General features: G+C 35.9%; 2 protein-coding genes across 3 annotated transcripts in view; both read right to left on the minus strand.

Annotated features, from left to right (window-relative positions):
* Positions 1-1,564: 1,564 nt before the first annotated feature.
* On the minus strand, positions 1,565-37,707 carry LOC121413800 (inositol polyphosphate 5-phosphatase OCRL-like). The gene is given in 24 exon segments (XM_041606757.1): positions 1,565-3,185; positions 4,504-4,615; positions 5,348-5,475; positions 6,195-6,279; positions 6,875-6,988; positions 7,840-7,950; positions 8,544-8,668; positions 9,622-9,787; positions 10,282-10,392; positions 11,049-11,184; positions 12,283-12,392; positions 13,156-13,267; positions 14,348-14,528; positions 20,182-20,302; positions 21,188-21,404; positions 22,285-22,407; positions 23,390-23,567; positions 24,943-25,041; positions 26,797-27,267; positions 27,749-27,877; positions 33,564-33,578; positions 34,760-34,857; positions 36,431-36,528; positions 37,309-37,707. Coding segments are annotated over 24 exon segments (3,258 nt in total). The 5' UTR covers positions 37,372-37,707; the 3' UTR covers positions 1,565-3,030.
* Positions 37,708-58,802: 21,095 nt separating this feature from the next.
* Positions 58,803-72,089, minus strand: part of LOC121413801 (importin subunit alpha-7-like) — a 23,043-nt gene continuing 9,756 nt past the window's right edge. For both annotated transcript variants that reach the window (XM_041606758.1, XM_041606759.1), the window contains exons 5-14: positions 71,314-71,405; positions 69,638-69,769; positions 68,546-68,634; positions 67,208-67,307; positions 65,589-65,752; positions 64,569-64,647; positions 62,611-62,736; positions 61,861-61,988; positions 60,766-60,941; positions 58,803-59,559 (exon numbers count right to left, since the gene is read on the minus strand). In XM_041606758.1, the coding sequence (XP_041462692.1) occupies positions 59,375-59,559; positions 60,766-60,941; positions 61,861-61,988; positions 62,611-62,736; positions 64,569-64,647; positions 65,589-65,752; positions 67,208-67,307; positions 68,546-68,634; positions 69,638-69,769; positions 71,314-71,405 (1,271 nt within the window). In that variant the 3' untranslated portion in view covers positions 58,803-59,374. The remainder of the gene's footprint in view (positions 59,560-60,765; positions 60,942-61,860; positions 61,989-62,610; positions 62,737-64,568; positions 64,648-65,588; positions 65,753-67,207; positions 67,308-68,545; positions 68,635-69,637; positions 69,770-71,313; positions 71,406-72,089) is intronic.

Consider the following 72,089-nt stretch of genomic DNA (forward strand, 5'->3'; position numbering starts at 1 on the left):
GCGATATAAGTCATACTTAAATCTTTGTGAAACACCTCCCTGCTTTAAAGTGATCTGTCAAATTGCATCACATTGCAATATAGAACATCTAAAGCAAGTTTACTCATGACACAAAAAAAAAAAGGATAATGCAGTGTTATGGGAGATAAATGGTGACCCATTTGCTCCGGTGTTAATATCTCGGAGGGCATAGGGTCAGAGTTAGGGTTGTAATACTAATAGCATTTTTGGTTCCGAATAATGTAAAGATAAGGATTAGGGTTTATTTAGTGTTGGAAGTTTGGTTTTATGTTTGGCTTAAGGTACATATTTTCCATCAGAGCAATTGTTGCCAGAGCAAATGTCATGGAACCTGATAAATTACGTCATGGGTTAGGATGTGAAATTTCAAGCTCCGTTGTGCCTATGCCGAGGGTAAACAGTGGCTGTGGTAAAAGGACAGCAAGTCTCCTGTGCTTCACCAAGACAGTATTTCTGTTTTTTATTCATATTTATATTTATGTTCATTATGGGGTTACCAAATTATAATCTACTTCAAATCACGCTTGAAAATAATGCTCCTTTAGCATGTCCCTGGACACCATTTTTTTCTTTTCTGTTTTTGTTGTTGAAGGGCTACATGTTATAATCAAGTCTCTTCCTTTATTCACTTATACACTCAATTTATAACCAGGGGCATTCTTCAATATGAGAAACTGGTCAGATTCATTTGGTCCAAATTCTCTTGCATATTACATCCCTGCAATCAAGTGTAATCAGAATATTTGCTGCGCCGTCTGCTTGCAAATAAATATTCAATATTTATATATATATGTATATAGCATATCTAGTAGTAATCTATCTGATTTACACTAAAAATAAACTTTACTCTTGATAGTACTGAATAATCAGATATATTCTGTTTGAAAAAAATTCACAAATGTGTCTAGAGCTAGTTTTCAAACTATGCCATCCTGCATTTCATTTTAGGGGTACACCAAACACCAGCTACATGTAGAACTGGATTGCACACTGGGCACTTTATTTCAACACCCATTTTAAGTTCAGTGTTGGAGTCTTATGTTGGATTTGCAGAACACAACTACTGAACTCGAACAACATACTTGACAGCGACGGGTCTAGCCAGGTTAGATACAATTCCATTTTGAGGGCACAATTATTTGTGCATAATGGTAATCCCCTCCAAAGAATAGTTTCTTACCAGACTAAATCAGAAACTGCTTGAATTTTCAACTTGAAGTAGGTTCTGTAATTGATTAAATAAATATCAGAATAGAAAACACAAATACTGTTTGGCAATTCCATAAAATGGTCAACATTTTGTACATCCGACCCCCATTTTTCTCAAGTTTTACTTCACTTCATAAGTCCCTAGGGGTCAGACGTACATATTTTATGAAATTGCCGTTGCAATTTATGCTTACTGAAATATGTGATATTCAGATATTATGAAAAAAAAAACATAATAAAATTTGATCATTCTTTTTATTTTTGGAGAAATTCACAATGCATACCCTTTTTAAATTTTGTATATATACATAAGTAGTTTTTTTCCAAAGATGTGGCTAAATGAGATTGCTTTAAGCACACAATCATCCACATTGCACATTTAAACAGTACACATCTATAAATTCAATTTACCTTTAAGTCATCTCACCAGGGATTTGATACCATTGGTGCTTATTGAGATGCTGTCAAATCCCACAAAAAGAAAAAATATTAGAGATTTTTATGACACAGAAGTGTGAAGTTTATGCATTACATATTCCACACATTGCCTCACACATTAAAATCCTTTTCCCTGGCTGATAATGCTCAAAGCTGATTAAGTAAGAATAAATGTCTATATTAGGATGGCTTGTCAGCTGTGCTTTGTAGCATCATAGTTATTTCCAGTTCTCTTCACAATTTTGGGAATCCACTCCTCAGAGAGGACATTAAGCCGTAGGTCCTCTGGTTGATTGCTTACATGCATTCATGCTTTCTTAGCAATAAGGTAAAAAATCAAAACCATTTACCATTTTTCATAAAGATAGTGAGCCTTCAATACAAATACATCATTTGAAAATTTTCTTCTATGCCATATTGGTGAAGAATGAATTATTTCACTGATATCTCGGTAAAAAACAAAAAAACAACATGGAATCAACTACTGGTAATACCAAAAATGCCCAAAACCTACAAGCTAATATCAGCATTAATATTATCAAATGGTTATATGTTATATTTTATTCGCATATTGCAGTGGCTGATTTCCTCATGTTATAAACTGAATACTTAACTTACACAAAAGTTTAAACCCTTAACCTGCCATCTACTGAACACTGCAATAACCATAGGTTTTGTACAGGGACCAACTGGTTCCAGTAGTTGATGGGTTAACCTAGGTCAGAGCAATTGATGGAGCTTCACCTCGGTCAGGTATCAACACCAACAGTGCCATGAGTGGCAATCCCAACAGATAGTCACAATGACCCTTTCTTGGGATCACAAAGCTTCACAATTCTCCGTGCAGAAATCAAGTCTAAAACGCGGTCAAACCAGGTTTGGTTTCCGTTGAAAAGTTTTCCCCATCAACACAGGTATTACAAAAAGCCGTTCATAACGACCACCTGTTCATGAAAACTATCTTTCAATGCATGACGTTTACTCTTCAACAACAATCATGCATTCATAAGTTTGAATGCCACGAAGTGCTATGAGTTACATATTTTTTTTCACTGTTATTTTGGATAAGGGCTAAACCTTGGATGACAGGAAAGGTTAGAAAAGAATCACTTTGGTTGAAATCATGGGTGACAGGGAAATAGCATCGAGATTGGTCGGACGACGATGAGGATGATGAAGACGCCTTCAATCATTGTATTTATTGATCAACAGGCAGACAGGTTGTTTTCTTGCAAGTATATTGGTCGGACAATGAGGATGATGAAGACGCCCTCAATCATCGTATTCATTGGTGATAAACAGGCAGACAGGTTGTTTTCTTGCGAGTATATTGGTTGGACGGTGACGATGATGAAGACACCTTCAATCATCATATTCATGGATGATGAACTGGTAGACGAAGGTTGCTTTCTTTCGAGTGATCTGTTGTCTGTTTGTGGTCCTGTTCCTAACGGACGCATCTTCCTTCTCTTTGTCTTCTGGTGGACAGCGCAGGAAGAGCTCCCCAAATATGGTTGCTGTGGGGATAATAAAAAGATTAATAATAATAATATAGGATTTGTGCAGCCCACATATCCACCTTGCTAGGTGCACAAGTCGCTCTTACATTACCCCAGCTAAGCTTGTCTATCGATTCCGGTGCTCACAGATTTTTGAGGATTACTTCCTACCGATATCCATTTACCTCACCTGGGTTGAGTGCAGCACAATGTGGGTAAATTTCTTGCTGAAGGAAAACACACCATGGCTCGGAATCGAACCAACGTCCCTCAGAATGAAAGTTGACTCCTCACTACTAGAACACAATGCCCCCACACAAGAGGTGAAAGAAGACAGAATAATAATTGAGTTGAATGGAATTCTTGCCAGTGACATCAGGGCATCTTCTTACAAAGAGTAGTGATTGATCCAATCAATTACAACTATGGAGAGCCAGCAACGGCAACATCTAAAATGCATGTTTGTTCAAAATGCTTCCTAGACAGGATGTAGATTAATATACTCATCACTGTCATAACAACTCAATGTACTTCTCCTAGTTTACAAAAGACATTGTGCAAATTTCATACAGGAAAAATTACGACAATGAATTTCCATATACTAAATAGGTTCATTATTGCGGATTGAAATAATTGCTAGAGGGTATTCATTTGTCTCGCAATCTACGATGGTCAACAAGGAAATTCGTGATCACTCTCAAAAAGTGTTCACTGGCTTTCTAGGAAATTCGTGATCACTCTCGCAAAAAATGTTCACTAGCTTACAAGTTCACGAGCTTTCGAGTGCCGCTGCAACTCTTTATCAAGTGACACGGATTGTCCGATATCGTACTCTTATTTATACTAACCTCCAAGACCGTACGCACAAACGCGAGAACAATAGGTGGGCACTGATCCGTTGTGTGATTGGATACCCTCTAGCGATAATTTCCATATAGTTGGGGTTGATCAGATTAATCACATCTCTCTGCAAGATGGGACCTAGATGGCTATTTCTAAGTCGGAGTGACTTAGTGATTTAGTGTGGGTGTACAAGTTGCCATATATTTTTTATTCAAAATTCCTAGTTTCACATACCATTGCATTTTAAAGTTTTTATGATGGTTGTCTTTAGAATTTACAAAAATAAAACCCACGTTATATCTGTTGAGGGCTATCTCTTTACTTTGACTTTCAACTTATACATAAGCAATTGGGTAATTTTTCTTGTCAATTAATTTGTTCAGTTTCTATGTATTTATCAGTTTCATTTTCTGTATTGGTTAGGTTGTTCAATATTCAATGTGCACCTTGAGTGTCATTATCGACATGTGCACAAAATAAATCTTGATCTTACCTAATGTTTTGGCATCAAGTCTGTTGTCATCGCTGTGCATGAGTAGCTCACGTATTAACGCTGTCAGGTATTTGAAGACATTCCTGTGACACCTTGGTAGTTGTTTCATGATCTACATTGTAAGTGTGATGAAAATTATATCATACATAGATATTGGATTAAACACATTTCACTCAAGATCATGCATGGACATTTTCATAAGACAATCATACCTAAACATAGCCCCATTTTTCTCTACTTATACTGAACTTCACAAACTACTGAAGCAATGGCAATTTGAAAGCACTACTCTTTTCATATTTGAACTGTAAAACAGTGCAAATTATTCCAGGAAGTTCTCACAGATAGAAGTAAAATGTACATACTAGAATTTCCCATTTGTCGACCCTCCTGCACTTAGTTGCCATACCAGCAACTGTCCCAGTGTCATGACATTGTGGCCAGTAACTACCACCAAAATACATTTATGAAAATTTCCCTTTTAGAAAATTAATCTATTTCTTTTAACTTTTGCTTGTCAGAAGACTTGTAACCAGTATGGATTCCAACTACTACAATTCACTAGAATAGACAACCTTATTACAAATACATCACATTTATCTCTTATTCTAATAAGAAATCTTATGACTAGGCTGTTCCATAAAATAATCAATTCTTTAGCGCCTCAGACAAGCCATGAGAACTTGAGAGCAATACAACTATTCATATAAACTAAAAAAGGGAGATAGATCACTTCAGGAAGATCCCATATATAGGGCATTGGACATACATTCATATTTTCTGGAATTGCCCTACATGTAAATGTGACTGGTAAAATGTTGGTATTAATAATAAACTCACTCACCTGCTTGCACAAGGTAAAGTTGTTGGCACCATCAAGGCATTTCTGATAGAATTTGTATGGAATGACTGGTTCCCTGAGACTAGCCAGGAACACTAGAAGAGATTCTGCTACTGAATGGATACTGCCAGCTGTAGGTTTTATTCAAGGTCAAACGTCAAGGAACAAACAAGGTCAACTTAAACCTGTAACCCATTGAGCCCTATTAAAGTCTGAGTTAGTTAACTTGGGCAGGGTCAATGTCCAGTGCCAGTCACACAGAAACGTTAGTCTAACAGTGAGCCAAGTCACATCTTTCAAACTGTGAAGTCAAAACATTTATTTCAGTGTGCAAGTAGTGCACTGTTGTAACATTAGGCATCGCTGCCACATTACCAGTTGTGACAAGGTCTCTCTCGGCACATTGTTAGCACTAACGTTTCTGTGTGGTCTGTACAGACCTATAATGTCATAGTAAAAGTAATCTTATTGAGCATAATGAATATCTGAATCTTCTGTTTGAATGATGCTTGTACGAACATGAAATATACCAACGTGGTCAGGATTAGAATATGATGAATGTTTGACTTTACAAAAGTTAAGGTAGCCATAAAGTTTGCCATAATCAAGTAGAACTGGAATGAACAAGATCAGATAAAAAAGCAATTCCCTCCCCTTATTATCAAAGTGTTACTGTTTTTACGATAGTAAGTAGAAAGTCAGGATACATATCAGATATACAAACTAAACCGTTTGGTGAGAGGATTAAATTGCCCATGATGAATTACACCATGCAGGTAATGTGGTATATTTCTACCAGTAAACGGAAGTGTAACAATGTTAACAAGTTATGAGTCAATGTTAAGGATACGGATCTCTTCTGGAAAGCCTGTATCAAGGAAGTCTCTGATGGCTAGTACTTCAGAATGAAGACCTTCTTGACCAAACAAGTTCTCCTAGAAAGGAAGAAAAATTACCAAATAAAGAATTTGGTAATACTTCACTACATTTGGACCCTAGTCCTTACATTTTATTGCGTTACACCCTATAAAAAAATAACAATAAGAACAACAACAACAAGAAACAACAACAATAATAATAATAATAAACAGTTCTTGGATAGCACATATCACATTATGACTGTATCATCTCTATGCACTTCCAAAGGACTCGGATATTATCATACTGGCTTTAGCTTGGTGGCAGTAATTATTTACAGTGAACAAGTATTTCAAGGAATTAATTCCTCCTACCAGGTACTAATTCACCTCACCTGGGTGGAAGGCAGCACAATGTGGATAATTTCTTGCCAAAGAAAACTATGCCATGGGTGAGATTTGAACCCACGACCTTCTATTTCAAAGTTCTGAGACTAATCCACTGGGCCACGACACTCCATTCAAAGGTGAATTTATTTCACTTGTTTGAATTTGACAAAAAGCCTGAAGCAGAACTGAATTCTATTCCTAGAGTAATAATGATGATATTGCTGCTTTTACTAACCTCCAGACATCAAACTTAAAACAAAGAATGTGATTCAAGATTAAGTACCTTGTGAATTCCATTCCTGAATAAATAATCAACCAGCATCCAAATTTCTTTAGGAATGTCATAACTCTGGAAATCTGCACTTGATGTCTTCTGCGTAGAAGTTGGATTGGTTTCCTATAAAAAAAGTTTGAGAGTTCTGTCACATTTGGTTATTCATGTCCAAACCACTAATGGAGTTAAGAGTAATGATTACAAAAACTTTTTTTTTAAGAAATAAGTGGTGCAATATGAATGTGGTGATTCATTATCACCATCACCATCAAATCTTCACCCTCATCACTATCATCATTGACTTCATCACAACCACCACCACCAATACCATCATCATCTTCATCTTCACCACCACCATCATCATCCTCCTCCTCATCTTGTCAACATCATCCTCATTATCACCACTACCATCATCATCATCCTTGTTTGTTATCATCATGATCATCCTCACTGTCACATCATGATCATGAAAATCATTGTTGTCTTCATCATCATCATCATCACATCGCTTTGTCATATCTGTTTATTGTACTTCATGAATTTTTGTAAATTGACCCTTTCAGCTTGTGCTGCTGGTTAATTTTTATGTGCATATATACCAATAAATAAATAAATCATCATCATCATCACCATCATCATCATCACTATCATCATTATCATCATCATCATCATCATCACTATCTCTATCACTACCATCACTACCACCATCATCAAAATGTTAGCCCTCATTATAATCATCACCACCACCATCACCATGACACCACCACCACTACCACCATCATCACCACCACCACCATGACACCACCACCACCACCACCATTATCATCATCACCACCACCATCATCACCACCACCATCACCATGACACCACCACCACCACCACCATCATCATCATCACCACCACCATCACCACCACCGCCATCACCATGACACTACCATCACCACCACCATCATCAAACCCAACCCCAAACTCACCAGATCCACCACCTGCTTTGGCGTCATCTCATGTATAGGTTCGTGCATCCTCACTAGACCTTCTAATGAAGCTCCAAAGCTACTTGGTCTGTAGCTACCTGTTACTGTGATGTGCATTGAAGCAGTCAAGGATCACATCTATTCACTGATTAAACTTTTCATGCTTTGAAGGGTCAATGAAGGATTCACAACAATCCCCAAATCAAAGGATAAAAGAGTAATGATAATGCTTTTTTTAAATGATAATAAGAGATTTAAACTTATAATTTTCAAAGTGTTATTTTTCATACATCATTTGCAATCTGCTTTCACATTATGTTGTGTATCATACAGTAAATTGCATAAAAAACTTTCACATAAATATGAAATTAAATGAAATAAGGTTGAATGTGACAAATTCTGATAGAAATTTTTCTTCAAATAAAGGTAGCAATTTTCATTATTACATAGAATATTTGAGTCAAAAGGAATAGATGCATATAACATCCTTAGATTCCAGCAAATTGTATGTAAAAAACATTTAATGCATAATACAATTTCAAACATAATCAAGCCTATCCAAGCGATGTTTAGAATTCAATTATTTTCAAAAGGAACCGGAGGATGTATCATTGGCAAAAACAATTTCAAAATGCTGCAAAAAATTCACTGATGGCATCTCTAACAAATGACTATTTAAACCAATGTTTGATTGAAAAGGATATATAGTAGTCTTTGCCATTCTCCAGATGTAGAATGAGAATATCCTCTACAGTGTCTTTGCCTGCATTGAATGCTGCTGCAGTGTTCTTATCGATGAATGCTCTCAGCTTCACCTCTATCATGTCACCTGAAAACAGAGATTGTAAACAAGGAGAAGTTTAAATTCAATCATTGTTTTGCTCAATTATTGGTCGTCCAAGTGTAAAACATTTGTTCAGGGAAGCGTTCAATGAAAGGACTTGTCGGACGTTTTATCCGACAATTCCTATTTTATCTGAAAGTTACAATAGTAACAGTACCTCTCAGCCAATCAACATCTGAGAAAGATGTCAGATCTGACAACTTGTCGGATGAAAATGTTGATGAAACACTCCCCGGGGAGCGTTTCAACATTTTTGTCCGACAAGTTCTTAGGTCCGACAACTATCTTTGATTATGATTGGCTGAGAGGCACTGCTACCATAGTAACTGTAAGATGAAACATCACTTGTCGGATAAAATGTCTGACAAAACGCTCCCCAGGACATCACATTCTGTGTTGGCAAAATGATATCACTCTATGATAAATTTTATTAGAATGAAAAATTCAGTTTTCTTTTTAAAATGAAGGAATTTTATTATTTTGTGACTATCTTTCAAATCAGAAAGGTGCTGTATATTCATATCTTTATCTACATGCATATGTAAATAGTACTAGGAGAATACCACTTATACATTGTGCATAATAAACAGGATAATATTCTATGTGTTCTTTACAATAGACATTTTAGCTTGTTGAAAAGTATATACTATGCTTACTTAAAGAGAAATATGTGAACTTTTATATACATTTCAGTAGTTTATAATTGTTTACAGATACTCCTTGAATATATTTTGCATATTCTCCTTTTTCAGTGCTGACTATACTCTTTCCCAATCTTCATGATTTACTATAGATTTGTACAATTTGGATTAATGAAGAGAAGTAACTCTTGTAATTGAAAGCTACAAAAGATAATGCCATACATTTATGAATCATCCAACTTGGCTACACCACTAAATTAATATCACTACCCCTAGATTGCATGAGGATTTACTGACCTGGCAACATGAATGTTGATTGTGGTTCTACCTTGAGCCATGGTTTACAAGGTGATTTATCGTCCAGCTTGGCTACAAACTCCACCATAGTATTGACCTGACCGGTGTTTGCCACTTCAACCGTCTCAACTACTTCCTCCATGAAGCGGAGCTCACCTAGCTTCAACTGAAAAATAGGCAAGTAGCATACCGTATAATCTAAAGTTCGCACAAAGTTTACACTCGCTATTATTTTAGCCAGCACCATGAAAATTTGAGTTTGTAAAATGTAGCACATGAAAAAAAAAATTGGTAAATAAGAACTTGTAATTTGATGAATGAGTTTAAATCCTGAAAAAAATATGTATGCCAAGGTATTGGTTAATACAGTAATCATGATCAACTTAATTATGTATCAGTGCATTTTTGCATCCGACTATGTATTTGCTACAGACAAATGTGGCTTATATATTGTATATTTCTTCTTTGTGATGACAAAGCTGTATCTCAAACTTTAGGGAAATACTTACTTGAATTCATTTTCAAACAGGGCTTAATCTATCAACAGATGTCCTGTCCAAGCCACATCTCTCAATCTTATAAAGTGTACCTGTTCCATTTCAAAAGGAAGACTATCTAAGCAGCGATATCTAAATTCAATTCTCTATTGAGCACGCTTACTTCATTTCTGCCCAGAGTAACTTGTGGTAATGCCTCGTTCTCTTGTCTGTCCAGTTTTCTAATTTCTTCCTCAACAACCTCACGGAACCTCTTCTCATCCACCACCTTCACCTAATAAAGCGAAAAAATATTGTGTTGGGAAAAAAAGAGTAACTATTTGAATTTTAGACCCTATTTGCACCCAATACATGCAATAATTAATTAAGCGGCATTAGATATAAACAGACAGACATTGAGGCTCATATTCCCCAAAGAGGTGTTAAATGTACCATGGTACGAAACTACAGACTAAGAAGATTTCACGTATTATCATGCTTAAATTAGGCACCCATTGCCAAAAGCTTGAATTTGTGATTAGACTTTTCTATATCATGAAATAAGCACAATTATGTATAAGCACAAATTTGCATAGTACATGGTTTTGTACCGTGGTACAATTGAAACCTCTTTTGAGCATAGGGGCCATAGACTGAATGTTCTGAAAAAGGGAAATTTGAAATCCATGAAGCAATGTTTTTCTAGACACAATACACATAACAAATTAGTTGAATATTACACCCGTGGACCTGAATACTGAGATCTAAAGCGCATCACAGACCAGCTTATTATTCTTTTTTTTAGGTTATGACCATAACAACCGAAATTAAAAATTCCAAATTAATTTCATCAAGTAGTTTATCTATCAAGACTAACATATCAGTACAAGAGTCTATTACAGACCACCTACTGTGTCATTACTCCCCCAGAAGAACACTAGACACACTTACCCCGATGTCATAGAGAGCACTGACTGGTTTGTGATCACTCAGTCTCAGTTTCATGTGACTCCTGTAAACCTTCTGGACGATGCGATCACCGCGGTGCAGGATCCGATCACACCACGCAGGCACACGCTGCTTCTCACTGTCAACAGAATGCAATGAGAGATCAATGAATAATACTTTGTGTGGAGCGTTGTGGCCCAGTGGATAAGTCTTCTGACTTTGAAACAGAGGGTTGTGGGTTCGAATCCCAACCATGGCGTTATTTCCTTCAGCAAGAAATTTATCCTCACTGTGCTGCACTCAACCCTGGTGAGGTGAATGGGTACCCGGCAGGATTAATTCCTTGAATGCATGAGCGCTGAAAGGCAGCTCGAGCTAAAGCCAGGGTATTAATAATAATAACGCGACTCAGAATAGAATATTTCTAGATAGATGGCGCGATATAAGTGCCTATTATTATTACTATTATTACCTTCATAAAAGCTCACATTCGTCAATGGACTTGATCTCAAAATATGCGCTGAATGATTAAAAGCGTAATAAATGTACAGAAGGTGCATGAACCATGGTTTCAACCCACTTACTCAAAACCACCTACATGTACAGGTGTGTACTAATGTTCAATTACAAAATGCCATAAAGATAAGTAAAACAGGCATGAAGGCCATCCACATTGATGAGTCAATCAACAGTTCAGGAGAAAACTTGTTAGTTGTGGTAACAATCTCAAAACGAGTTTGAACAAAATCCAATAATGGATTTTTATGAGCAAATAAATTGAAATTGAAGTTAAATTGAATAAAAATACCTCCAAATGTTTGTACATGTATGTATAATTAAAAAAAATATGCGCCAAATGTCTCTGAATGAAAATGTGTAATTGCTGAGAAATGAGCAAAAGCATGGTATTTCACTAAATGTCAGGTCTTTTTCCAAGCAATTGTAATTCCCAGTCCCACACATGCTTTTCTTCATTTGTGGTCTTCAGAGTTATTGATTTAGAGCTAAGATTTCACAATTTTTGGTTGAAAAACACAAATTGCATTGACTTTATACATGGAAGCACCTTTTTGAGCAAGTTTGGGTCTGACATGCACTTACAAAATGTTACGTAATTTTTGAACTGCATACCTGGTTCTAAAGCTTCATGATATAACTGTTTGCTGCAACTAAATTCAATTACCTCTAGGTAGTTAACAGACTATAACATGCTACATGTATTTGAGATCATCCTTACCTTGAATCCCATTCATCACTGCCAGAGTTGTACTTGTAGGTTGGACGGAATCCTATAGTAGCTTCCTCAAAGCCATTGAAAACACGAGACAGTTCCCTCTGTCTATTCAGCTGTCAAGGAATATAATGATGAAGAAAATATTATACAGACCTTGAAGTTGTATATTTTAAGGACAAGGAAACTTTTCCATTTATATATTACATTTACAGCACAAAGTGGAATTATGAGAGGGGCAGCAAGGCCAGTCAATCAGACATCCAAAGACACGTTGTGGCCATGGATTAATTTAAGCCCTGTGTAGACATTTCTGGGTTCTGTCTAACAAAGGCTTATGATTGATCCAATCAATCTCAACTATATGGAAGTCCATCTATACCATAATTTTTTCTCCAGGAAATTTGCACAATCTCCTCAGTAAACAAAGAGAATAACACCGAATCTTCAAGAGAATGATGAATGTATGAATGTACATCGTATCTAGAAAATATTTTGAACAGATTTGCATTATAGATGTTGACGTTGCTGGCCGTCCATAGTTGTGGTTGATCAGATCAATCGTAACTCTTCATAAGACGGGGTCATGTACATGTACACTTTTCTTTGAATATTTATTTCCCTCTTATCTTTCTATTTCTGTTTTTCTGTCTGTCTGTCTGTGCGTGTCTTTGTCTCTCTCCTTTACATCAGCTTTCCCAACAATATCAGCCTGTTTTGTCATCATGATTTCATTGTAAGTGCATTACAATAACCATGACTGCATTGAATAATACTTCTTCAATATCCTCCTTAATAATCCTTAAAAGAATTTGAAAACTCTAAATACTATTTCTCATCTCTCCCTAAACATGAATATTTCTTTCAATGATCTCTTACCTGATCCTGCACGAGTAGCTCTTTGAAGCGGTTGTTGTCTATCAGTGCTTTGACTGTATCAACATTAAGTTCATTGATCCTGTAATTCAGATCACCCATCCATATCACAACACTAGAGGTTCACAAAAAATAAAAGAGAATCATTGTAAAAATTAAAAGTAATGTGTGGGGAGAGGAGCAATATCATCTGAGAGGTACAGTAGAAAGGCGCTCTTTTATTTCTCATACAGTTTGCTTGTATGAAGTTGTGCTCAAAAGTTAGTGACACCCTTTAGAAAAAATGCACTCCTTCATGCTGAGTGTTGAATGTAGACAACAACACTACAATGTTCGCAGAGCCCAGAGAAACAAACTCTATTTAATGTAATATTTTATCACCTGAATTCTCAACCGATTATCTAAAACATAGCAGAACTTGAACACTCGAAACTATGTTCATTTTCGAGTGGGGTTCACTACCTTTTGAACAACACTGTATCATATTCATTTAAATCTTTACTTTCATACAGGACAACTACATCAGCTGGCTTAATACTCTGTTTTCACAGGAAGGTCCTGTTTAACAAATAATACTAGATAGAACTAAATGCACACGCATGTTGAAAGAAACTTCAGTTCGATAACCAAAAATGCAAGTCCTAAATGAGAGTCATCGCAAAAATTTGAGATAATGTCCGGTACAAAATTTAAAAGTACTGTTTAACGAAGTCAAGCTAAAATGAAATGCAGCATTTCGCACCATACATGTATAAACAAAACTAAACTAATGGATGTTGCAAGAAACAGATGTTCAATTAAAATCAAGTACAAGTCCCGAAATCAAGAGGAAGTACTTTGTTTGAAAGCAACATGGTAGTTGATTTAGATTCAAGTGCAACTGGTACTTTTTTGCAACGCCCCCAAATGCTTGATTTTTAGGCCTAACCCTTGATTGCGACGGATTATAATAGTAATAATATGATAAATTTGTATAGCGCAGCCACTATATAAATATACTCTACTGCGCTTAGGTTACTCCTACTGCTTATACTAACTAAAAATGATGACCTACTTAATAGCTTTCTTAAACAGATGTGTCTTCAATAATGCTTTGAAAGAAGGAACAGACTGGGTCATTCTAATGCATTTCTTACAACGCCCCACATAGGGTAAATGACAATTTAAAAATTCATAATTGACATCATTCACTCACTCATGCTGCATAACACCAAGGGGCTGATGGTTCTCCCTTTCAAACTTCATCCTGGCGCAGATATCATGGTAGTCTTGGTTACGCCTCTCGTATTCCTCCATGTGGGCTGCCAGATGAGAGTTGATGAAGCAGAAGGAGGTGTTGTGGAAGTTGAAACGCACTGCCACAGCCCCTTATTGCCCTGAAAGAAGAATGATAATGATATCAATAATATGAATTAAAGCTATAAAAGGAATGTAATTTGTAGCACACAAAGATTTCAAGAGTAAGTACATGGATGTAAAATCAGGGCCAATCTCACAAAGAGTTACAATGATCCGATCAATCGCAACTATGGACGGCCAGCAACATCAACATCTATTATGCATGTTTGTTCAAACAATTTTCTAGCTATGATGTAAAGTGGTTACAGAGGTGTGCGCTTAGCTGGCGACTCTCTGTTGCTCTGTCTTTGCATTAAGATTAATTGTGTTATTTGTTTATGTTACCTTATCTTTTGTATATATATGAGTCTTTGTATGTCATAGAAGCTGCTAGACAAGTTTTGAGTGATTTCGACATATTGTATTGTCAGTGATTGACTTTGATTTATATTTTGCATATGCCTATGCTGTACATGTTAGGTGAGTTTGTACTTGCTGCCATACTGTGTTTCTTTCAATGTACTTGACTATTCAATGTCAACCATCCGTGTCATTCTTTCTTTATGTGTACATGAATGTGATTTGGTTTAACAATGGAGATTATCAGGGTTGTCACCTTTGTTATGGTTCTTACACTGGCCAGTGTACATGTTGTTGATTGTCATGTAGTATTACAGTATAGACCCTGTAGTGTAATATCACCATCTAGAGTGAAAGTTATTGGATCACATATGTTGTACTATTCCAACTCGAATGCCTCTTTTAGGTTGAGAATACTTATATCTGGTGATGTCAGTCCAAATCCTGGACCTATGTTCTCTGAGAATTGTACACAAGCACTCACAGATGACAGACATATTGTTCATGATGTGGTGGGTAAATCTTACACTAGACTTGATCTTTTCCAATGTAATGTTTTACCCAATAAACTACAATACCATTTCCTCCATCCTGATGTTTTGAGAAATATCAAGAGGTTAGGAATAAATCGTAAACTCAAAAAGAAAGCTCATCGTGGGAAACGGGGAGGTTGTAGAAAGCAACGTAGAATCCCAGTACTTACTGGTATCTCTCAGTTTAGTCTGAACAACAAATCTTCTGTACAGGGAATTAATCATCATAACTTGACTGTTATAGATACCAATAATAAAAAAAGTTCATGAGTCCTGTTTAAATATACGTTTATGGAATGCTCACTCTGTACGTAATAAGACATTCCTACTCAATGATTATATTTCTGAACATGATATTGATGTAATGATTATAACAGAAACATGGCTTCGAGCAGAAGATCCAGTCGTCATTGCAGAATGCCTACCAGCTGGATATGCGGTTCTGAATGCTCCAAGACCAACAGATCCTCATGGCGGCATCGCGGTTATTTTTAAGTCTCCACTTCAACTACAGCTGAAAACGGACAACTCTATGAACTATTCTACATTTGAGCTAGCACACGTTTTAGCAATGCAGGTCAAGTGCATTTCTTTGTAGTCTACCGACCACCACCTTCTGTGCAGAATCAGCTCTGTACAGCGGACTTTCTTCGAGAATTTGATGACCTTACTGCTGAGATATCACGATTGGCAGGGCGAGTTCTTCTTCTTGGGGACTTTAACATTCACGTCGATAAACCTTCAAAGTCTGATGTAGCTCAGTTCCTATCCATCACAGAATCTGCTAACTTGGTTTAACATGTCATCGGAGCTACCCATAACATGGGTCACACTTTGGACCTTGTAATGACCAGAGATGAGAGTAATCGTCAAGGACAATACTCTGCAGACATCGGTCCTACCCGTCATGGCTGCATCACTGAAGACATTGTCATTCATCAGAGGCCCATGTCTGATCATCACTGCATCCGGTTTGTACTCAGGTATCCTCGGCCGGTGGTTAAGAAAGTTAAGCGGACTTTCAGGAACTTCATGGAAATGGACATCGAAGGATATAGTGAGGCACTGATTGACAAACTTAATGACTTGTCCTCGGCGAGTGATGTTGATTCAGTTCTTACTGCGTATAACACATCTGTTGCAGCCTGCGTTAATGAGTTTGCTCCACAGAAATCATGTCTCCGCTCCACAAGGGTTCGCAATCCTTGGTTCAATGAGGAAATCCGTACTGCCCGTCGAGAAAGAAGACGGATTGAACGGAAATGGATCAAAAGTTCTTCTGACACTGATCACACATCTTTTAAGCTAGCTAACAAGCATGTTAACGACCTCATAGTTAAGGCTAAGCAAAAATACTATACGGAGTTACTATGTAAAGCCAATGTCAAAACAGTTTTTAATGTTGTTAATAATCTGCTCCACAAGAATGTTAAGTTTCTCCCTGAGTATGATAATCCTCTTGATCTAGCAAATCGTTTTTCTTTGTTCTTTGTCAAGAAGATAAGTGATATCCGCAACAATGTCACAAATACACCTGAACCTAGAAGTGTAGAAAATCAGGTCAGTTCTTTTCATGAAAGTATGTTGAATTGTTTTGAGGTTGTCAGTGAGGATAATATCAAACGCATTGTGAGCAATATGTCTAATGCCACTTCTTTATCAGATTCTCAACCTACTTGGCTTTTGAAAAAACTTGTCAATTGCAATATTCCTACTCTGACCTCTATTGTAAACAGCTCATTATCATCGGGTACATTTCCAGATGGTGTTCATCAGGCTATAGTTACACCAATAATCAAGAGAAACAATCTGAATAAAGACACATTATGTAATTACAGGCCTGTTAGTAATATTTCACATATTGCTAAAGTGATAGAAAAGGTAGTATCAATTCAACTAACAGAACACGTAAATGATAATGGCTTATACGATCCAATGCAGTCAGCATATAGATCCTATTTCAGCACTGAGACAGCCCTTTTGAAATTGCAGAATGACGTTCTGTCATTTTTCGATCAGCATAAGTGTGTTTTCTTAGTCTCATTGGACCTAAGTGCAGCTTTTGACACTGTGGATCATACCATACTACTGAATCGCTTAAAATCTCGATTTCACATATCTGGTATAGCTCTTAAATGGTTTAAGTCTTACCTGACTGGTTGGTCATCTAGGGTAAGCATAGCCGGGGAGTTGTCTGACCCGTGGGTCACTGAGTTTGGGGTACCCCAAGGGTCAGTTCTCGGGCCGATTCTGTTTAGTTTGTATATCACTCCCATCTCTGACATTATTAATAAACATGGTCTACAGTATATTTGTTATGCAGATGATATACAACTGTATTGTTCCTTTGACCCGCGCTCTTTTGAAAATATAAATGAAACACTTGCGAAAACCTCTCTTTGTATTTCAGAAATTAGTAGGTGGATGTCATCTAATTATCTCCAGCTGAATAATAGCAAAACTGAATTCATAGCTCTATGTTCTTCTGCCCGCCATCTGCAATCAATATCACATATCCAGCTTAATGTTAATGGTCAATGCATCCCCATCTCCACTAAAACTACTGTTCTTGGAGTATGCATTGATAACATGTTCACACTGTCTGCTCAAGTAAATCAGGTTGTCCGTAATTGTAATTATCATCTCAGCAATTTGTGGAGGATTCGTAGATTCATTGATCTTAAGACATATCACCTTGCTGTGCGAGCACTTATCCTTTCTCGGTTAGATTACTGTAATAGTTTATATACTGTTTTGTCAGCTAGAGATAGAAGAAAACTTGAGGTTATACAGAATCGTGCCGCTCGTTTAATTTTTGGCTTTGGATCCCGAACTCATACTACACCCCTACTTAAGGAACTCCACTGGTTACCTCTATTCCAACGCATTCAGTTTAAAGTCTGTTTATATGTATACAAAACTCTAAATCAATTAGCACCTGAATATCTTAATGATACCATCAAATTATACACACCCTCTCGTAATCTTCGTTCAATCACTGACACATGCAGACTTTGCATTCCCTTGTCAAAACTCTCCTCTGCCGAAAAACGGTTTGCTGTAGCAGCTGCCAAGACTTGGAATGCTATCCCTCTTTCAATAAGAAATGTTTCCAGTGTTCTTAGCTTCAAATCATCCCTGAAGACATACCTTTTTCCTCAATAATTCACATTTCCTTTTTATCTTGAATATTGTATAGTAATCATTGCAAATATTAAATGTTGCCTACTTTTGTACGCGCTATGGTACTTTTTGTTTTTAGCGCTTCTTAATACCCATTATTATTATTATTATATTCCTGCATTCATTGTTTTCTTGAAAATTCACTGTGCTTCTCTTTGGTTACAAAGGACATTGTGCAATTTTCCTGTAGAAAAAATATGACATTGATGGATTTCCATAGACTTACAGTTGATTAGATCAATCATAACTCTTTGTAAGACAGGGCCCTGGGGGCCATCCCATAAAGCTGCTCATAACTTAAGAACCACTGGTGATCCTTTCTTGTGGTAAAAGATATTCTACATTAAATGTTCATTGGTGATTATTTAGCGCGTAAGAAAGGATCACCAGTCAATCTTAAAGTTGCTCTTAACTTACAAACAGCTTTATAAAACACCCACCTGGATCAGTTACAATCAAAGTGAAGATTGCTCATATAGATAAGAACATGTGGGACAGGGAAAAGGACCTGACATCTAGTTGGAGTGCCATGCTTATTTTACCCATTTCTCAGAAATTATACATTTTCTGCCAAAGTTATTTGGCACAGATTTAATTATTTTTCAATAAATACAAACATTTGGGTGGTCATTTTTTTTATTCTGTTCAAACTCATTTTGTGATCATTATAGCAAATGAAACTTATATAAAATAAATGAAACAAATTATTGACAAAAATCTCAGTATGCCTTTTACAAATTTAGAAAACTACAGATATGTATATAACCAATTTTTGAGCTGAAGTAATTCTTAAATGGTACTGATTATGACAATAGCTATTTTGATACTTTCCTTTCAATCCTACATTACTTCCTGTATTATGGACAATTTGGTCAAGTATTTTGTAAATGTAGCTAAGAAGAATCGTTCCATTTTTCTGGTTCCAGAGGTGAACCAAAGATGTTTGATGGATTTAAAGATAAATACCAGTTGTGGTAACGATCTCACAGTGAGTTCGAACAGAATGCAATGACGTTACCACTAAATCTTTTGTTGTATATGAATAAAAAATATGTGCCAAATAGCTCTGGAAGCAAATGCCTAATTGCTGAAAATCAAGCAAATTAAGCACAGAATTCCATCAAATGTCAGGTATTTATCGAAGCAATATTAATACACTCTCCCACAAGTGCTCTTCTGTGTTAGTGATCAGTAGAACTATCAATTTTGAGCTAAGATTTTATGATTTTACAAAGATAAGTTTACATTAATGTACCAGGGAGGTGTTTCACAAAGGTATAAGTATGACTTAGATTCGCACTTAAATACAGAGTTGCGTATGGTATGAAAGGCTTGACCGCACTGGTCAGATCTTGTCATGAGGACGCGCACTACTGCGTATCTATCAATAAAATCACGCATTGCATATCATGTACGCATCGGCATTTAAGTGCGACTTAAGTCATACTTAAATCTTTGTGAAACACCTCTAGATCTAGATGCATGATAATATTCAACGTTGATTTAAAAGATTTTCTCATGAAATAATTGTTTGCTGCAACTACTGTCTTTTACCTTTAATTGTCCAAAAAAAAAGCAATTTAAGATCTGCATGCTATGGGTTAAAGGTTCGTACTTACCATTTTCCCCATGATGCCTGTACCGACCGTTTCAGCTATGACCTCATCAATGTAGGGATAGTGTCTCTCTTGAATGAATACTAGTAACATCATACCAACTAAACGGATCAACTTCAGCTATAGCAAGAAGAAATACATTGTAGAATATAAAGATAAATTGAAAGCATATTCACAAGAAATACAGTGATGCCAACCTGATCAAGAACAGTTCAGTATTTGGTAAGAAAATCAGTATTTTCACAAAAATACCATAGGACAACACATCAACTGAAACTTAGGAAATCAGTAATTTGCATGGAACCACCAGTATTCTTTCTCATTTTTAGTAATAATTACTGAAAACCAGTACTACCGGTACTTTGCACCTCTGGAAATACAAGATGTGGATCTGTTTCCTGTTTGTAAATTATGGGGTTATGATGACATCACTGCATTAATGAATCCACTGTTTATATTAACTAATTAATATAAAAGGTGGATCTATAATGCAGTAACCTTATTAAACAGGAACACTTATGAATTTATCACTCCGCAGCAAAAGCGCACATTTATTACTCAATTTTTCAGTCGATATATACAAGCTGACATGGAATCTGCATAAACATCAGCTTCAAAATCTCATTTGAGAATGCTGGCCATAGTGGTTACCGCATCCCTCATTGCGGAGATGGTCATTAGTAACTAGATATCTGAGTAAAGAGGGAGTAAATGATATCAATAATAATCTACTTTTGAAAAGTGTATAATATATCGAAACAACATCTCAATGCACTTCAGAGATATATCATCATTATCCCAGTCATCAGTTCTTGATTTGCCCGTATACAATGTATGTTCATTCTCCACTCCATGGAGAGCATTCTTACAAGTTTCAATAACTAGACATACTACACCGGGTTTCACATCCTACCAGGTACCAACCTGGGTGGAGAGTGGCAAGGAGCAGATTGATGCCTTGCCAAAAAGATGCAAGGTCAGGGTAGAATTAGAATACAAGCCTACCTTTATATAGATGCCATCTTGATGAAGGCACATGACAACCCTTTTATGCCACTCCTCCTCCCTGATGGAATCGTTGAAGAGGAAAGCTTCCTTGCTAAGATCTAACTCCTGGAAACCTATGGCATACATGTCAGGAGGCTTGGGGTCGGCTGCTAACCAGTGCCTCAAGTCCTCTGTCGCCCCCTTGCCATTCACGTTCCATGTCCCAACAAAGACCCTGAGAAATAGTTATAAAAAGTTTAAGAGTGTAACAAAGATCTTTTTCAAACAACGTGTTGCATAAATAAGAGTGCATTAATGACAAAGCAGATATATTGATATGATTGTAGGTTATTAAGAAGCACAGATGCAGAAATTGACTGCTCAAAGATTCTGAATGAGTTAGATTTTTAGCAACATGGTCTGTTTATGAAATTCATGAGATTACTTGAATGCCCAATTATAAAGGATAAATGTCCACTTTTAATGGTTTTCTATTCAGAATTTTCTTATAACCTTGTATGTTAAGTTATGATGTGACTTTTTCCTTGAGACTAAAAATGGAAAAGAGGACGCTACTTAATTATGTATTATCACTTATTGTACGACGCCTACTTAGCTTGTTGTAAACGAACAAATGGGAGGCTGAATGTCAAACATTTGTACCTTTGCACACATGACACACCATCCAAAATGTACCATTGCACGGCTTTAGGAGGTGATGTCACAATACAATTTAATTCATTGCACTCAGTAAACAATGAAGGTGCAATATGCGTATAGCCTGCTGGCTATTAAATGCGCATTGCTGCCCAAGGTCATGAGTGCTTGTGGGAATTTGCTTATCGCTTTCAATATTTTTGCTCCCTTTTCATAGATTACTGCAGAGAAATTTTTTTTCTCATATTTTCGCTAGATTCTGAGGCGTTGTACAACGTAAATAGCGAACATTCATAATCGTGCGATGGTGCGAGATTTAACATTCAATGAAAGAAAGATACAATCTATTCACTTCATGCGATATCTCGCACCATCGCACTTATGCCTATTGGCTATTTGTATATCATTGATGAAAAACAAGTGAAGATAAACTTGATCAATGTGAATCAGATGCCTACCTGAAATCATGAGGAAATGTGTACTCTGCTTCCCGTCTTTTCAAGATCTCTTCTCTTATGCCTGCCGGTTTGAAAGGCTTGACAGACGCGTAACCCAGCGTATCTATATCAGGTTGAGAACCCCTGTAAACAAATGAGAAACATGAAAGACAAAAAATTAATGGGAATATGAGGTCCACAAATACACTCCTGTCAGTGGAGCTTTTCATGAAACAGTGATTTTCATTGTTATAAGCTACTGTAATTCTTGCACATGATTGGCTCAGAGCATTTGGTTAGTGAAAATCACTATTTGTTTTGAGAAACACTTCCCAGCTCGATCTTTATGTTTGTCCAACACCATTTTTTTTTTATCATTCCCAACTATGTAAAGGTATTGGCGTACAGGATTTAGCACACACTGGCCCATCTCCGACATGATCTCCCTTTAATTATACAAGAATGCACTCCTGTTGATACATTTGATAAACTCAAAGATGTGCCTATTTATTGCTTCCTCTTCTGAAATGGCCATGAGTATTGTCTGTTATTTCTTGCAGTATAATTCTTTTTTTTCTAATTCTCTCATTGTGTCTTGGTTACCCTTAGAATGATAAACATTGGTTTGACAACTGATTAAATGCATCAGACATTCATTTCTGAAACTCATTTCATTATAAGGGAAAGATACCATACAAACATGTCTGAAAACATGAAAGAGGTACTAGGTTTGAAAATATTTTTCCTCATTTGTAATTTACCCTTTCTTGTATTTCTCTAAGTTCTCTTTACTTTTGTGTTTTGCTCTCTTCTAAGTGCCTTGAGCATTTAATCAAAATGGAAAAGATGCTATTGTTATATAAATCATATGTATTATTATTATGATTTCATGTAATAACATAAAGTAATCATGACATAATCAGCCCATCTAATGAATATTCATGACATGCATATAACTGTTTTCACAAAATATTCGCAAAAATTAAAATTCAACAACTTCCATATTTGTTGTCGGATTTTGAAGAAATTTTCAGCATTTCGCTCTGTGCATTTTACTTATTTGATATTAAGGTATAATTGCTCTCAGCCTGGAGTACCCCTTTGGGCCCTGCAATATGAAACTTACATTAGGGATGTCTTGGGTGCCTCTAAGGTGTGTCCATCTAAGTTGGTATAGAAGGTACTCCCTTTCTTTTCCTCTTCAAAGTGATCGTCCTGTGCATGCAACCGACCATTGCTGTCTAAAATCAGACTCCCAAAATGATCCTCAAACCCAGACCCAGGCAAACCTACTTTGTCTACACCTACAACAAGAAAGAATGGGATAAACATTAAATTGTCTTGAACAGGTAACAGCTATTTTACATTTGGTGTTATAATCATGTAAAAATTGACCTAACACCAACACCAAAAGGTCAACACCATACTTGAAATCACCCATTGCTGTCTAACATCAGACTCCCAAAATGATCAAACCTACTTTGTCTACACCTACAAGGAGAAAGGATGAAATAAATATCATAAAGTACACTGTAATTGTCTTGAACAGGGGACCTTTCATGAAAGTTGTCAGCACTGACAAGTTGACTTTCTCCTACAGTTACCATAGTAACAGTCAGAGGCCAGAGCCTTTCAGCCAATCAAAACCAAGGATTTCACTGAAATTGTTAGTTGACATTAAGTCAGTGCTGACAACTTTCATGAAACACCCACCAGGCAATGGGCCATTGCTGTCTATCAAAGACTTCCAAAATGATCTTCAAACCCAGATCCAGGTAAACCTACTTTGTCAACACCAACAAGAAGAAATGGAATAGATAAAGAACTCTAAAAAAAACCTTCATTGATAAAGTCTACTTTACATGAAGTTGTGTGAATTTGCTTACATTGACAGGAATAAGACATTGTATTTTTTTCTCATATTGCGGCTCGTATGTACGTAACATATCCTTTGTCTGTGAATACAAGTGCTCCTGCGACAATGCTGGGCTTTATTTCGTCTATGATGTAGGGTTAGGGTTGCAATAGGGTTTTATGTTAGGTTTAGGGTAGGGCATAGTGTTGAATCAAGGGTTTAAAGAGTATAGAAATTATAATGGAGCAATTGTCCCCAGAACAAATGTCATAGTACCCTTTCGTCGGATGGACTGAATAAGTGTGTATAAAACAGCAACTGAAACTTTAAAGTCAATCAGTGAAGTTCATAGTCTTGTAGTGTTCTACAGGCCCTGTCACATTGTTCCGTGCAAGCCTTGCAGGTGAGTTTTGCGGGTAGCAAAAACAATTACCAGAACTCCCACGCAAGGCTTGCACAGAACGATATGACATGGCCTTTATAGAATAACTTGTTTTATACCATTTGTGAGTCAAATTTCTATTAAAATCTAGGCTATTTCTGTGATCACAACTGATTTTACACAATGCAGACTTGAAAGTAGATCGATTAAGTACCAAGCAATCATCTAATACCTGATGATGTATTTATAAACATTGAAAAAGTTCTCTCTTCAAGACAGAAGGCCAACTCATTTGGTGCAATATAGTCCAGTTTTCACTGTTAGAAGTACGGATTGAGCATAGATGATTAAAAAATAATGCAGTGATCAAACTTATTCCAGAACTGCATTTTTTACAACACTGGAACAAATCTCAAATTTCTATAAAGTAGGAATCACTTACTCGATGTCGATGATGACGATGATGAGGATGACGATGAGGAGGTTGAAGAAGAAGATGAACCATCAGCATTATTACCAAAGTCTTGTGATATCCTCCATGCTACAAAAAAAAGAGAAAGAAAAGTAAGAAAGAATACTCAAAACTACAATCAATTACTTTATATACAGTAGACCTTGTAAATCTATAATACTCAAATGTTTTCCTAACTGATGAAGCATATTCACAAGATGCTTTCATGCCTAGTGTTTTTTTGTCATGCATGTAATACTCAAAGTTCTTTAATGTCAGAATAAAACTTTTAGCAATTTGTGTAACTGTTTGAATACATTTCAAATCTTTTTTTTTCAATATAGTACACGTACTTTAACTCACTATTACATGATAAAAGCACAAAACAACAGATTTGGTTTACAGAACCTATTGTTCTCTGCTTTTAGAGTGTAAGAGTGAGTTAAAGAATTGTGAATGAATAGTATAAACTTTTCATAGTTTGTTTCGGTCTGCTACAGTGCAGATCACTGGAGGTGACCCATGTATTGACTGCAGTTTGATATTGGTTTATCTGTATGGTATTAATCGACACTACAGTTAAAAGCAAATTCCAAACACAATTGCAGAACAAAATCTTATATAGGATGTCATACCCCACATGAAACGTACCTTGTTCATGTACACAGCACAACTGTACACATCTCAACAATGGTTTTATAATCGAGCTTACTTGTCAGTTCTAAAGACTAAATAAACATTTGCATTACAATGTCTAAGTACTATTAACATATCAAGAATGTACAGATAAATGTACACACCTCTTACCCGATTTGAACTGCTGCTAAAGGTATTTTAACCAAAAACACTGCTTCAAACACACTTCAATTCACCATTGAATGCATGTATGTATATTCCCACCAGGAACTACTACACATATGACCATAGTATCAGCACTGCTTGCCTAATTAAACAAAGTAATTAAACCGGTCACAGTGACACAAGAGTACACAAATGGGACTATTGTTGACTCTTTTACTGATATGCAAACAACATTAGCTTAGTTCATCATAGGGATACAAGCAAGGGGGTTTGAATTCAGGTTGTAAAATCCAAAGTCTTTATAACTTATAACTTCACTCTCAATGAATAAAAATAGACAATGTTTGTTTAATTAATCATGGTGTCATTGCCAAATAAACCTCTTTGGAATGGTTTACAAATTAGGGATACCTAGATTCATTATGGAGGGGGGGGGGAGGGGTTGAGAGAAAGAGAGTGTTCAAATTAGCCCTGCCCCTGTATAAATGTACATCTTCAAAGTTAAAATAGTCTTTGTCAATGATATATTCCATCATAACTTCCTCTTTATAAGTTTTCAATACCACTGAACTTTATTGATTTCCCCGAAAACAAATCAATGAAGAAAAATAAAACACAAAATGAAATAAAAACAAAGTCAAAGAAATTATTGATAGAGGTGAAAGTCTGTGGTATTTTTCTGTTTTCCAATATTCATCAATTTATCACACATCATTGTGCAATAAACAACATGAACAAAAATAATAAAAAGTACAAACAGGTACACAAGAATACACAAAATGAAACAACCCAAAGCAATCATCACCATCACTAATTTATTTCAGTCTGCATTTTCCCTCTATTGACTCTCGCACCATGACAACACCCATTCCTTCAACTACTTTCTGTCCTGATAAGCATCCTCCTGTGTCCCATTAAATTTTTTTTCTTAATTTCTTTATGCAGTCATTAGTATATATCCATGCCAAAAAGAATACTCAATAATAAACCATTTTTTTAATGCATTAAAATAAAGCTAACACACACACAAACAAATGACAGTACCTTCCGATGTTGAAGACATCGCTGGGGCCTTGGGATGTACCATGTTACTTGCAGGGGCCGTGCCAACAGTACTGTCTAATAGATTCTGCTCCGACGCCAGCTCACTCTGCGCTTGAAGGTTGACGTAGCCGTGCAGCACGGGGTCGGAGGTCACACGATTCATGGACGGAGGAGGGGGTTGGTTGACGCCCCCTGCATCGAGGAGGGGCATGGTTTTAGCATGGGGCATGAATGGGTTAGTACTGGCAGTAGGGTTGGTAGTGGTGGTTGAGGGTGCCACTGGGGCAGCTTGGGGGGAGAGGGGGGCGAAGGAGGACATCCCAAAGGGGTCTGTGGGCGTGGTCGTGGAGGAGAGGTTGAGGAGATCAGAGGTTGGTTGTTGCTGGGCGCTGGCTCCTTTGATCTGGAGCTGGTAGCGCTGCATCCAGAAGAACTGAGGGACAATACCCTGCTTCACCTTTTCAAGACAAGCTGAAAATAAAGGCATATAAGAGATGTGAAAGGCTTGTCAGTGGTGGTAGTGAACAAATATATCATTTTCTTGTTCACAAAATATGATCTCCACATTTTCCCATGACAGTGCAAAAGAACACATTTTTCTTGAGAGTTATGGTACAATGTTGAATAACCCTTCTCAACAGGAGGGGAGAGGGGCAGCAAGATTTTCAACAGACTTGTTTTTTTCTTCCAATTTTCAGTTTTTAGATATCAAGCATCATCTTACCTTACAACTGAACAATATTAATTAAGCTAGTAAAAAAACACACATAGAAAAAATCATCTACTTTTCTTATATATGACACAGCTGAATATGACTCCATAAAAACAATGGTGACTTCATAGAAGACATCGAAATATACAGACTAACTCTGTAGATTAAAATATAATTAAAATCTTTCATTTTCTTTACTCAAAATGTCATTTTTACGAGCTATTCATGTGGTTCACATACCTGTCATTGATTTCTTCACATTGTTAAAGAAATTTGAAGATCGTTGAGCGAAGGGGACCTCAATGACCAGATTGACCTCTGCAGTCTTGATGTGCGCCCTCACCATTGCTTGGTCTCTTGCAAGGGTTTCTGGGAAATAAAATGGTTTACATTAATATCCATGTAATTGTAAAGGAATAGAATGGACATACTTGCATACACATGAATAGTCTAGGCTAGCTACATGTACTTGGCTTGAAAAGTTTACAGCTGACTTCCTATCAGTCAACCTCTCTTTTTTTATAGAAAAACAAATAATTGCCTATATGTATAGGCCTACGGTAAGAACAATTTTCAGATCAGATTCAAGAAGCAAAACATGATTTAATAATCATCTCTTCAAAATTGAATTTCATCAAATGAAGTGGAACATACATGTATTTCTGTGGTCTTATCAAAGAGATCCGACTGAGGCAAAATCACCTGTATCTGATGTTTGAAATGAGTCATGCAAATACACATACATGTAATAGTGAAAATATAAAAGCCTCTTGTGAAATTCTGGAGTTCGTTGTCGAGATTAGTGCAAGTTCACCATCAAAAGAATGGGCCAAAATTTTGAGATTTTATCAGTGACTTGTGATAAAAGGGGTACTCTTCCAACAGTTTTGAAGTGTATATTGAAGCAGAAAGGAAGTCATAAAGTGGTTCACACTTGTTTATTAAATCTTTACTGTATGCGCCAATGTGACAGGTGAAAGTTGGAATGAGGAATTAGATACTCTGTTTTGAGTACAATGTAAGCACTAGTTTCATTTTAAGGAATCAAGAAATACATTTTGTCACTTGTTTCATATGTTACAGACATTTATCTTTAAAAAGAGCAACATCACATAAATGATACATTGACGATGTACATGTATAATTAATATGGACTTGAAGATTCAACTATGGTCCCAAAAGAAAATGAAACAAAAACTATTTAAAGCCAAATGAAAGTTAAATAATAAATGGAAACAAAAATGGGTAAGGATGATAATACAATGTCTCTATTTACACATGTATTCTACAGTCTACACCATCAGTTTCAGGGTACAGTACATGTTTTTAAAATCCTCAAAAGTCGAGTCTGCTATTAAACACATAAAAAATGCAATACAGAAAATAATGCACAAAAAATTCCCCACTTGATGTCGTGATCAAATTTCCTTGTCATAATAATTGAATGGAATTGGATGTGTACATGTATGTGTAATCTGAGCACTCAGTATCCCTCCACCACTTAAGATTAAAGTCCAATCGAAAATAACTCTTGAGATTGATAGACTAGTGACCTATCAATCACCCATAGACATTTTATCACTCATCATCGATATGAAGCTTTGAATTGGTATGCAATTTGCATGAAATTTGTCAATTTTAGCATCCTACCAAATAATGCTATGTACTGTACATTGTAAATAACAGGTGCACATCTTCCTCATTTTACTGTGCAGGTGTACTACTGGAAATTGTTTGCTTGAAAATTTGGAATGTACATGTACATTCATGTAGGAAATTAAAATACATGTATATGGCTATACATCTTGCTCTTTAATACATGTACTGCATGATACATGTATGATGGCATGTACAGCAGTCACAATTCTGTATTGATTGTAAAGGTTAAAATCGCATTGTTCTAAATATTAAAATTGTGTGATGTATATTAAAAATGATTTAAAAATAAACCATTAATTTCTATACCACTGTGTAGAATGTATAAAAAATCAAATAAACTGCAATTTTATTTACTATCAGGGAACACATTTTAATTCTGATGTCTGGGGCGGGTTTTCTGTCTTCTAATCATTCTGAAATACCTATTTCTACAGGGGCTACATGTACATGTATTTTTAAGGACATTTCAGGGGTGTACATGTGTTCCTCCACTCTCCCTGTGTATTTTTATAGGGGGGGGGGTCTTTATTTGTACATTTAAATACAGACTTTATACTACAGTACATATCATTGCAATGCTGGAAAAGTGCAATAAATGAAGCCTCCGTGTATTTTGTTGTCAACAGACAAAGAAAGTGACTCATTTTTTTTTTAAATGGCCCTTTTTCTTGATTTGGGATATATATACATGTACTTCTCTTTTATGCTCTACATTATTAAAGCTAAGCCTATAAAAGGACCATTTCTGAAAGCCAGTACATGTGCATATTTCCATATAAAACAATATCTTCATTTTCCTTTTTGACAAGAAACACATTTCACAGAGTTGCTTCCCTTTGTCATACATGTACAGTCATGTAATGTAGAACACCAGGAAAGCACAAAGCACTATGGCATAGCAGCTTGCAAATGACCTCAAAAATGAAAAGCTTTAAAAAGTCACAACTCCCATCTATCTTTCGATGCATTTTCATAGTAGAACTTTCTATGCATACATGTCTACATGTTCAATTCAATGCCTTTCTACTTTGAAATTTACCGGTACACAAAAGAGGACCTCCCCTTTAAAAGGTAGATGCCAGTTGTGATAACGATTTCAAAATGAGTTCGTACAGAATCCAATGAAATGATCATCAAAGTGTCTGTTTGAATAAATAAAAAATTGTGCCAAAGGTTTCTAGAAGAAATTGTGTACATGTAATTGCTGAGAAATTAGCAAATAAGCATGGGATTTGGGTCAAGCGTCAGGCTGACATTCAAAGCACTAATGACACACTGTCCCACAGGTGCTTATCTGTGTTGGTGATCTTCAGTGTGAACATTTTCCAGCATAAATTTCAAGAATTCACAACGTTCAGTTTTAAACTGTACCAGATTTAGATCCTCGATGATATGACAATTAAGCCTGGTTTTACATGCTTTCTCGTGAAATCAGTGTTTACTGCAACTACTTTCATTTAAAGGGGAAGTTCACCCTGACAAAAAGTTTATTGTAAAAATAGCAGAAAAAATAAAAAATATTGCCGAAGGTTTGAGAAAAGTTCATCAAATAATTAAAAAGTTATTAGAATTTCAATTATTTGATTTGTGACGTCATATGCGAGCAGCATTCCTACATAGCGAATGGTAAAAAATCAATGAAATGTCATTTTCTCAGAAAATTGAGAATGGTTTTCACTGTAACTTTTGTATATCAATAGACAAATCATTTCACACCCGATCATGATAAGAAAATAAAATTAAGTCATCAGGAACTATACAAAATTTGAAATTCATGCATTTTATATTACATAACACATGGGGCAGCTGCTCATTTATGACGTCACAAATCCAAAATTTTGAACTCTAATAACTTTCTTACTCTTTAACGGATTTTCCTCAAACCTTCACCAATATTTTTTACAATTTTTTCTGCTATTTCTACAACAAAGTTTTCTTCAGGGTGAACTTCCCCTTTAATTTCCACAACACTTCTATCTTTCAACTTTTCAAGCCACCTGTGTGCACTGTGCATAGACTCTCACATATTGATTTCCTGACAAAATAGTACATGTAGGTGTACGAAACTTTGCACACTAGGTCAAAAATACATGCACAACTACATGTGTACCATGACATTAAAAAAATATGACATTACACACAATGGCTCTGAAATAACTTGGGTGCCTGAGTTGTGCTGATCAGAGGGAAATACATACATATATATACAGTGGATTTTATTTTTGGTACAGGTACATGTAGCATTAATTTGATTTCTAACTAAAAGACAGTGAAAAGTGATAAAATGTGGCATACATGAACGTGCATGATCTACAGAGCTATTTACTTGACCACAGTAAATGTATTGTGAAACTCTCATTTAAAAAATCCTTCATAGACAAGACAACACAATACTCTATATAAAATGATTTGAAAGAATGATAGCCTAGCCTGATGATCAGCCAGGATATTACATAACTTTGTATTGTTTTATACTGAAATGTATTTTTGCATTATTTTCCAAATAAGAAGAAGAAATTTCCAAAATTATAATTTTTCTTTTAAATTACAGTTCCACATTATTAGCATTTTCAGATTTCTCAGGAACACATCCATGGCTTGAAATGGCATTTTTTTCCTCCAAAATAGGAATACTATACAATGTATATATATACAAAATACATGTAGGATCACTTGGCAATACTGTGTACAATGTATATCCTGACAGACAAATTAACAAAAACATCTGTATTGTGAGTTTCTAAATCAGATTTCTTTCTCTTAATATGCCAATAGGTTGCACATACATTGTACAATGTAGAATCTATGTACTGTACTGTAGAGCAAAACCCCCATCTATATTAAACATACGTACATGCACCCTACATTATAGTACCGTGTATCTTCATTCAAAATTCATGATCCTTATTATGAATTTGTACAATACACTGCATGTGTTTGTCAATTAAGACTCAAAATATTGAATTGTTACATGTACATGTACAGTACTACTGTAGCTGCTACATACAGCATTGCAAGATGTACTTGTATCGTATTTGTACAATAATTTGATCCTTTGTGCGAATGGGCATTCAGTAAATCATAAAAAAAAACAAATAATTTCATCATTTTGACAATTATCACAATGTGTTTTGTACAAGGATGTATACCGGTACTTTAATTTTGATTTTGTTCAAAATAATGCTCACTCGCTTTGCTCACTTGCAAGATGAAAGATGTTTTGGTTCAATCACAAAACCAAAAATAAAGTATATCAATCTGACAATCAAAATAAACACTTGATTCGATTCCAGAAAGGGATACAGGATTCATGAACATGTTTGTAGGGCCTGTACATGTAGGCCCACTTTTCTCTATGAAAATATGACATGGCACTCTAGGCTGAATATATTTTTAAAAAGAGCAAATTCATAGAGCAAAACTTTGAAAATTTCGCCCAAATAGATAAGAAATAAAGTTTAATATTCAATTAAAAAATGAAAACAATGTACCCTGTCATGAATATATGCAATAGGTGGGCTAATGACATGATTCACCCCCTCCCCTTTAACTTTTTCTTATTTAATAACTTAAATTATAATTAATATTTTCACATAGTGTCATTTTAATTTCCTACAAGTCCAATGTCAATGAAATTTGCAGTGTTCTCTGTTCGCCTGATTTTACTTTTAATACATGTACCTGTTCAAATCAAATTATTTTCAACCTGGACTTTGTAACACAAAGGTTTGCAACGAATTGCAAATGTAAAGAACCGCACTGATTGGTCCCTGGTCAGTATTTTAAACCCTATGCGCTTGTAACATTGATAATGATTGGTCAGTTCATTTAGCGATTGATCGCTAATCTTTGTGTTACGGAGCCCTGGGGTACCTTAAAGTTTGTATTATCTAAACCCACGACAAATAATATCTGGTATGCAAGAAAAAAAAGCCCTTTAATGTCTATTAAATGAAACATACAAGTACAGGCTGTACTTGCTGTACAGGTAAATCTAAGTGCAGATATGCCAAGCTCAAAGACCAGCTATGCGTGAGATTTTCTGTGAATTTGAGTGAGATCACAGACATTGTGTACAATGTATATGGGGATAGGCTGTGATAGTTGCGTGAGACAGAGATTTGAGGGGATGAACAAGAGTCCAAAATGCTTGAGTCTCATGCATAATACGTGAGACTTGGTAGCTCTGTAGGTGATTCATAATAAGAGCCAGTACAGTAGTAGATTTTTAAGCACAAGGTGCGGGAAAGTGCTGCAATTGAGTTTATTTTCATTCAATTTTTTTATGGACAGGGTATCCCCTCCCCATTTGAAAAATTATGGATCTGCCGCTGTGCCAAGTATTGTGCATCTACTCAATGGTGAAATCAAACTCGCATGCTTTTATTATTCTCACCTGAGGAGGGCCATGCTGGGTATAAAAAATAAATGCAAGCATAACATTGAAATTATAAAACTTTGAACAAAATTAAAATAAAACTCAAATTTCGAACATTCAAAATCAATATTAAAGCATCATTAAAACATTTTATCAAGCAATCTATTAAGGTATATACATGTAATATGTACTGTTTATTTTACATAAACAGTGTTTAAACATCTGAATCATGCTTCCGCAGACCTGTATGCATTAAAAGTGGAGCATGTATTTGAGTAGAAATTATTATATGTCGACATCATACATGCATCAATAAAGGTGTATGTATGTACAAACTGTATTGATTGGACAGTCATGGCCCTGTGAGGCAGGGGGTGCTGGGGGTGAAATCCCCTTTTTTTTCTTATCAAATTTCTCAGAACCAATTTGATCATTTAGTAGCGAAAGCCTTCCCTTTTTTCAAAATTTTCATCAGCACCCCCAGTGAAAAAAAAATCGTTCCCAGGGCCGTGTGTAGAGTCAAGGGGAAGGGGAAGGGGGAGAAGAATACTGCAGTACAGTCATTTTCAATGGAAACAGATTACATGCATTTGACTGCATGCTACATCATAATAAAAGACAACAGGCCCACAATGGTATCATATTATATGAATAAGCTTCATATTGTGAAAGTAGATCTCCATAATTCTATAATTTTATAATTTTATTTTTCTATTAAAGACAACACTGGAGAAAATTGAATTCATAATGAACAGTTCATTATTAAACAGTAATGATGAAAAATTAACTGGAGAACTGATATCATAATGGCTTTGCTTTTCTTGCTGCTGGTAATGATGATGAGAGCAATAGAAGAATACCCCACATGTACATGTACATCAACACCAAACTATGATAATACCAATAATACCATTTTGCAAAATTTCACCCTTGACAAAAAGTGGGTACAATGTACAATGTGCAGCAGCTATTTTACTTAGTTGTCAAAAATAAATAGATTCCCTTTTCATTCAGTAGGATTTAAAAAAAAATATCTTCTATAACTTTCTCTTTCACCCTCTTGCAATTAAGAAAGAACATCAATTACTTCCACCGAGCTATAAATAGCTATTACATGCATTTTGGTTGCCATCTGTCATTTGAAAGTACATACATGCACAGGTTTATTTTTATTATATACTTTATTCAGTGAAGTGAAGTGATAAATTTCTCACCTATTGTGTAGCTGAAATCTCCCTTGATGGGGAGTGCACGGACGAGTATGAGATCACTGCTCTGCTTAATGATGTCGGGTCTGGTGAAAATCAGAAGTCTGAATGCAAAAGAAATATGAAGATAATTTTTTTTTAATGCTTTCATTTTGATGGCATAATGTGATAAAGTATTCCATGATGGTCAAGTTCACTGACCCCAAATGACATTCTACCTTGGTCAAGTGCACTGAAAGTCATGCAAGATAAAGATACTTGATTATCCTTTAATGTATATTTCATATACTACAGTACTTTTTGAATTATGATGACATTTCAAAACTTAACCTTGGTTAAGATTTCAATGTTGACGCCACTGCCGTCACCATGGCAGCCATTGAAACAGCAGTGCCTATGTTCTTGCTCTGCTATGTGGGCAAAACTGTGTACATGTAGTCCCATACATGTAGGTACTGTATTCTAGTCTAATAGTATCACATTTTTGGGTATGATTTGGATTCTCATTGAAGACATTTTAATGCTGGACACATTTCATATTTTCTGGTGTGTATAGAAAGAACCCTTAATATTTACAAATTCTGCATGAATTTCAAGTTTATGAGTTGAGATAGAGCAAAAAATAATTTGGGAAATCAAATCACTTATCATTAATACATCTGTAGTACTAGACAAAGACTGAAGCAAAACCACTCCTGCCCAGTTCATTGAGGCCAAAAGCAAGAAAAATGGTACAAGGAACATGTGATCGCTTGATCACTCCTCTGGCACGTTGAACATTTTTTATTTTTGGACAGATCTCAAAAGAGATCTCAAAAGTTGGTTTCCATAAATACACCACCCACACAATCTTGTGGTTAGGATGACGTCATCATGTTGGGGGGAGTCCCACTTGTTGAAGTCAATTGTCCCGAGGGTCAGGATCTCTCTAATTAAGTGATCAAGAAAATTGCCTACTCCTTTGTCCTTCAAATGGCTACTTGGGACTACCATGCATGTCTGAGTGTCTGTGGTCAGTCCAACTGTCTTAAAGCAGAAATGACTTGATCATCACTGAAACTCAATATTACATGCAGTTGAGTGATTTCACAATTACTGGGAGATTAAATGTAATGATAAATAAAAAGAATTGATTATGAATGCAAGGAATTTGAAAAGTACACTTTTCTAGAACAGATATATGTGAACATGTAGAGTGGTGCTCAAAATTTAGTGAACCTCACCAGAAAATAAACATAGGTCTATTTTTAGAGTGTTCAATTTCTGCCATGATTTAGATATTCATGTAATTGTGAAGCCAAATGATTATTATATAAGTTTGTTTCTCTGGGCTCATTAAACATTGTAGTGTTGTTGTCTACATTCCGCACTCACTTTGGAGGAGTGCATTTTGTGACGGGGGTTCACTATTTTACTTTTGAGCAATGTACATGCCTACATGTCCTACAGTGTACTTTTGAAGACTGGAAGTACAACTTTTACAGCAACTGCAAGATTTCGATTTGACAAGGGTTCTTGTCTACACCCGTCTTTGATCAAAACACCAGATTTATATATCAAATACTGTAAATCTAGTTCTTTCAAACTCTGTATGAGATCCTAAATTATCATTGCAAAAAAATCAGGTATTGTCAATCATTAGAGGGGGGGGGAAAGAAAAATCATACATGTACATACCCTTGTTCGCCAACTCCTCTTGCTGCCGTTGGGCAATGGACGAGGGCTAGCAATCGCTTGCCCTGTAACCAATCAGGAACAAGTGTCCCTTCCAAATAGTGTAACATATATTAGTCAAGGTAAATTAAAATTCCCAACAAATAACTTCCATTTATTTGGAGGTGGGGCTGGGTTAAATCAGGGGCCAGTTGCAAAAATAGTTGCGTTTAAACGCAAGTCAAAAAATCAATCGCAAGTCCCAAATGCACGCTGTTGATTGGTTGAAAATCAAGTTGCGCATGATTTTTAGAGTTGCGATCGATTGCAACTCTTTCTGCAATAGGCCCCAGAACTTTCAAGCATTTATTAAATGATTTAAATCATAATGAATGTGTTAAAGGGAAGTACTTTTTCAAGTTTTGCTTCCTTAAAAGTCAGTTTTGCTTTCGTTTGCATCAAAGGATGCTCAAACCATGGATCCTAGTAGGATCCATGCTCAAACATAAGAACATCTAGTCAAGTACTTTGAAGTTTACACAAGATGGAAATTTTAGAAAGATAAAACTAATAATTGGGTGGCGTTATTATTAAACTTGGGAGTGCGTATTTTGCAATAATTTTTTTCTCAAAAATTGCAGCATTCTATTTAATAGGCCTCTTGTAATTGTAGTGCTAAAAAGAAGAAAGCAATTTAAACATTGAATTGCAATTTGAAATTTGCAGAAATACTCCAGTATTTATGGAAAAGTGTAAACTTTGGTGATATAAATGCTGATAATAATCTAATAGATTAGAAGCAAATGCAGTATTGTGCAGACGTTTAAAATTGAAGACTCATGGGTCTACTGACCATTAGAGCATCTCAACACAGAACATGCATATATTTTAAAAAAGGATATGTCAATGCACTGCTCTCCGGCTGCAGTGTTCAATTTCTCCTGCACTGCTATCCTTAAATCCATCGTGGAGTTCTTGTCAAAAGTGTCACTTTCTAAATCAAAGGAAAATGCACTTCAAAGCCCATCCTCAGTGCACAGACTGAACTAATACCTTGATAATATATAATATTATTCAAAGATAATTGGCTCTTCGTGTACAGTGTATCCCACTCAGTCACAAAGTCAAACCATTGGTGCGTTGCTGAAGGTGAGGACCTTCCTAATTATCAAGGTTTCGGTGACTGTTCCTCTGGTCGAATCTCTTGAATACTATCTTTTATCTTTAATACTATCGAATATATATATTTTCAACTTCTCCTCCTTTTGTAGCAGTTATGAAGTCCAACTGTTTGAAGGTTGAGGACACAAATATTAAACCCACTCCAAACAAAAAGGGAAAGTACCACACTCCCTCCTGCTTATCTCCTCAGTCACAAATAAAGATGTCAAGTTCTGAGCAGAAGAGGTTAACAATTCCTTGCCGAGCTTCCCTGTTCAATCTTCACTCCCCTGTCAGCATGAATGGATAGAAGGTTAGTCACGTGTTGATCACACAGCATGAGGGAATGCCAACTTATTATTAAAGAGAAACCAAGGTGTTATGACCAAGCTATGAGTAATCGCCACCACATACAAGTACAGCAGAAGATGAAAGATGTCCCTGATGTCGTCAGAAGACCAGGTATGGTGAGCTCATACAATCATTAACTACCGGTAGATGAACTATCAGTCCTCGGAGTGATAGACAATGAAGTGGGGTCGACTAATAATTCTTGACAGGATGATGTAAAAGATCCTTCCACTTCCCTATTAATCCACATACAAATCCTGAAGATAGTCTTCCAAGTCTTTTACCTCCATACACATGCTCATTTTATTTCCTTTATGATACAACAAAGGAGAAGTCAGTCACTGATTTCACAACCGACAGTGACAAAGAGAGCATTTGCTTGAACTGCTCTGAAAATTAGGAGTTGACCTGAAAGAGAGAGAGAGAAATATAATAAAAATGATTGGCTCGAACATCATTACTAATAATTTCATACAATAATAATAATGATAATAATAACAACAATAACAATAATGATAATAATAACAACAATAAGAAGAGGAGGAAGAAGAGGAAAAATAATAACAATAATAATAATAATAACAACAACAACAATAACAATAATGATAATAATTACATGTATAATAATAATAGGCATTTATATACATGTAGCACCATGATGCCGCCATCTATCTAGAAATATTCTATTCCGAGGCACATTGTTACTATTATTACAACGGCTTAGCTCAAGCTTCCTTTCGGCACTCATGCATTCAAGGAATTAATCCTGCCGGGTACCCATTCACCTCACCTGGGTTGAGTGCAGCACAATGTGGATGAATTTCGTGCTGAAGGAAATTACCTACGTCATGGCTGGGATTGGGATTCAAACCCATGACCCTCTGTTTCAAAGTCAAAAGACTATGTAATCCACTGGGCCACAACGCTAAATCATTTGTTTGTAAAATCTTCAATACATATCAACGTAATATGAAAGCAAAAATGTTCAGTGAACAATTTTTAAAAATCAAATTACAAATACATATTTTACAAGCTACATGTACATGTAGGCCTACAAGTACATGTACATTGCATGATTGAGCTGATGGTGTACATGTTCAAGTATACAATACAGATTCAAGACTTAGAGCTTAAAGTTATTTTAGATCATTACATTGTACATGTAGATACATAATCAACATTGAAATTTGAATCAACAATGCATACATGTATCGCCCTTTCACACAGTAAAAAATCATAATTTGAATGATGATTCCAGTGAAAACGCGGCTAATGACGAATATTTAGCACGTGTGAAACCAAACCACAAAGTAGAACATGATTGGAATCACGAACGCTAATCACAGTCACGATAACAATAGCAATCATCATTACAATAATGATTCAAGATTCATGTGTGAAAAGGCCCATAGACTCTTACATTGCACATGTATGTACATGTACATGACACACTTCACCAAATGGACATGACACACTTCACCAAAGTACTCCAAGGCCCTGGCCATGGAGGATAATACTGGGGATGCTGAGCAATGTCAGAGTACCCCCAGTATTAAAGGACAAGTCCACCCCAACAAAAACTTGATTTGAATAAAAAGAGAAAAATTCAACAAGCATAGCACTGAAAATTTCTTCAAAATCTGATGTAAAATAAGAAAGTTATGACATTTCAAAGTGTCGCATATTTTTACAAAATAGTTATATGAAAGAGCCAGTTACATCCAAATGAGAGAGTCGATGATGTCACTCACTCACTATTTCTTTTGTTTTTTTATAGTTTGAATTATACAATATTTCAATTTTTATGAATTTGATGATTAGGACCTCCTTGCCTAAAGCACAAAATGTTAAAATAATGGAATTCCGTTCAGGGAGGAATGAAACTTCATTTCACATGACAATGATGAGAAAATAAAAAATTTCATATTTCATATTTAATATACTAAAATACATGTACAAAAGAAATAGTGAGTGATGTCATCAATTCCTCATTTGCATACTGACTGAGTTGCATAACTATTTTGTGAAATGAAGCGAAACTTTAAAATGCCATAACTTTCTTATTTTACATCCGTTTTTTGATGAAATTTTCGGTGTTATGCTTGTTGAATTTTTCTCTTTTTATACAAATCAGGTTTTTGTTGGGGTGGACTAGTCCTTTAACCAATACATTTTATGGCCAGGTACCTTTACCCCTAAAGTTCCAGAACCCAAGAAAGAGGTGTTGCTGACTTTAGTTATTTACAGCCACAAAGTTTGTTCCTCTAATATTCCTTTCCCTGTACTGAGCATATTGACAAAACAAAATGGTAATAATTGCAAGTATGTTGTAACAAGGAAAAATGTTTTTCACTTTCAACAAATTCTTCAATTTAGTCTGGTCAATCGTGTCTTGTATTTCTGCCAAGCTTTTTCCAATATGATCTTCCTTATTTTCATTATTATCCTACACAATTTCTTCAAAATAAAGACATTCAGACTCAAGTGTTTGTTTACTCAAGATATATCTGAATAAACAAGGATACAAAACACACATGTACATGAGAACTGTTATAATTTATGAACTTTGTAAAATTTAAAGGTGGGAAGTAATCAAATGTGACATTCTAATATACTATCAAAAGAAAAAAAACATCAGATTGACGATTTTAAAGATTTAACAAAAAAATAATAGTAATAAAGAATCTCGGAACCAGAAAAAAATAGTAAAATGCTGTTATCTCAGGACTGAAATTTCAACAAACTTGTTTGCAAGGCACTCCTAAGACAATAGGTGGTTTCAGACCGCCTCGAAGTTCGTCAGTTCCAGGTATTCTCTGATCGGGAAATTTACCCCGATCAGAAAGTACCAGGTGTTTTGGTAATGTGAAAGCAAACTACGCGTAATTTCCCCGAAAGAAAATACCCGCTAAATAGTAGGAACTTGGCGAAATTACGAGAACTTTCGCGGGGATTTTTCCAAGGTTGCAGGTATTTTGGCGATGTGAAAGCAAATTACAGGAACTTTTAGCCCAGCGTGTTGTTGGGCGCGGCGGCGTGGGTGGCTGCTGGGCTAGTGAATTTGAATCTCGAGCCTTGCCTGCTTATCAGACCATACTGCGCATGATCGTAACTTTGGGAACTTATCCCGAAGGGTACGTTTCGGGGCGGTGTGAATGCAGGAATAATTGATGGGTATTTTTTAGCCAAAAAAAGTTCTTGTAATTTAACGGGGATTCTTGTGATCGAGGCAGTTTGAAACCACCTAATGTAATTCTTGTATCTATGGTGATTTTAAAATGGCTACAAAGGTGTCATTGTGATTATGAAGGACAGTTCTTTCAATTCATCACAGGATTCTTGGTTCAATGCATGTATCAAATCACTGTCCCATGCAAGTACAGTGTATTGTATGTAATTGATTGAAATGCTAATTTCTTCCTCATACATTATACATACATGGATATGTATGCATACGGTGCTGAGTACAGTATTAAACAAAGGAATATAATATGGCTTGGGGATGCTATCAAATTTTGATTACATGTAGCGCAATAATAGAATACATTCTTCACTAAAATTATTACACAAAGATTTCCTTTATTTTCATGATAATGAAGATGTTGGATGTGCTGATTGCAAAAGAAAAAATGGATTTTTCAATAATTTTGTTTTAATAGTCTATGAAAATATGAAAAAAACTTTGTTGAAAGAACATTTAAAGGACAAGTCCACCCCAACAAAAAATTGATTTGAATAAAAAGAGAAAATTCGAACAAGCATATTTCATCTAAATCGGATGTAAAATAAGAAAGTTATGACATTTTAAAGTTTCGCTTAATTTTACAAAACAGTTACACATGTATGCACATCCCGGTCGGTATGCAAATGAGGGAACTGATGACATCACTCACTCACTATTTCTTTTGTATTGTATTATATGAAATGTGAAATATTCTAATTTTCTCCTCATAGTCCTGTGAAACAAAGTTTTATTTCTCCCTGAACATGTTGAATTACAATTGTTTTTAATAACAGTTTATGGTTCAGTCAAGTTGGTCCTTAAATTGTCAAATCTGCAAAATTTGAAATAATGTATAATTCAAACAATAAAAAACAAAAGAAATAGTGAGGGACATCAGTGATTCTATGATATCATTTGCATATGACAAAATTGTGCACATAACTATTTTGTGAAAAATAAGCGAAACTTTAAAATGTCCTAACTTGCTTATTTTACATCTGATTTTGATGAAATTTTCAGCATTATGAATGTCTGATTTTACTCTATTGATTCAAATCAACATTTTGATGATGTTGACTTGACCTTTAATGAGAACCTATAACTTGATTTGATTCTCTGTAAAATGATTGTTCCAAATGGATATAATTTGTGAATAATGTTGCTTATCATAAAGGGAGGACAAAATTCTTGACTGAAAAGTTAAAGTCGATTTATAGTCCATGATGCATTCTCTTCACCATCACAAAATTGTTGTTTTAATACTCTGATAATAACTATTCAGCAAATTCCCATCTATATATGTACAACTTTCAACTATCCTATTCATTTGTCCGATATCGTTCAAATTAAAGTTCCATCTCTAATTTTCAGTCTTGTTTTAGAGCAACTTGAGATATCAGATGGAATTCCCTTCATAAATTTAGACAAGTCCACCTACACACAAAGAGGATTAACAAGCAACAACTGTAAAATTTTCATCACCACAGGCGTTGCTGCACCAGCCCGAGTTGGCTCAATCTCGAGATTTTAGCACTACCGCCCCTCTTCGCGATTAATCTCGAGATCCAAGAAACCCTGTCTCCTCCATCGAAAAAAGAGAGATGGACTGCTCGAGCGAGGCATTGATGCATTAAGGTCCGACACCATGAATAAATAATCCTGAGTGCGTCTGCACCTGCGAATTAGCGGGATAATTATAGCTATTTTGTAAAAAATCACAAGTCAACTTGGGATTGCCATCTCGAGATTAATCCAACAAATAAATCTCGAGAATGTTTAGATCGGGATAATTTGTCGAATCAGATATAGTACGTTAATTTGAAAACTTGGGCTGGTGCAGACGGCCCTCATCATATGTAAAGTAATTAAGTAAAATGGTGTTGTAATTTTAAAGTTTTACAAAAGTTACATGTACATGTAGGCCTATGCACTTCACATACATGTACCTGTGTTATACCGGTATGGAAATGAGGCTATGAGACTGTAGTACAGACGATGATGTAATACACACTATTTCTCCTTTAATCATATACAGAATATTTTACTTTTTGCAAATTGAACAATAAGGAAGCTTCTTCATTGATTGAATGACAACAGGTTGCAACCCGGGGGGGGGGGGGGGGGGGGGTACTTTTACATGTATATGTATGATACGTATGTGCCGCAGTAAAGACCCCCATTTTCAGCCAAAATTTATGTTCCAGAGCATCACCAATTTACAAAGCCAAGGAAATTCCTATTTTCCCCATTCCGGAGACCTCAAATTTGTGGTTTCTCGTTCTAGTGCCTGCACGTACACAGTTCCACAGGCAGGGGGGGGGGCATAGCCGGTCCATGACCCCCTTTTTTATAAGCAAAATTAAAATTTGTAATGTAAAAATGCAGTTGAAACAGAAGTGTGCCCCTTCCCCCCTTTTGAAAGTAAAGTAAAGACCTTTTTTTTTGCTTGTCAAATTTTATCTGGGACGGAATATCCTTATTTTTGGTTGAAAACTTCTTTCTTTTTGTGCTTGTCAAATTTTTCCTCGGAAAAATGTGCCCCCTCTCTGTTTGGAAAACCCTAAATCAGCCCCTGCTCAGCGCAGTAGCGGCAAATTGCCCCTGCATTCAACTGACAGCCATACATGTAGCTAAATGTAGCTCTGCACAGCAATTCAGAGACTGATTGGTAATTGCACAGAAACGTCATGACCAATTTCATGCAAAACACAGAATTTGTGCTGTTCCAGAACATTGCATTTTTAGCAATCATTGATCCATTGACATTTCGAGAGACCACAATTTAGTTCCAGAGTGCTCCCCCTATTTCATTTTTGGTGCGGCACAACTGCATGAACATTATGCAGTTTGACCTGCGACCCTTGCGCATGCAATGTTTTGAAATCGGCAGTGAATAATAGTACATGTGAGGAACTCGATGCTGGCTCTAAATCACAAATTTTGAGGCTAGCCAGAGGATGAATATGGAGTGAAATAAGGATGAAAAGTAAAAAAATTAAGCTTTTTATTCTTTTTAATAATTAATAATAATAATAGCCAATTTTTATAGAGCGCTTTTCCCAGAATGGCCCAAAGCGCCTTACAGCATATTATTACCCCGGTCATTGGATTCATTTCAATCATTTTTAAGGATGCTTCAGTGTTGATTTTTACAATGAATAAAAATTTAGTCTCACCTTTGTCACTTACAGTATCTTGGGGTGCGTTTATTCGACACTTTTTTACCCTAGAATCATGATTAGAATCATGATTCAAATCACGATTCTGCAGAATCACGATTGCGTTTAGTCGAAATTGAATATAATCATGATTAGAATCACAAACATGAAACACGAAAAAAGGGGCGTTTGGAAAGACATTTCTGTAGAATCACGAACGAAAAAGGTCGTATGAACGATATCGTGATTTGAATCATGATTCTATGACGTCATTGTGTCGTGCTTCTTCCGGGTTCAACTCAAAGGCGCGCGCTGTGTTTCGTGCAGGTTAATTTTCGTGTAGCAGTATTGCCAGCATTTAGGAATTATCATTCTGTGTATTGTACCCCCGGGGTTGTACTGTAGCGTCATTTGTATATTTCATTGTTTTCATCCATCATTTCTTCAAGTTCCAAAGGCACAAATTGGACTGACGATGAACTCAGGGCTCTGCTTGTGCTTTGGGCTCAGCCTGAAGCACAAGCATCCCCTTACCGGGATTCACAGAAATAAGACGATCCCTTTCAGCGGCGCTTGCGAGGGAGGGATTTCAACGGAGATGTGGCACCGCCTGTCGAGACAAAATTAACAGAATTCGTGCCCAGTACAGGACCATCATAGACAAGAAAAATCGATCGGGAGGTGGGAGGGAGGATGATGACCCCTTCTGGTTCCCGATCAAAAACAATACGAGGTACAATACACGGAATTCTGGAAGTAAAAGATTTATTTTTCGGAAGCCGAGTAAGCGTTGCACTTGCACAAACGATCGCGCGTTAGCTCCGGCGGCAGCAAAAATCTAGCAGCCGACGTGAAGTTAGAAACACGTGCGAAAATGTTGACCTATACTTCCTGGGTCAAACTGCGCACTGTGATGCGCACTGGATCGGCCCGAATTCAGGGAGAAACAGCGTTAGAAAGATGGTCGTATAAACGCTGATTCTGTCGGATCGTGATTCATGCTGCTGTTTTGAATGATTCAAATGGTGATTCAAATCATGATTCTGGGTCGAGGTCGCATAAACGCAGCCTAAAGCATCTTCACCACCTTGAGGTAAAGGTAGGTGAACTTTTTCTGAGCCATCCAATTATAATATAAATATTTATGCTATTTGGCCTGCGACCAATCGCATGTACTGTTTTGAAAACGCCCGTAAATAATACGTGTTAGGAATTTGATACTGGCCCAAAATCACCAATATTGAGGATAACCGGGGGATGGACACAGAGTGAAATAAGGGTGAAGAGTACTAAAAGAAATTAAGCTATTTTTCTTTAACTTTTACAAAAAAACTATTTTTATCCCACCTTTGTCACTCCGAATATCCGATCGAGTTCACCGTTTGGGTAGGTGGAGCGTAGTGGTAGTGAAGTGGAGTGGAGCCTGCACGAACTTCGCCCGAGGTACTTAACTGTAAAAGATAATTTTACAGGGGATGTTTCATCATGTTCGCCGCACCGCCTGTTCATGAGCTACATGTACAGTTCATCAACACATAGACCAAAAGTTTCAGTCTCTGTATTTTGGTTGTTCCGCTGAACTGCGTTGGCTCACTCACCAATACATAGACTGAAGAGCTTGGAGGCCCATACGTACAGACAATGTACTAAATTAGCAATAACGTTAGATCTAACATTCGGCGGAAACCCGATCTTCCGATCGTTTTTTTTGTACATAAAATGTCACATTATAAAAAAGGAACCACATCCATATTTACCTAAAAGTGTTTAAAATCCAGAAATATCGTACCTTAGACAGCAGTTACCGCTATAATTCCTTTCAAATGATGAGCGAAACATCGTCATGTTCGATCCTTTCATTGGTCGACGTAAGTTGCCATCTTGGATGACGTCATCATCCTTACAGACGTATTTACCAGTCGCTATATAAACGCTTTGCGCTTGTAGATGTGCGTGCATTCGGAACTTGTCGCTCAATTGATTGGCTACGATATCGAAAATTTAATCGGAAAGCCTTGATAAAAGCACAACTCGTTGAGGGTTGCCATTTTTTCCTCTCCGGCAGAAAATAAAAAAATTCAGATTCTAAACATAACTAGCATGGCACTGTCTTTGGTGCATTTGTATAGTTGCCTTTTCCCTTGGTATGTGGCACTCATTCAATGAACAAAGGTTATGATATAACCTTGTTCTCAGTTATATCTCCATGTGTGGCAAAATAAGGGTGGCAATGTTTGGCTTATTTTCTCTTTTTTCTTTGGGGCAAATGCTTGATTTTTTTACACTGACAGTTTCCATTACACCTATTATTCATACAACTTGGCTCTTATTTAAATTTGATTCTTTAAATCATTTTTTTCTTAATTAAAAATAGAGATCAAAAAATGAAAATTTTCTTGCCATATTACTTTCCACCAATAGAGGGCGTACACAAAAATATGCCCAAAATTCAAGTTTTTGAGCGCTCTGGTGAATACAAAAATTATTCCCAAGTTACTAATGAAAACTAAATTGCAACTGTATGGAAATTAGTAATTTTGGTCACAAAAGTGATATTTTAATGATTTTTTAAAGTGTGTGCTCTGTACAACATTGGCATACCATAGTCTAGACAGGAATAACCGTCGTTTCTGGGGATTTATTCAACAATTTCTGACATTTTACTGTAATCCCCATTTACCGACGGCAATGTGTCAGTACGAGCCTTCATGTGTAATCTGGTCCGACAATTCGGCGGACGGGTTTTGTCCAGATTTTTTACTTCTTTTAGATTCTAAATGACATTATATTATCTTGGACGAAGGTCCACTATTTTCGTTAGACTCTAATCTTTCTATTGATACTATATACATTATTTATTATTTCGAAAATATACGTTACCGATGAGTTATTCCCCGGGTTATTCCTTATTTTTTTACTTTCTGCCGGAGAGGAAAATATGGCAGCCGTCAACGAGTTGTGCTTGTATCAAGGCTTTCCGATTAAATTTTCGATATATCATGGCCAATCAATGCGAGCGACAAGTTCCGAACGCACGCACATCAATATGTCCAAGCGCAAAGCAGCGGCACAAATCGCGATAGGTAGCGACTGGTAAATACGTCTGTAATGATGATGACGTCATCCAAGATGGCAACTTACGTCTACCAACGAAAGGATCGAACATGACAATGTTTCGCTCATCATTTGAAAGGAATTATAGCGGTAACTGAGGTCTAAGGTACGATATTTCTGAATTTTAAACATTTTTTCGTAAATATGGACGTGATTTATTTTTCATAATATGACATTTTATGTACAAAAAAACGATCGGAAAATCGGGTTTCCGCTGTTAGATCTAACGTTACTGCTAAAATACGTTGTCTGTACGTACGGGCCTCCAAGCTTTTCAGTCTATGTATTGGTGAGTGGCCAACGCAGTTCAGCGGAACAACCAAAATACAGAGACTGAAGCTTTTGGTCTAACCATAGTCCTACCTGTAGATTCCCCACAGGCAGGGTGGTAGCAGTGAACAAGTGGTATGTGGGAGCCTAAGTATGTATTCGAGCGCCAGGCATTAGGGGAGTGACTACGTATACCCAGTTGTTGTGTATCCGGATGGGTTGTGTGTCCGGACGATCAATTTTAGAATGTCATTTGGTCTTGGGACTCTTGGAAAAATTTACCAGCAAAGTTTCATCAATTTTTAGTAGAAAATGTTAGGAAATATTGTAAAGAACAAAATAGAAAATGATTACTAGTAATGAATTCATATTTTTAGCGTAATCCACAGACAAAAAAGGTAAAGGCTTCAAAAAGATAAAGTGTCCGGACAACCGACCCCCCCCCCCCCCCATCCTACTAGAAGACTTCACTCCCCAAACGCCTCCAGGCTACCCCGGCCGGCCGGCCGGACGTGCGGGTGATTCGGGGGAATCAGTTCCCTAGATTGACTGCACTACCGTATTAGTATGGTATTATAAACTGATCGAGTTCTCACCTGATTTCCTCTTCCTTACTCCCCACACAAATTGAACATTACACTTCACATCACAGCACAAATTCATACGAAACAAATTTAGAACATTTCATATTCTTAAACATTTGTAAATGACATGAAATCTTTAAAAAAAATCTCGGTAACAATACCTGATCGACTACATGTACGTTTACGGCCGGCCGGATTTACTTCCCATTGTCTCAGCTGTACTACATTTAACAAACTTGTACGTGGTTTGTACGCACTGCAATCCGATTTTTACTGTATATTTTTCTTGTAGTATATGCAAGGAATGCCAGTCAACGCAACACACTCGGCCGGCCGGATTTACTTCCCATTGTCTCAGCTGTACTACATTTAACAAACTTGTACGTGGTTTGTACGCACTGCAATCCGATTTTTACTATATATTTTTCTTGTAGTAAATGCAAGGAATGCCAGTCAACGCAACGCACTCGACTCCTCGAGCTCCGACCCCACCCCCTACCTCTCCACGCCCACCTTTTTTTCTTCCATCATGATGCCAAAAGCGATGGTAATTCGGACCTGAATATTCAATGAAAGGATTTTATTTATTTTTTTTAATTGAGATTGAAAAAAATGTGCTGTGCTACTTACATCAACCATTTGATGCAGTATGAATATGGATCCTCTATAAGAAGTCCTTGAGAAGATAGTTTATTCTCTAACTTTTCTTAATATAAATTTGATTTGATTGAGGCTTTCACAGGAGCAAATTTACCCCATTTTTTATTTTTATTTTTTTTTTTTGGGGGGGGATTTGGTAACATTTCATAACCACTTGTTTGTGCTTGGCAGATACTATTTCACACCACTGGCTACCTCCCCCCCCCCACACACACATCATTATCACCATCATCTCTGAATATGCTACTATCCATATACTAGTAGGAGGGAGTTAAATCTATTAGGACTCAATATCTGACCTGTAAGCACATCTCTGTCTTCTAAGATGTGCTTAGGTCGGATATTCACTCTACATGTATAACAGATTTCCAACTGCCAAAACCCATTCCTCTTTCTATCTGTGTTCCACCCCCCCCCGGGGGGGGGGGGGGCCACTTCCGTTGACGAGTGGATACCATGCGTGACCATGGGGTCTCAAAAAGCACCCTAAACACGTACATACTTTCCATATTCTGAAAATGTACCACTTAACAAGTATTGTCATGTGAAACCCTGCCCTTAACAAGTTTTGGAAACAAAACGATACTCTTGGCAAGTATTCCCTGAAATGAACCCCTAAACAAGTACAGCGATATTTTATTGTTATGTCACTGGTCCGTCGGTCGTTGGTTTTACCTTTACACATCATTTGGTTTAGTATGGCCCCACCTTCCACAGCTCGCGCAAATCGGACTCTAAACACGTAGTGTTGGGGCAAAAAGGTCATCCTTTATAAAACATTTTAATTTTGTTTTATCATCCCAGCAAATCTGACCCTAAACACATATCTGTCCTAGCGAAATAGATACCCTTTTCATTATTTTTGTGTTTTTGACACCCTTATCACGTTACGTACTCAACATGCCCTATCTTGAAAAAGACATCCTTTTTACATGTTATCCACTCGTCAATGTGAGTGGCCCCCCGGGGTTCCCCCCCCCCCCCCCCGCCCTTTCTCATAGGCTGTCTTAATTTTTGCCATTCTTTCAATATCACCCATTTTCTCTTCCCAATTGTTACAACCACACTTTAAAAACTGATGGTTCTGTAACAATTTTTTTATCTGTTTTAGTTAGGACTCTTGCTTTACAAAGGACAGAGTGGAAGGGGGGGGGGGGAGTGGGTAGTTTCATTAACTCTTAACGTGCCACGAACACATATCTGTGCATCCATTGGAGTGCTACAAACACATTTTCATGCAATGGTCATACAGCTATTGTTAGGCCTATTGCATTTTGAGGAGTGCATTGCATGCATGGGTGATTCCATCATTCAGTTCAGCTTATGGTCAAGAGGTTTAATATTATTGTCTTAGGAGTGATTCCCTTTTTTTAAATAATTAAATAAAACAAATATACTCTTTGAAAAAAAACATAGCACTAGCCGATTAAAGTGATTGGCACATTAAGAGTTAAATTGATAGCATTGGGTAGCTTTAATTTCAGTGAAATCCTTGGTTTGAGTTGTCTGAGAAGCTCTGATGACTGATTCTTACCATGGTAACTCTCACAGAGCTTTATAAAATGACACCTATTGTAGTGATTTTTCTTACTCAATAACAGCAAGATATTCACAAGGCCAAGGGGGAGGGGATTGTTTTCACTTGGTACATTTACAAGCAAGGTCAAGAAAACATTGTATCGAAATGGTGCATTCTTGTTGACATTGAAATACTCATCCTGACGAGATGTATTAAATTCCACCTCAGCATTTCATGAAAAAGCTTTGACAATGATTTTCACTGACAGATGTTATAAGCTACTATAAATCCTTGCATCTGATTGGCTGGGAGCAGATTGATCAGTGAAAATAACTGACAAAAACTTTTCACGACACGCTTCCCAGATCTTAGACTCACGTCGTACACTTCACAATGACATCGCTCAAAATGAAAACAAGAAATATAAATACAATTTTGGTGAACTTAGAAATTATTATTTTTCAATGGATGGTGCGATGATGACTATTTCCATATTACCATACTCCATCTGAAATAGGCAGTTTGCAATGAAGAAACAAAAAAGAAAAAGAAATCATAATTTGCACAGACCATGAAAAAAATGTCCCCAAATATCAACTTGCCTTCAATTTTGCAATCTTGAATTCATTTAACCTGAATTGAAAAGAATTTTCTCTTGTTTTATGATCGAATCTACTTGAAATTTAAATATAAACATAATCATAACAAGTACATGCAAAATTAGCATTACATCCAGTAAATCAACTAAAAATTTGACTTTCCTACAAAACATGTCCTTTGGGAAAACATTTCCCGTCCATGGCGACTGACAGATTGTGCGGGCACAGTTAACGTCTGCAGACAAGAATATACATTGTAGATGGAGACAGACTAGTTCTGACCACATTGTGAATTGTAATCGTTATTAGTACCTCAAGAACAGCTCGTATGAACGCACCGGGCCTGAAAGCACTTGTTTGTATGCAGGTCAGGTCTGCCAAACAAATATAATATGTTTCATGATGCAAAGCCACTATCTAGTGAGTTCACACTGAACATAACCGTCAGCAATAAGATAATCTTACATCTTTCAAAAAAGGACCACCCCACCCCCCCCTAAATAAGTATCATGTCCTCTACTACAGAGCTACATGAAAGCATTATTTAACAAGTACACCAAATTTGAATTGACATAATAGAAATCATGTCTGAAAAAAAAATCCCAACTTATTTTTGTCACATAAATCAAAATGTTAAAGTAATTAGGGTGATTACATTAATTACAAGAAAAGTATTTTTTTTTAAATCACATTTTTAGAATGTAAATAAGAAGGTGAAAGTGTTTTACTCAATTCATATGAAATATGTGTGATTACATTAATTACAACAAGAAAAGTATTTCTTTTAAATGACATTTTTAGAATTTAAATAAGTAGGTGAAAATATTTTACTCAATTCATATAAAATATGTGTTTTTAAGATGGAAAGATTTAACTGCAAAATGGAAACAGATGTGTAACTACCATTCTGAGAACACAATAACAATCATTGATACAATGCTTCAATGTAAACAAATACAACATTTAAATGTGATTATAACACCAAAACTCATATAAAGAAATAACCCTTACAATGATCATCTAAATAATTTCCTAAATAATCTATTGAGATGATGCAGTAAGATAACATTGTGAAAGGCAATAAGATAATCAATTTGGAAGCAGGTTCGAAATCCCTAATATATGTGGAAACAAAGTAGCTTAATTTCTAGATACATGTACCTTTACAAAATCAAACCCACCAACACTCCTGCTAGAGTAGCTGTGAAGATGAACATAGAAAAGAAATTTCTTCATTTTATTCTACTTCACATACAGAACAGAACCATGGGTATCTTACTATGCATGCTGATCCGTTATATTTTTGTACCACCATACATGTATAAAACAAATGTTATGCTTTTTTATGACTCTGTTCATAATATCGTGTACTAAATAACAATCTGTAAAATGTTTTCACTTATTAATGTTGATATCTAAGTGTTGACATTGTGCATGTTTTTGTTCAAATCTATATCATAGTTCTCCACCTTTTCATTCTTGCTCTTGTGCAATTTCCGCAGCATCTGGACCCAAGAATGAAAAGATGGTTAGGTTTTATAGCTGATAATCAGAGCATCGTTTGGTTCCTAAAAACATACAATATCATGATACAGTGCAGCAGTTAAAAAAATGTGTCAGTCTTTTTGACAATCAACATCAACAATACATTATTATTCATTCAAAAGAAATAAATTCACATTAAACATCATTCACATTCTACTTGGTAGTTCTACAATAACAACATTCCACAAAAGTCCTATCTACAAACGATGCTCTGATTAGCAAATGTTAATGTTAAAAGTCCGCCTCGGTCGTCCAACGTCAAGTTATCACACACAAGGTATTCATCAATTTATGCAGAACATTTCATCTTGCCTATTCATTTTCCCATAACTCTTACAAGTATTTCCACTACACATCAAACATGTTTCATTCTAAAAATTTAAATTTAAATTTATATTCATCATAATATTCAAAAGTGACAATTCAAATGAGTTTTTTTTTCAACACACATTCACAGGAGTAAGCATCATCATGGCGATCAATATTTGGCAATTTCAAGAAGTGGTATTGCATGAAAATGGTTTGATGCAAGATCTACACTTTACATGTTTGAGCAAAATAAAGCTACTGCAACACCGATTTCATCATTAACATTACATCATAACAGTTAGAAGCACCTTTAACAAGGAAATATTGATCTAGAGATGTAGATTTTTAGTAGATAGTAAATATCATATCCACAACTTACATGCGGTGCATCAAATATCACACTTGGCACTCCATACAATAGTAATAACTAAAATAATAATGTCCAATTCATTCCATTGAGTATTTGGTACAGTTCTTTTTATCTGGCATTTACAAAACACATGTACCATGGATGCATGTGACATCTGTACCTTGGAAAAAGTATCTTTATTGTAACTAAGATTTGATCTCAAAAGGAGTAGCCATTTGATAATTCTTTTTATAAAAGTAACTGTGTCTTGGCAACTGTTCCATAATATGGTTCTCTGTGCACTTATTTGTACATTTTAAGAAATAAATTAATAATAATAATCTAGAATTTGTAAAGCGCACATTGAATTTGTAAAGACGCTCCTATATACCCCCGGCTAAGCTAGTCTACTGATTCCAGTGAGCACAGCTTTTTTAGGAATTACTTCCTGCCGGTACCCATTTACCCCACCTGGGTTGAGTGCAGCAAAATGTGGGTAAATTCTAGCTGAAGGAAAACATGCCATGGCTTGGAATCAAACCCATGTCCTTCAGATTCAAAGACGAGTCTTAACCACTAGACCACGACGCCCCCCACATACCATCAGGTTTCTTAAATTGAACAGGTACTGGGCAGAAATGCTGACGAAAGGCAAAATACAATTGTTTTCAATTAGAAAAAAAAGAGACTTGGAAAAAAAAACAATACTTATGCGACAACAAAATTCACAGTTTCAAAATATTCAAGAACAACATTCATAGGCTTTTTCCACAATATATTGCTCAGAGGTTTCAATACGAAGTAATCATTCAAAGACACAGACATCAGACATTAAAGTATCAAAACATTTGTAAGTACATAATCAATTCAAAAGCTTTGAAGTTACTTTTTGTGGAATGATAGAAGGTATATAGCATCATAAAAGAATCCAAACTAGGAAAAATTGCACTTTGAAAAAACACCCCCAAAACATGAAACTGTAAGTTTCTTTTTGGTATTGGAATATTCAAGGAAAAAAACACATTTATTTGTTTACAATGAGGTAAATGCTTGCAAACTTCATACATTACGCTTTTAAAAGGACTTTCATTCTTAAAATATTTTTTGAAAAAGGAAGAAATTGAAAAAGACACATTTTATTAATGTCATTAAATGAAAACTAGAAAATATGCAATTCATCAGGTCGGACAGCATCTTTCATACATGGCAATTCATTATCAAGAATTGACAAAATTAATTAGATCAGTACTTTATATAGCACCAAGCCATCGAAATGGGACAAATATCGATTATTTCTTTTCTAAGCGATTCTGGTTAGATCGATAAAAGAGCCAACAGCATGGTAGAAAAATACTGCCATGCTCGGAAATAATGACGTTGGCAGTATATCAAAGCATTCTTGGAATAACAACATATACATGGCTGGAAAAAATCTGATCTTTTGCATAGATATTAAGGCCATAAGGGTGATTTAATCAAAGAGAAACCAATGTTACAAAGGTTTGTTTGGAGTGGTATAAAATTCACAACAAAAATAAGAAAATCATTCGTACTTCATATTTCAATATTTAACACGGAAATTCAATGATTTGTAACATACATCATCAATTATTATTATATCACACACACACACGCACCCACTCACACACATACAGGATTATTTCTCAAGCTTCGATTCATACTCAAACTAGTCTGGTTAGGTCAGTTCAAGTGGTGTCGGGTCAAAGTTCAGAGGTCAAGTCAAGTCGAATTCATAAATGCTTTAAAAGTCGGTCCATACTTCAGTCTCTCTTGTCATGTGTTTCATGTACTGTTTTCAATATTTCATGTGCAAAAATATAAACTTTGTAAATAAAAAAATTCATATGTACATGTTGTGTTTGTGTTGTTGTTGTTGTTGTTTATAGTAAGGTACAATAAGAAGGGGTTGACGTGCTTATGCAGAACCATATCGACAAGATACTCTGTCCATAACACAGTATATTGTGATGAAAACTACAGAAGCCCAATGAATATCAAAACAGAATACACAAGCCCTTCTAATCTTTATTACACAGGCAACATATAAGCAATGTTAATGAAGTAAACATACTGCATTCACCGTGATTAGGTGGATGTTGATAAGAAAAAAAAAAAAATCAAGACTTCATAAATGGTCCTCATCATTTGATGTATTAGGGGGCTATTTTTTTTTAAAACAAAATTATTGCTCTTCTTAATGGCTAATAGGTCCCTGTTTTCCTCTGGCAAAAAGATGTATTGCTAATATATTCATAAGTAAATAATGCATGTGTCCACATTTAAAAGAATGCTTAGATTTTGATGGTTCTGCACAAGCAAAATGAAAGAAAATGGGAATTTTATCTCACTAGTAAGTAATGCACAAATTTACATGGTGACCCCGATTAGACAGAGATCAATACTCTTGTATCAATCCAATTATTCTGTTTAACAGTCCTACAACTGTAGCTGAAAAATGGAATTTGAAACTCATTAATGCATTATATGATTCAAAATAAAATCGAGATAAATTATCTCAATCGCTCTCTGTCTTTAAGATACCAATTTTTAATTTGGCCTTCAGTGACTGGTATTGCTGAAAAAATAGGAACAACAAAATAAAACAAAAACCATCCCAACACATTGGGACATTCGTTATTATTGATTGTGACCTTTATGCAATCTGAACTGCATTTTTTCAAACAGATTGTCATTACATTTCATTTAAGAAATTCTGAAATTACAAGATAAGAAATAAAAAAATACTAAATAAGACTCAAATTCCCATTTTATTTTCTTCTTCCTAAATGTCATGTTTCATGTACTGATGTATCAATGTTAGAGGTAGAAGGAAAATGCAAAATGTTGTGTATAAATTTTAATGTCTTTAAGTACGTAAATGCATGTTAAAAGTTTTGACATGTATATATAATATGTTATAGTCTTGTACAAATATTTAGTGTAACATGTAAATAATAAACTTGTCAATATAGTATTCTCTTTATATTTTGTACATAGTTTTGTATGTATTGCACTTGTATATATTCATGTTCAAGATAATAATGTTAATATATTTTTCCACAATTTGTGAAAAATGATATTTCAGCCTCTCCAACAGACTACATTAAAGATCTCCTGATGCTCAATGCATTTCCAGTTGAATTCGTAAAAATATCTTAATAAATTTACATTACAAACAAACATTATTTCATATTAAAATGGGTTGAAAATTGCAACAAATATTTTCAAAATTGGCAATATCAACTGAAGTGATAACAACACAGCTGTGGAGAGGCTGAAAATGTACATGTTCATGTAAATGTTTTTTTCAATAAAATACACAATAAAAAATAACATTAAAAAATTAATGTTCATAATAAGTTCATGTCCACTATGTTTCACATGTATATTTGCGAAAGAGCAAGTAAACGTGTCCATAATGTTGATGTCAATTTTGTCTCATTATCATGTAATGTATTGTTGACAAACATGTATATCATATGGTGGATGATAATTTCACGTGGAAATTCCATTCAAAATTACCCTATTGTTGATCTAAATGTACTACTAATCAACTACAATTATAATCTAAGTTTCTCATACTATCAGTAAGATCTAAAGCTACATTTGCTCAAGAAACATACTCAACGATTAATTGTTTGGAGTAGAGAGAGAGAGAGAGAGATGCGAAAAACATTCGTTGCCAGAATTGACTCCTGCATTTATAACAGGAACATAAAAATATTCCCTTCAACTTGAATCAGTTAAAGGTAAAGATTCCCATCACACTTCATGCATGTAAGGTACACTATATGTAGTTATTTATACATCACTTTTAGAGACAGTGATTTTCCGTTTCAAAAATAGTCTTTTCCGTTTCTGAAAATCTGTAATTCCGTTTCAACTTGATCTAAAAAATGATAATTCTGTTTTGTCACTGAAAATGTACACTGCAAAAACCTGAATTCTGTTTTGCAAAGGTGAATTCCATGAATTTTTGCATGAAATGTATGAGAACCAAATGGAATTTCCATTTTATTTACCGGTAAAGCGGAAAATCACCGCCCCTACTCTTTAAAAGATGACCTATTCATATCTGTTAAGATTTCGGTCTTCAGATCTTTCAAAGAATATTCATGAAGAGGAAGATTTCACTTTCAATTTCCACATCAAGATTTTTATAATCGAGATTCTTTTTATCTCCATAAATCACATATTTCCTCCATGTTCTTTCAAGAATAACTCTTCCCCTTTCCACATTTCATCCTTCATATCACAAGAGGAAATGGCTGAACAACGCTTTTTATTCACATTTAGTTTCATTTTTTTTTTTCAATTTTCTGATTTTTCAATTTTTTGTTTAAGTTGTATACTGTTCATATATTATCATAGCATCTGACCTAATACCCTGGGTGGACTATATGATAATCTCATCCACAAGGCTGTATATATACCATCATAACAATAAGGCAGATCATCTATTTTTTTTCAAATATGTTCTAGAGGTATTAAAACACAAGATAATCTTTGGGAAGCTTTACAGAGTTAGTCACGCTTTCATGGAGGTCTAACCGTAACCCTGCGGAAAAGTAGTAAATAGCACTTTTTAGATATAGCTCTCGACTTGCAGCAGTTTCCCCATCATGTGGAAATAGATTACATTCATTTCCTTTCGTGTCCGTTATGTGAATATATGCATGATTATTTACAATGCAAACTTAGAATGTGAAGAACCTACAAGGAAAATGGTATGTAATGACAGAAAGTGTATCACGCATGCTGCACACGATGGTGGGTTAATGTACAAGTGTACATATGTGTTTTTATACAGGAGATATGCCCAAAACTCAATGTAATGCAATACTAGATTTGTTTTTCTACTAACTTTGAATACCAATGCCTTTGAATAATAAAGGCAGCAGCCCGGTGCTTACAAGAGTAGGTCACATATTGCTTTCAAAATAAACTTCTCTTTCGGAGCACAAGGCAAGATATACAGTGGAAGATAATATAGTGAGACTGAGCAACAAGACAGGCCACAGATCTATTTGTCAAGTTAGCATCATTCTTGAGAATCTAGTCATAACTTATTCATGTACCTTTAAAATTCTGGTATTTGGAGCAGTATTTTGGTACTTGTTTGAAAGAAGAAGCTTGATGTGCAATCAGAATAAAATAAAAGAGAGCAACTCGGAGAACCTGGAATACCAATCCCCATGACTGTATATATACATACACACTCATAATCTATAATACATAACAGAGTATGATGTATTTACAAATGACTCTATCATATATGTACAGGTGCTGATTTAGATTGTCTTTCTTTCTCCAAAATTCATATTTTTGGTTTTAACTTTTCCACTTGGTCACATTGTTACTTGAAGGTATAAATCGGGTCAGAAATCGAAAATAATGTAATGTACCTTTCTATCCTTATTTCTCCAAGTATGTTCTTTTTCTTTGATGCATCTCACATTCTTCATACAGGCAGACTGCAATATTTAATCACAATATTTTGGTCATTGACCCACCTCATGAATTCTAACTTAAACTTTAGATCACCTGCCATCAAAATATTTGATAATGACATTCATCAATTTGTAAAGATGATGTCTTTAGCAATAAAGCCATCTCCAAATCCCCACAATTGTTTACATGAGAAAAGACCAATTTGCTTCATTCATTTCATTGAAAAGGTACAAATACTTCCCTAAAATTCCACCCTTCAAATGCAATTGTGATATCAAAATTTTTGAGCAATATCTTATCCATGATGAAAAGGTTAACTTGAATTTCATATTTTCATAAGAGTTGTACTGATCACCTGTAAAGTTTGTTTTTATTACATTATCCAGTATTTTCAAAGCATTTCTTCACATTCTACAGTCTCACTTGAAAATTGATTTTTGTGACTTAAGAACTGAAATTCCCGAAGTGAACATCGGTAGTGCACCTATGGATGTTTGAACTCCTACAATAAACATGGTATATGTACTGTATCCAAACTATTCACATATTCTGTATACACTTATGATTCCATTGTACAAGGGGGGTGATACTTAATACCCCTGGCCGAAGGAGTTATACTTCACACCCCTATGCCTGAATGTGAGGACCGGTGGTCTAGAACTCAAAACCTTGTGCATTGTTCTGTGGGTTGAAGTTGTACTGTTGGGCCTCTGCGTTGACCTCTGGAACAATTTTCTCATCTTCCTCATCAGCGCTGAAGTAGTGTTCGATGATCTCGAAGGCTCGTTGGTAAATCTCCCGGTTTTCATGGCTTTGGAGGAACTCAATTTTGTCGAGACCTGAAGCATAAGCAAAGTGTACATTAAAGCACATTAAAGCACAATTTGACAATGAAATCAAATTCATGTGCATATTTGCATTCAACTACAAAAATACGATGCATATTTTCAATACTTTATTAAGTAAGATTATTTTCTTCATTGTGAGAGTGCACCATTCATTTCCGCCGCGCCAGTAAGCAGTATGCAAAACCGGTTTTTGCGCTTTACCTTTGAGACATGTATAGAAGACAAAAGGCTGGAGCACATGTATGATCATAACTAATTCCCTTTCTGCCACTGCAAGCAAAATTCTAATCAATATGAACAAATTTGCATAAAAAATCTTTGAGTGGATTAGGACCCTTTTCTTCAATGAGTTCTTTTTCATTGATTATTTTGAAAGCCTACACATTGTGCTCTATCCAATGGCCATTCCTGGATATGAAGCTCTTTGAGCGTACTAATAACAATATTAACACAATCGTAATGTGCTTTTATCATTTATCTTTATTCTCTCATTACTCTTACTTAGCAAACACATAACATAAACAACAACCGATGCCTGGGGGATTACCGAAAAGGAATTCTTATTTCAGAATAAAGGCTCTGCTCATTGGTTGTTGTTATGAAATTCATTAGAAGATGCTCATGGTGCAACAAAGGACAGAAAAAAAATGAAGAGGGGTGAGGGCTATCCAGGGCCCCCTCTTACAAAGAGTTACGATTGATCAGAATATCAACTACATGGAAATCCAACAATGTCATCATTGTCTTCTCCAGGAAATTTACATGAAGTCCTTTGTAAACAAAGAAAAGCACACATCATTTTCTAGGAATGATTGAATGTATGATTTACATCACATCTAGAAAATATTTTACAAAGAGTTATGATTGATCTGATCATTTTAAACTACATGGAAATCTAACATTGTCCTTTTTTCTCAAGGAAATTTACATGAAGTCCTTTGTAAACAAGAGAAGCACACTCCATTTTCTAGAAAATAATGATCACATCTAGAAAATATTTTGAACATGCCTTTTAGATATTGACATTGCTTAATTTCCATAGTTGTGGTTGATCGAACCAATTGTAACTCTTAGACTAAATGAAGTTAGACCATGTGGTGAGTAGACGAGTTGGCAGTGGACGAATTGGCAATTTACCCAACAGGACCCTAGGAATTTCTTTTGTTAGCGATATCTGATTGACTGAAAGTGACTTACCACCACATTCCTCTACCAGGAGGGCGTACTTGTTGGGAGTTCCGGTGTCCTTACTATCGCTCTTACCAAGCTTGAGGACATTGTCCAGTCCGTTGAGGGCCACCTGGACGATCTTGGTGTCCATTACGGTCAAGAGGTCACACAAAGGCTTGATGCAACCCTGGTTAACGATGTACCTGGATGAAGAGAAGTAGGATTCATGCAATGCAAGTTAATGTATCATATCATCTTATAATTTGTAGTGTAATCGCATACTCTTAATGAAATTTTAATTATGATTCTATTAAATTTCTCATGCACTTTGTGAAGCACACAGAGATAATGATAATGAAGTGCTAAACAAGTAAAATATCATTATTATCATTACATTATTGAATGCTACCTTTGATGTATCTTTTTTACACAAAGAAGATGGCAAATGAATTTCAAAATGTACCATAGTCATCTTGGTAATACATTTTAGTATGACAATACTAAAATTATTAGGCCCATAAAAGAGCTGTTCTAAAGGCGAACATCAGAGGGTCGTGGGTTCGAATCCCAGCAATGGCGTAATTTCCTTCTGCAAGAAACTCATCCACATTGTGCTGCACTCAACCCAGGTGAGGTTAATGGGTACCCGGTAGGAAGAAATTCCTTGAATGCTTAAGCACCTAGGCAGCTCAGCTAAAGCCGGGGTAATAATAATAGCACGGCCCGCTGGTAGAACAATTTTCGAAACTGAAGTTGCTACCCTAGGTAAATATACCTCTATACTATATTATTATCTTTTTAATACGCAATTCTAGTGTGTAGACTACACCAGGGTGATACCAAGGTAATTTTGTCCCCGGAATGCTCAAAAGAGCCCTGGAACTCTCCAATAACTGCAGTGGTAAAGCTTGTCCATTAGATTTGGGTTGCATGTTGTAATAACTAGCCCCCAGAAATGAAAAAATATAATGGACTAAAACCGTAAATACCAGAAATTCTTTAAGCAAATTTATAAAGAAAGAACATAGAGAAGTCAAAGAAATAATCTGAATTTTCTTTTTATCAATTAGAACATTCCATGAAATGTATTTCGTGTAAAATCGGTTGCTAAATAGCAATTACCTGATTTGTTCATGGCGACCTCCAGACGTAGCATTGGTAATGGCCCAGGCTGCCTCCTTTCTAGTCTTAAATTCAGCCTTAGCTAAGATTTCTACAAGCATTGGGATGATATTAGCATCAATCACAGCCTGGATGTATGATATAAAATAATGATATCATGTATGATCACAAATATTGTAAACATCATCATCATCACCACTACAGTCATGATGATCATCCTAATCATTATCATCATTACTATCACAATAATCTCTAACACTATAATCAATATCATCATCATCTTCAACATCAGCGATATCACCATCATCATCACAACCATCACCATCTCAACCACCCCCACCACCAAGTCCACCACCACCACCAACTGCCACCACCGCCACCACCCCCCACCCCCACCATCATCATCACCATCAGTATCACTGTTGTTATCACAATCATCATCAGCAGCATCAGCAGCATCATCATCAATCATCGTCATCATAATCATCATCATCATCGTCGTCTTCACTATCATCATTATCATCATCATCATCATCAATTATCATCATCATCATCATCATAATCATCATCACTATCAGTATCAATTTTGTTATCACTATCATCATCATCATCTCATCATCAGCAGCAGTAACAGCAGCAGCACCATCATCATTGTCGCTGTCATCATCATAATAAATTTCATTCAGTAGTTCCATACAATGGAACAAAACTGTTTGACAGGTCTGCAGCAAATCACCAAACATCCCTTACCTGTATCTGTCCGCGGTTACCAGCGGTGATGTTGGATATCGTCCAGCATGCTTCCTTTCGGATGGATTCTTTGGAGCTACTTAGGAGGCTTAGAAGGCAGGGAAGGGCTGAACAATTTAATACCACCTACAGGAAAGACAATTGAAAATCAATATCCTGTGAGCAATCAAGTGAACAAGCTGGACACAACAAGCCTCTTCATGGTTGTAAACTGTGCACGAGCAGTAAAAGGTAATTTAAGATAAACCATCCACAATTTCACTGACAAAGGCATTTGTGATTTAACGATTATTCATGTATTCCCTTTAAAACATTCTTTTCATCACATCCAAACTGAAGAGTAGCGAAGTCTTCATAATCACTGGTATTTGACAGTAGCCCAAACAATTGTTAAATGTGCAAAAAGCAGACAATAAAACAAACAGATTTCCAAACTTTATACCCCTGATGTACTATTCTAGTCACCTAGTCTAGCTTTGCTTGGAAATCTTCATTGGAAAATGTTAGTGCTTATCCTAATGAAAAATCGCAATGGTCATTCGAGAAAAAGTGATCATTAGCTTACCATGAACTGGCTTATTAATTTGTCACACTTGATCTCTCAAACAGTTTCTAAGTCATCATGAGAACCACTGCAGCATTTTAACTTATCAACACAAAATCTGATCAGAGCATTGTCAATCCCACATATATGGATGCATGTGCAAAGTTTTAATTTAATCCGTCAAACATTTTTCTTCTTTAGGGCAAGAACAAGCCATTTCCATAAAAATAATGAACCAAAGTTATGTTTGACCCTGATATCCCCCAAAAGATCTGGGTCCCATCTTGTGATTGATAAGGAAATCCATCATTGTCATAATTTTTCCTACCTGAAATTTGCATAATGTCTTTTATAAAACAAAGAGGAGCACACTGGATTTCAAGACAACGATGAGTGTTTTTTTTTCTCTATCAAAACGATGTATGCTGCTGTGATAATGTTCTAAACACCTAAACCTGTACGATTAAGCACACTGAGCCGATCTGTTTTACGTGAACTCAAGGGGGCAATTTCAAGTACGGTGCTGAAATCTGGTGTTGGTGTTGTGACAGCACTAACACCGTAGTTAAATGATGCTTGTGTTGGGATTGACCTCGGTAAATATGACGTATTTCCGGCAGATCGTGTTGAGTGCTGGTGTTGAAAGTCATCTGCTGAACCAATCATCACAGCTGCTGCTGAAGACCTACCTGTAATTTCCCCATGGTTCACCAACCCCCAGGGATTAAAAAACAACAACCAGGGATTGGGAAAAATCATGATTTTAAGTTCGGTGTTGGTGTTGGTAATTTGAAGCCATGTACAGGCGGCAAACAGGACGAAACATCCCCATAAAATCATTAGAGACTTTTACAGATGAGTGTAAATCATTAGAGCCTTATACATTTCAATGGACAATAATATTTATTCTCGGGTTCTTGAAGTAATCTTAGCCTTTGTATTCTGTACGATGAAATTTTACTGTAAATTACTCCCAATTTCACTGTAGTCGTCTAGAGGTTTTACGTGGAGATGATCAGCAGCCCAGCGCCTAGGTGTTAGAGCTTGGTTCAGCAGCATTTTCATGCTCTCAACACCTACACCGAACACCAAACTTGAAATCACCCAAGGAATCTCCAACATAGTGGAGGGATTGATTAAGAGCAAGAGTATACATCACTTCTGGGGAGCGTTTCATCAACATTTTCATCCGACAAGTTGTCAGATCTGACATCTTTCCATGATTTTGATTGGTTGAGAGGCACTGTTCCTATGGTAACTGTCGGATAAAATGGGACTTGTTGGATAAAACGTCCGACAAGTCCTTTCATGAAACGCTCCCCAGATTTCCATAGTTGTGGTTGGTCAGATCAATTGCAAGTCTTTGTAAGACGGGGCCCAGATACAATGACAGAATAACAATTGATATACTGACCTGTGTTTGGACATCGTCACCGGTGACTATATTACCTACAGCTCTCAGGGCAGCTGAGACCACACTATTGGAAGAATGCCTGCAACAGGGCCCAATCAAAACATCAAGCCAGGTTCAAATTAAACTCTGGTTTAACTATGGACAGCCACTTGTGGCATAAATCTCTTATGTTAAAGGTTCAATGTATTGGCTCATTTTGCTCTCAAATCCTAGGGAGGGTAAATAAGATAGTGTCTTCTCCAGTCAAGAATTAGAACCAAAAAAAAAAAGTGAACATAAGAGAGATACCATGTAAACAAAATTCTGACATTTTTGGCTTCCCATAATTTTAGCACAGAGTTAGACCACAGTTTAAGTTGAACCTGACTTCAGAATAAGGGCCCGAGCCAATAATATGGTATTTTATCTGAAAGTGAAAGGGCAACCATAGATGTTTCTTAAGGTGTTCACATGCATCAAGTTATGTATGACTGCACACAGAAATTGAATTCAAGGTGCCAAAATGGGACACATCAACATATCTTAATGCCTTACCTATGTGTAATTTTATCAATTTATTCATTCCATTTGAAGGTGACATAAATAATCTATGCATTGTTTTCCTGTAAAGGGGAACGTATACATGTAGCTGCATTACTAATATTCAAATTAAATCTACAAAAAAAAGCAATAACTTGCTATCAATATTTCTTTAACAAATGCACAATAATGTTCACCAAACCTAGCATATGCAAGATATGCAAGAGTTGAGAAATATATACAACTTGTCATAAATCAACTTCCTCGCATTAGGTATTCGTTACTTTTCAATTTAAAAATCTTGAGGAAAGGGAAGAAAAAAAAACTACTGAGTTAATTTTGTTTTTTGCAGGAGCCAGACAGCAGAAATATATATCTGTAATTTATTGATTTGTTTTTTTTAACTTGCCATTTGCTGACTGCTTGGTAATGGTATTATTAAAGATGCTAGCAAAGGTTCAATTTTTAAGAAACTGCTACAAGCCTCTTGGTCTAACTTACATGAGTAGTTCTACAAGTCTGCGGCAAACCCCGCTATCAATTACAGCCTGGATCTTCTCATTAGGTCCATCTGATAGATAGGAGAGTGCCCAACAGGCGTCGGCTAGAACGTCTTGATCACTACTGAACAGTAGACGGGATAACACTGGTAGACATGGGGATACCTGAAAATAGACAGCATGAAAGGTAAGATAGAAAAGGATCATAAAACTACATGTAGATGGATTTCTGATTGGGCACAGTCAACTTTGCCACAACTAATTTCTAACGATTTCAGATACTTTTGTAATCCAATGCACAATTTAGTTGTCCAACTATATCGCATGGAGATTTGTACACATATTGTTTACATGGTATTGATTCATATAAACCTTTCTATCTATCTATGACCTCTAAGAGCTCTGACCTTTGACGCTGTCCCCCTCAAAATCAAATTTGAGCCCATGTTATAGTAACAAATTTGCAACAAACTCAAGCTTCTCAAATCTTTCAATATGATTGGCTGATCGTAAATTTGTTATCATAACAAGTCTTTATGAAACAGGACCCTGATATGCATTAATAAATAATAATAATAATAGGCATTTATATAGCGCCATCTATCTAGAAATATTCTATTCCGAGGCGCGTTGTTATTATTATTATTACCCCGGCTTTAGCTCAAGCTGCCTTTCAGCGCTCATGCATTCAAGGAATTCATCCTGCTGGGTACCCATTCACCTCACAATGGTCAAGTGCAGCACAAGGTGGATAAATTTCTTGCAGAAGGAAATTACGCCATGGCTGGGATTCAAACCCACGACCCTCTGTTTCAAAGTCAGAAGACTTATCCACTGGGCCACAACGCTCCAAACTAACCAAGATTCATTAACCAAGATTGAAGATGGTTGTTCAAACAGTTCTTCAGTCGTCATAAGAACGATACATTACAATTTATGTAATAACCAATGTGACCTTTGACCTCACGGCCCCAAATAGAATCACATCATAATCCTTCTATGCATATGAGAGAAGTTGATCTATTAATTTTTATTGTTCTGTCTTGTTCTATTGCAAGAACAAGATGTTTTCTAATATACAACCTCTGTGACCTTTGACCTCATGAGTCATGACCACCTAAAACTACTGATAATAATCACTCCTACATGTATCCATAAACCAAGTTTGAAGTTGATCCATCAAAGGGTTCTTTAGTTATTACGAGAGTGAACTGGCAGATGAAAGGCCTTTAAAACATAATGCCTCCAGCAACCACTTCTGAGGGGAAATATAATTTTTTTTAAAAGTTTTAAACCAAGACCTGGGCCCTGTCTTACAAAGAGTTGCAATTGATCCGATCAATTCAACTATGGATGGCCAGCAACGTCAACAAGTATTATGGATGTTTGTTCAAAATATTTTCTAGCTATGATGTATATTCATGTATTGTTTTCTTAAAAATTCACTGTGCTTCTCTTCGTTTAATACAAAGGACATAGTGCAAACTTCCTGGAGAAAGATTTATGACACTGATGGATTTCTATAGAGTTACGATTGACTGGATCGATCGTAACTCTTTGAAAGACGGGCCCCTGATCTCAACATTAGCAACTGAACTTGGAATCACTGCTTAGACTTACTTGTTTGAAATCTGGAGGGGGGCTCTTTCCTCTGCACAGGTTGGACAGGGCCCATACAGCATTCCTAGTCATTGAAAGCCTATTGGATTTTGAAAGTACCCTGGAAGAGGACAAAAGGGGAAAGAGATGATGATATCATCAGACGATAACCAACATCATGACCTGAAAGGCTAAATGGGATAGTGAACAGTTTCATCCATTCTTCTATTTCTAATAAATTGCAAATAGGCCTGTTCCATTTAAATTCCTCTTTCCCACTCATAGCTCCATCACTTTTAATGGACAAGAAACCAGCTAAAAACAAAACGAAACAAAACAATACCAAATAAAAAACAAATCTATTAAAAAAAAGAGGCTACCGGGCCCACGATCAATTGAGCAAAGCAAATTTTTGGAGTATTTCATTTCATGTCTATTTCGAACAATGAAATATGGATTTTCATTTTTCTTTTCATAAAAGACTTATAACTGTAAGTTGTAACTTAGTTGGCAACTTCTATGGTAACAGGGTTCAGCAGCCAATCGAAATCAAAGTTTTGGTAGTTGTAACTCTTTATGAAAAGGGCCAAATATTGAGATTGAACTGGAATAAAGGAAAATCTGTACCTATCTAAATCTTTGATTTAAATGCAGTAAATTGAACATTTTCTGAATTTCATTGTGCAGGGCTCGACATTAGCAGTGGCCCGGGGCAACCAGAAATGAGAGTCGGGCCACCAAAATTCTGTAAAAGCCCACAATTGGTGGCCAAGTCGGGCTACCAAAGTTTTGATGAACTGAAATGTTTTGTATTGTTTTAGGGCCACCAAATTTGCTTTCTGGGCCACCAAGAAAAAAAAGTTAGTGTGGAGCCTTGCATATTTTTTTTTTTTTTTTTAATGTTATTTCTGCGTTCACAATACATTATCAAAAATTATTTACATTGCTCGCAATATATAAAAAAATCCATAATGTTTACAACATAAACATAATTAGAAAAAAATGGTTTGGGCATATACTTCACATTAGGATGATAATAAAAAGCAGCATAAACAAATGCACGCAAGAGACCGCCATCGTGAGCGGTTAAGCTTGTAGTTGATGGCGGCCTCATAAAAAGGGTTTGTGACTAAGATCGATAATTACTGAACAAGTGGGTGCGATGCAGGTGCGGGTGCTGTAAATAGCAGTATAATTATTGTTATTATTATTTTTAGTTTATAGTTTATAGTTGTTAATTTGAAGTGTGGGATGAATAAGATTGAATGAACTTTTTTTAAGAGTTGATTTTAAAGAGTATAAAGTAGAACAAGATTTAATATTGTCTGCAAGAATATTCCAATGTAATGAGATACTTACGCTAGTAGATGGATGAGGATACCGCAGTTCAGGACACGGTCTCTACATTCTGCACTGTCTCCTGCAATGTTACCTAGAGCCCATACAGCCTACATGAGAGTGAGAGAGAGAGGGAAAGAGAGAACAAAACTGTTATAATACATATTTCAACATGATCACTGTCTGGAACATGTCTGTATAGACACATATCATGTCATGTACATCTACATGTAGAGGGAATACACAATGCAATGTAACCTGAACAATACACTACCATCCATATCTACAGTGGTATAACTGTTAAAAAGTGTTCATTTGGTATATAAAAATCTTACAGCTTTGTGTGGTATAGCAAGGAAAAAGAAGTGGTTTTGGAGGTGATGGACAGCTGCAGCCATGAATAACAGATGGATTACCAGCATAAATAGCAGACTTTTTAGAACAATAGATCCTCTTCTGGATGAGATCCTGGTGGATCAATTGATGACAGGATGTGACTGTTCTATTTGAGCAAAACCACTACTCACCCACCCACCAAAACACCACCAATCCACGCTGCAATCTGCCACCTTTTTTCAGCTTTAATATACACTGCCATTCAGGACTATAAACATGCAGGATAGGTGGATCATTACAAAAAGCAAAAACAATGGATGGATTATTAGAAAATCAAAACTACCGCTTTTCCCGTGCCCACAAAAGCCCACAGACTTTTTTATACTAAATGAACAACTTATAGGATAACCACTACAGACAAGATTGGTAGTGAATAAAGAATGATTCGATCAAATGGCTTGTATACCAAATGGATACAACTAATTCAAACACACACAATACTGCCATACTTTGGCAAAAGGAAGCAAGTTACAGAAGTATAATTCGTTGTAAATGAGCAATGTTTGCTCCTCATTTACACAGGCGTTAATGCAATTTCACAGCATATTTTCTTAAATCTTCTTATATTTTCTTATCTTTCCATAGAAAGATAATTTCTTCCCCAAATTTTGCCTGAACGTACAACATACAAAGTGTGTTTCAGAAACAACAATAACTCAAATTTGACTGATGTGTCACTTGCTTTCTTTTGCCAAAGTTGGGCAGAATAGCCCTCACCTGTTCCTGGACATCATCGTATTGACTCTGAAGCAGTTGTATAAAGATTGGTACGGCACCTGCATCTATAACAGTTCCCGTCTGGGCGGTGGTACCAGATGCGATGTTTGTCAGCACCCATGCAGCTTCAAACTAATAAAAAAATAAGCAACAAATATTTACCAAATAACAGACAATGCATTACAGAAGACATCACATTGAGGATATATGAAAGAAGTTAATTTATATGCATTTGTGATTTCAGCAACTCGAAAGTGAGTCAGTCAATCAGGAAGCCAAAGATTGACATGGATATACGGTATTGTTCCAGTTGAAGGAGGAAGAATGCAGCATCCATCTTCAACTGGAACAAAACTGCATATCACCCTTGCCCCCTCCCTCCACTTTGCACGATTCAGTGCATCCTCCATCCTGAGCCTCGGTGAAAGTATCTTTCGAAAGTCTAGCTTTCGCTTTAAAAGATAGGAATCCCGCTCAGCATTTTTTCCTGTCCAATCCTTCATTCCATTGATGCATAGCAAACACATAAGTAGATCGACAAAGAAGTTGTCAGACCTTACATCTACCCTCAATTTTGATTTGCCGAGAAGCACTGTGACCATGGAAATATTGGATAAGAAGGGACTTGTCTGATAAAACCTCCAACAAGTCCTTTCCTGAAATACTCCCAGGAAAGCTGAACTGTGAAATCCAGCATGCAGCAATGCAGTGTGAAAACTTCCTTCTAAAGGCACCATCAACCATGGGTTTACTCGCTAAGTTTTACCTTCATTTGAGATGCAGGCTTTGAACAGCAAACAGGGGGTGTTTTACAAGGAGCTGACTTAACCCTAAAAGGACTGGGGTGTGGGGGGGGGCATGATGGCCGCCGTTCACGGGATAATGCCGAAATTTGGCACACACATTCTTTACCACATAAAGTTAAACTACAAGCCAGTATTTAAAAAAATTCTGAAAATAATTATTTTTTATTCACTATGAATAAAATATGAAAATTTATTGGTGAAAAACATTATTTGCATATTTAACACCCAATTTCACTTCAATTTTTCCCCCAGATGCCATCTGTTTTAATCTAATTTAAAGGTCTCCAAAAAGAAAAATTGCGAAAGCCATTTTTCCTTATGTATTCCTTTGTTTTTAGAATTTCTTGTTTTAATTCTTTGTTTTTTCATCTTTTGTTTTTCATTGTTTTTCCAATGTAAATTATTAAAGACCATTTAACAACTAATTTCAACCCTGAATTAATTAATCAGACCAATTAGAATGAAAAATAATCAACCTTTTATGAATTTGATCCCCTATAGACTTTGTACACAAAATAAAAAAATGACTCAATTTCGGCATGACATTGTCATGTACATTTATTTGCATATTTCATTAAAGAAAAAATATGAACAATTAATTTTTGAAAATTTTACTACAGTCTTGTAGTTTACATCCAGCTCTACGCACATGCAAATTATGCGGCGATTGCGCAATCAGCAGCTGAGATCTGAGATCAATTTGGCCCCCCCCCCCGTGTATCCTGGTCTGAAATAGCCCAGTTAAAAATAGGGTTCATACAGCATAACTATAAGTCACACTTACATGTAGTTTAATATCTCTCTGTCAAACACCTTCTGGTCTCTGAATGACAAATAAAATTATCAAAGGGCAAAGAATACATTTCTTACCTGGAGGACACTGTTGGTTTCAGCCTGGAGGAATTGAACAAACCTCGGAACAACACCCATCTGAATGACTTCATCGATTGGTGGGTTAGGCTCTGCATAAAGTTCAAAGGCCAATGAGATGTCAACATGTCAAGACTTGTGTTTTTAATCAGAATACCGATATTTTTATAATAGCATTTACTTACATGTATGTGTGATGTAAGATTTATTCTATAAAGCCAAATAGAAAAGATTACAAGGTGTTCCCAATTAAAACCCTTGGTGGATCTATTACAGATATGATTTTTATCCCAGAGAATATTAAACTAATGAAATTAAAAATAAATGAATGGAATGAATATCAAATTTATTAATGACATACTGTACATTAAGAGTCAAAATTCATTCTTGCAAGGAGAAGGATGATCATCAAGAAGCAAGACTTAACTTGTCTTATTTTTTTTTCACATGACACATAAATATAAAAATAGACATGTACAGTACATGTAGTTCATTTATCATCAGTAAGATACATGTACATGTAGGCCCTTTTTGGAAAGTAGCCTAAAATAAAAATAATACAAAATCAATAGCCCTGGCATACAGTACATTAAAAAAAGAAAATGCTGAGCAGGAGCAAGAGACTTTTTTTATGGTTTTAAAGTTCCATTGATCTAATCTTAAAAGGGGGCTGACATTACATAACTCAGTCCTTGAAGTTGAAGCCTTGAATACAGATCAGTCAGCACTAAATATAAATTAATAGCTATTCATGCTATGGTTTGCCAAGTGTTCAT

Source organism: Lytechinus variegatus, chromosome 4 (genome assembly GCF_018143015.1).
Source record: "Lytechinus variegatus isolate NC3 chromosome 4, Lvar_3.0, whole genome shotgun sequence".
NCBI classification, from domain to species: domain Eukaryota; kingdom Metazoa; phylum Echinodermata; class Echinoidea; order Temnopleuroida; family Toxopneustidae; genus Lytechinus; species Lytechinus variegatus.